At 37.7% G+C, this 59,783-nt stretch overlaps 3 protein-coding genes and 1 long non-coding RNA gene across 8 annotated transcripts; 2 read left to right on the top strand and 2 right to left on the bottom strand.

The window, feature by feature from the left end:
• Nucleotides 5,331-20,071, top strand: LOC18792969 (probable aldo-keto reductase 2). 2 transcript variants are annotated; one of them, XM_020567194.1, is made up of 6 exons: nucleotides 5,331-5,846; nucleotides 17,241-17,498; nucleotides 17,923-18,123; nucleotides 18,523-18,695; nucleotides 18,792-18,894; nucleotides 19,475-20,071. In XM_020567194.1, the coding sequence occupies exons 2-6, from the start codon at nucleotides 17,283-17,285 to the stop codon at nucleotides 19,811-19,813; spliced, it is 1,032 nt and encodes a 343-aa protein (XP_020422783.1). In that variant the 5' UTR covers nucleotides 5,331-5,846; nucleotides 17,241-17,282; the 3' UTR covers nucleotides 19,814-20,071. The 2 variants fall into 2 exon arrangements, with proteins under 2 accessions (XP_020422783.1, XP_007222405.1); XM_007222343.2 differs by lacking the exon at nucleotides 5,331-5,846 and having other exon boundaries at nucleotides 17,067-17,498.
• On the bottom strand, nucleotides 23,661-26,083 carry LOC109949974. 4 transcript variants are annotated; one of them, XR_002272324.1, is made up of 4 exons: nucleotides 25,401-26,083; nucleotides 25,109-25,236; nucleotides 24,939-24,973; nucleotides 23,661-23,954 (listed from the first exon to the last, which is right to left on the bottom strand). It is a non-coding gene; the product is annotated as an uncharacterized LOC109949974 (long non-coding RNA). The 4 variants fall into 4 exon arrangements; XR_002272320.1 differs by lacking the exon at nucleotides 24,939-24,973 and having other exon boundaries at nucleotides 25,105-25,236; XR_002272317.1 differs by having other exon boundaries at nucleotides 23,661-24,973.
• On the bottom strand, nucleotides 40,568-41,087 carry LOC109946550 (NADH-ubiquinone oxidoreductase chain 3). Its single transcript, XM_020554778.1, is given in 2 exon segments — nucleotides 40,568-40,824; nucleotides 40,827-41,087. Coding segments are annotated over 2 exon segments (339 nt in total). The 5' UTR covers nucleotides 40,996-41,087; the 3' UTR covers nucleotides 40,568-40,654.
• Nucleotides 48,855-49,759, top strand: LOC109946466. Its single transcript, XM_020554386.1, has 2 exons — nucleotides 48,855-49,455; nucleotides 49,572-49,759. The coding sequence occupies exons 1-2, from the start codon at nucleotides 48,855-48,857 to the stop codon at nucleotides 49,757-49,759; spliced, it is 789 nt and encodes a 262-aa protein (XP_020409975.1).

The raw sequence follows: 59,783 nt of genomic DNA, 5'->3' as shown, positions 1-59,783 counted from the left end.
TGCGGAGGTAGTCCTTGGTGTAGAGAGTTTCGATTGCATCACAGAATATGACCAAGTTCTCAAGAGTAGTGGACTTCCCCCATCCTAGCAATCTCATCCACCTAATCAGCATATGCATCATACATCACCATTCGTATAGCAGCTGTAAGCTTTTGCTCCGGAAGAAGCCCCAAAAACCCAACAGCATCACACTTCTAAACGAAGTATGCATCGTAATTGCAAACATCATGCATGACTTTATTGAACAAATGGGGTTGCATTCTATATCTCCCTCGAAAATCAACATTAGAGTACACAGAATTTGGGATAATGTAATCTTCCAAAAGATTCTTACCCCGAGAATGCCTATATCTGTCTACGTTCGGGCCACGGCCGACTTGTGAACCACTATAGCGGCCTTGCCTTGATAGATCGAGCATACCCACCGCCATGGCAACTTGTTCATCATCTTCTTGCTGCACCCTTTTTTCTTCAGCTCTTCTCGCCCTCTTTCTTTAATTTCTCGCTCTTGTCTCTCCAAGCATCTCCTCATGTATGACATTGAAAGTGGAGTATGAAATCTAAAATCTGATAAATGAAAGGATAGAAAGATATGGTGTGAGAGGTATGAGTTGAGCCTCTGATTTTATAGAGAAATTTAGAAGATAGAGATGACATGTGTCGCGATTTTAGAGGGTAAAAATCTTATCTGAAATACGAGATTTGTATTTTATAATAAATAATATCGACACGTGGCATCCGAGAATCTTACCCTAAAATTTTATATGAAATTTGAGATTTGTATTTTATAATAAATATCAACACGTGGCAACCGAGAATCTTTTCTGAAAATCTTATTTGAATCCGAAAAATTATTCGAATTATGAGATATGAATTTTGTATTAAATATTGACACGTGGGAACCGAAAATCTTCTAAAAATTAATTGTTTAGGTATAAATAATAATAAAAAAAAAACTAAAAGTGAATAGTATTTGTCCTTTGCGATGGCAATGGGTGGAAACACACCTTGCCTTGCCCTTGCCGTTTGCCATGGCAAATGGGTGGAAGTGCTCTAAAAGGGTTGGCCTGGTAATGAGTGGGTATTAGATTCAAAAAATATAAACCTCTATGTACGGGTTGGAATAAAAACTTAAGGGCATAATTTTGGGTTAACCTAATCAAATGGCCCAACTCGATCACAAAAGAGTTGGATTGGGTTGGCCTAATAATAAGCAAGTCCCAAGAAATCATAAATTGCTGTGTATGAGTTGGATTACAGATTGGGACCAAAATAACCCAACTTGTGCCGACATCTGCCCACCATCTTCCCCTAACTAAATGCCAAGTCATAATGCGGTAATTAACTCAAGAAAAAAGAAAAACTAGAAGAACCCAACCACTCAGCTCCCCTGCCTCTCTCCCTCCATAGGGAGCAGCCACCAAATCCTTCCTCCGTTAACAGCAAGTCCCCTTCCCTATCTCTCTTCTCTCCTTCCTCATCCCTCGCTGTAAAGTAGTATAAATTATTCCAAGTGGACGAAACAGAAAACAATCATGACAATAAGGCCGTGTTTCCCAAACTAGAAGGTTGTGGTACAAATCTCTCTCTCTCTCTCTCTCTCTCATATATATATATATAAAGCAAAAAGCAGAGAACAGTGAAACATTCAAACTATCAGAAAATACCATTGGTTAATGCAAATATTAAAATTTGAATATTAATTAAATGAGGATAATATGGTCAATTTATATTTTAAAAAATTAAAATTAAAAATAAAATCTAATAATGGTTCCTATTTTATGGAACATAACTACTCATTTTATCTTTTCGTAATGTGGTCAATTTACTTGTCCCCACCGTTGCACTCTTCCCACCAAATCTTGATTGGATTAAGTGAAATAAAGAGGAGACTTTATCTATGGTCTATTCCCACTACTCTTCTTGCAATTTTCCCTTACAAAAATTCATACAGACCCAAAACATAGTGTTACCTAGTGCTTAAATACCTACAGTTACTGTTGTGGTGCACTTAGTGTCGGTGGAACAATAGGAAATATGAATTTAAAAATAATAATTCTCAACAAAATTATAAGCATCAAATATGATAGCAAACTTACATAGAACTCATGTAAACTAATAAACATAAATGTGTAGAAATATTGACAATATTAGCATTTGAGGCTTGCAAGAATTGTAATGTCCTAAACACATATTTCGCTCCTATCCTTGTGCTCGTAGTTCAACAGGCGTCCATCTCCCAAGATTTAACAATTGATAATCCTAAATTAAAGCACTTCAATTTAAGACTCTGGCAAACCAATTATATATCTGTACTTTGTTGACTAGACTCGAAATTGATCAAATGAGTAAACTAGAGCACTAAGGAAATACTCTTTGTTTTTCCACGAGTTAGAACTTTCCTCAAGGAGGGAACTATTGGGTTTATATAAAACCCAAACATCATGACAGGACCAGCCCCAAATTCCTCGGAATCTGTGACGAACCCTGTGGTTTTTTCGACATTCACCTGATGTCAGCCCCACTTACTAACATCATCCTCTTCTCCAAAAACAAAGGAAACGAGGGTCGAGACTTTCTGCCAAAATTTCGGCAGAGTCTCCCCTAAAAAATGGACTTTCTCAAAAATTTCAACCTGTCTAAAAATACAGTAATAATTCTAAACTAGCAGCATGCACAATACGCACACAATTACAGAATTGGCCTCCGGCCTTACATCCAACCATAACATAGGCGATAACAGAGCAATCCTAGAGAAATTCAGTTTACAACTGAAAACAAAGTTCAACGGAAATAGAGACAAATAAAGATTGCCTTACAGAAGTTCAGGGCTCGAAAATTCAAGTCTCGGCTCGACTCAGATCAAGCTATTGCCTGGGGGAGCAAAACAGAAAATTATGAGTGGATAAAAACAAAGTTTTATCGTAATGGAAAACAACATACTAACCTCACTATTTGAAAAACGATGCTAAAAACATGCAATTGAAACCATTTATACGAAATCAATATGAAACTGAGGTACTCCTATACTCCCGATATAGTATAGTTCTAACGAAGTTCAATTTCTTTTGATTCTAACCAAACCCCCTCCCAAGATATAGGTTTACAAAACGTAGTATGTAAGGAAAACTTTTAAAGTAGTTAAGCGTATACATATATATAGTTATATACATATAGACCACGAAAATTCTCATGACGGTATAGGTATACGCCCCAAAATTCATAAATATACATATAATATCTATATACGATAATCTCACACCAATACGAGTACCGGGGAAAACAATCCTACACATGGATTGTTTGACTAGCCGGCTTGAACTTTCTACCCTACATCTAGGGATGAGCTATCCAACCGAGGGACTGCCACTCAATAGCACACACGCCAGAAAATCCAACGCCAAGTGTGGCCAAACCAAACCAACTATGTCCTATGCGCGTAGCCTGCTTTATCACACGTCGAAAAATCCAACGCCACGTGTGATAAAGTTCTAACCAAGTGAGCCCACACGCTGGAAAATCCAACGTCATGTGTGGGTAACCAGGGGAGGGTACTTAGCATGGTGCAAACACAATACTCACATAACAATCAACAAAGTACATACTCTCATACACCACTTGCCTAGTTCTTAAATCATAATGTAAATAACAACTTCTCAAAGCATATAAACCATATCCAAAATAATTATGAAGTTTAAATATCCAAACGACCACAAATTCCATAATTAAAATAATATATCAACTCCATATTCAAAGCAATCCAATTTAAATGCATGGTAATCTAATCTTTGAAAATAATGCTTGTTCAAAACAAAGTCCACTCATAGGAAGTTCGAAGCTGCGTGACCTTGAGAGGGTCCTGCTTGCTGAGTATGCTGAGCCTAAGTACCTATTGAAGAGTACGAGGACTAGATTAAATAAAATACTTCAAAAGAGAACTTTAAAAACAAGCTCCTAGTTTTCTTGAGACTCAAGTGTGTATACGACAAACGGAGAGTTTCTAAGGTCCAACTATGCATTTTGAAAGGTGGAATAACCTTGAAAGACTTTTGGTCAACTGAGTGGTCAAACTTCCCAAATTTGGTCAACTGGGCCCGCGTGGCCCACGACCTCCTCCGAAAGTTCCTATGAGTTCAACTAAGCCTACTAAACCCGTTCTGCAAGTTTGGTCTTGATTGAGCGGTATGATTGCTTTCGATCGCACTATCAGACGGTCATCATTTTACGTAATATTTGAATAATTGATTCGAAGTATCCAGGACTCCAATTCTCGATTCGTGGGTTCCTACACGATTCTAGAGGTACATAGATTAACATACTTGGAAATGGAGTTGATCCAACAATCCGAACATATCGAACCTGGATATCACCTAATAGGCGTAAATCCTTTTGACCGTCAAACAATAACACTATTCGAATTTGAGCATACCGTCGTGCTCGGAACGACATGGAGAATATTTTAGAACAAAATGGGCCACCACACCAAGGCCCAGGCGCCTGCAGGGCATGTGTGCCTTGAGAAAATTTCTGCGACCGAAAAATTCTCGAAACACTCGACAATACCAATACCTACATGATTTTGACAACTAGGGAAGCAACTTTTGGTCTTGGGCCACAACCAAAAAGTGGCCGGAACTTGCCGGAAAATCAAGCAAAAAATTGGTCAAAACCTAGGTTCTAGATTGAGTTTCAAAAACCCAAAATTGACCCAAACCACCTGAATAGATAGCTAGATCTCATTGAGGAAAAAAACTTACCTATAATGGGGATAGCACTATTTTGCTATCCCCGGCCAATAACACAATGACACGTGAAAAAATTATCCTACATGTCATTACGTTATTGGTTGGGGATAGCAAAAAGTGTTATACCTGTTACATGAGAGTTTCTCTCTTCATTGAGAGGATGAGAAAGCATACTTGGATCGACTAACATGACCTTATCCCAAAGACAAAATTGTAATTTCACAATTAAATAAATTTAATAAACGATTAAAATTGAGTCGAGGTGTCACACATCATTCTTGAAACAAACCATCGTAGTTTTTTCCAATACAGGCAACTTGTTATTATAACTAGCCTCTCTGCACGCGCTTCCGCGCATGCGAGAGGTTTTTTTTTTAAAAAATTTAAATTTATTTTAAAATTAAAAAAAGATAATGAATATTTGTGTTCCATAAAAATAGGACCCATTATCTGAATTTTCTTTTAATTTTAATTTTTTTAATACAAAAAATTGTGAATTTACCATATTATCCTCATTTAATTAATAATTTCAATTCTTAATATTTGCATTAACCAAGGGCATTTTCTGGTATTTTGAATGTTTCACCATTCTCTGCCTTTTGCTTTATATATATAGATTAAGGGTAAATTTCACTTTACAATCCGGAAGTTTCTCGAAATTCAAAGTTTACTACATCAAGTTTTTTTCTTATCAACGTCATTCTTTCAAATGCTCTGTTAAATGACCACACATGAATTGAAAAATAAAAAATAAGAAAGGAAAAACAAAAAAGAAACAAAAAAACTCTCTCTCCAGCACTAGGCATCGCCTGCTCACAAGCCACATGCCACAATCCGCCATCTCCATGTCGAAATCTCCCTCAGCCCCCTTCCCCTTCTTGGACACCATGCGTAGACGCCCTAAAAAAATTTCGCAGCACACCCTTACCTCCCTGGAAAAAAAAAAAAACAAAAAAAAAAACCAGGACCACCTCTAGCACAAAATCAAACCTGACCCAAATTTGTTAAACCTCTTTCTAATAGCATGGTCTGGTGTGCTGGTTTGGGAATCTTCCCTTCAAATATGGTGATTTCATTTTGAGATGAGACATTAGTCTGAAGGTATGAATTTGTTGGGTTATTTCAGCAATTGAATCTTCCTCTTTCTGAGCTGCTGGGTTTGTTTAGTTGAATCATTTTGTGTTTCATGAATTGAGAAGGAGAAACTAAGTTTGATGAGTAAAAGAAACACAAGAACTTTTTCTGGGTTTGATTAATTGAAGGAGAAAGATGCCTGGATAAGGATTGATTCAAGGGAAATAGCTCAAAATACCACCCATTTTATAATTTTTTGTCAAAATACCACCCCTTTTCAAAATTTTTAAAACTACGATCTATAAATACATCTTTATTGTAAACTGATTGCACCCATATCACATTTTCAGAAATTGGTTCTCTCTCAACTCTCTTGGCTCTGTCTCTCTCTTCAGTCTGTCTCTGTCGCTGAGCTCTCTCCCTCGTGTAACTCTCTCTCCGACACAATCGTCTTTCTCCCTCAGCGGTGGCTGTTTATCCAAGCTTAACTCCACCGTTGACATCCACGAGGTACTGTTCATCTAACCCTCACCCATCTGGCAACAACAGGCACACTCCGTCACCTTCATTCATCACTCTGAAACGACGGCGTATCACAACTCATTCTCATGGTGCCGTACTTAAACTCCAGACCATCTCCTTCCTCCTCCCTCCTCCCTCCTCCTTCTTCTTCCATCTCCGCCAGTGCTGGTTCCCCAGTTTGATAGATTGAAGAAACAGTGTAAAGAGATAGATTGAACAAGTGTACAAGGAAATCGGATTTCTTCCATGGTAGCGTGCCGCCGATAACTTTGCAAGTAAAGTAATCAACTTTATTTATGGTTTTTTCCTCCATGGTTGCAGTAATGACGTCGTAATTGAATCGATTCTGTTATGATTTTGGTTAACTTATCTGAGGCTTTTGATTTACAAAACCAATGTCCTAAATGTTGCAGCTGCTGATGTGAAAACATATTTGTTGACTGCTATTAGTGGAGGCTTAAACCAGCAAAGAAGAGAGGTGAGTTTCTTGATTGAGTTGTAGCTGCATATTAATCCAGTAGACACCCATCTTAGTTTTCTTCCATTTGAGGCCTAACTTATCGTTCTAATATCTTCATTTAAGGCTTAAAGTACATTGTGGTTATGCATTCAGATTCCAAATGGCTTCTTTATTAGTCTAATTTTGATTTGTTATTTAGTTTAGGCATCTGGTTATAAGTAGATCATGTATAGGACTTGTTGATAGGACTTTGTAACTTTTTCATTCCATGAGTGATAAGACTGGTTTGTTATCATGCACGTTTTTTCTGCTGATTCAGCATCTTGTGCTTCTTTCTTGATTCTGTTACAGATAACTGATGCTCTTGTTGCAGCTTATATCTTGAATGCTACTCTTCTTGTTCTCAAGCTGGGCCAGAAATTATTTTGGAAGGATTCCAGGTCATTTTCACCATATCACAGATACAAAACTACTATGAAGGTCCATGTAAGAAAAACTGTCTGTGGATTAATATTCTTATTCGGGTATTTGGTGCAGCAACTTTGATGAAATCTTTGATGTAGACTGGTTTATATCATCTCTATCAAAAGATGTTGAAATCATTAAACAGCTTCCAACAAAGGGAGGAAAATCAATGAGTCCATATAGCATGCGTGTCCCAAGGAAGGGCAATGCAAAATGCTACCAGAATCGTTTAGTGCCTGTTCTTAATAAAAAATATTGTCTTTCAGGAGAACCTACCACATTTTTGTAAAGAATTTGTTAATTATCATATGCTGGTGTATATAACCGAGGAAGAAAAATTTCCAGTCTTGAATGAGTGCCTTTTGGGATATATAGAATTTACAGTTGTTTGTTATGCTTTCTAATGTGAAGGGTGTTCAGCTCACAAAGTTTGATTACAGGCTTTCAAATAAATTGGATTCAAATTTATAAAAACTTAGGTGTAGAGCAAATTATCATGCCTTGAAGTTTAATGACCTTATTAATGAAATGGGGAAAACGTTGGTTGACCGAATGAGGATGAAAAGCAAGCATTTCATTGCCCTGCATTTGAGGTAAATTGCAAATAAATAAAAAATTATCTGCTTGAGTATTTTTTTTTTCCCAAAAGATACATCTGTTAGGTACTCACTATAACCCAAGTTTCTTGATGTTCCTATCTTATGGTTCTGTGTTTAAAATCTTAATGCAATTGGCATTTGATTTATGCGAAACGTGCGCAGAGCTAAAATAAGAAAGAAACTCAAGGCTATTAAATTTCTTCTAATGGCCAAGATTAATGCAAATGCTTTTTCTACGTCTGTTTTATGTTCGATTTGTATAATCATAAACTTATCGGTATTCATATTGTTTGCTTCAATAACTTTTGGGTCTTTATTGAAGTCGGAATGTGTTCTGTATATTAACCAGGAAAGTTATTGAATATTCGACTAATGTTATTATACTTAATACCATGTTCATATTGTATGGAAATATTATCGAACGTGTTACTGCATTATTTTTCTTAGTAGAAAACTTGCTTCCTGAAAGGTTTGATTTCGCGGGTGATTAGGCTTGTCGCTTTCAATCTTGGCTATCTTCCTGGGGGTGACAAAACAATTATCAGAGTCAGAAACAACACTGAAGAAGGCATTAGAAGTTGCAAAAAGTATCGTGGTGCCTGGAGGTCTTGGTTTATGTGGGGCATCCTGGTGGATGGTAACAGTTCTGTTCTCAAATTTTATTTTTATTCACTCTGTATGCTAGTTTGTGCTCCCTGGTTTTTATTATGTTCATTATGCAGGTTGAGCAAAACCTATAACAATGGCTTGAGTAATTTTTGTTTAAGATACTAGAATAAATAAATAGATAAAGTTGGATAGTTAGGCCACTATAAGCTCAATTAAGTTCCTCCCAAACTACGCCTGAAATATTTTGCTTCTTATTATTAACAAAGGAATAGTTCCTTTGTAGCTAAAAACAATGAGTATGTTATAGCATGGGAAAATTGTTTTGCCCTATTTAATTTGAGTGTTTAGTGGGAGCATGACTTCTAAGGAACTTCTTGTGCAATTAAAGCAACAGTTGGAAGCTTGCCTTTTCATTCAACCCCTTTTTATTTTATTTTATAAAGTCTGGTAGATGAAGCCATCATTTATGCTTCCCCTTCAGATTGGTTTGGAATTGGATTAAGATATACGTGGTTAGTTTTAGGTACTAGAGGAGTGGGATAGGCTATTTGGATTTTACGTTCTGGTCTTGCTCTGAAAGGAGAGAGGGGGAAGGGGAGAAGGAGAGTGAGATTGGAAGTCTTCTGTGACTAGTAAATTGGCAGTCTCGGACTCTTGTTAAGTTTGTGCATTTTCAGAATGAAGAATAATCTGTTTTTAGGCTCAAAACAAATAACGTGGATTGAATTCTAGGACACCGATGCTATTGTAGATCATAATAGAAGCTTTTTGCTCATGTTCCAGTCAGGGAAATAGAAGTGCAGTATCCAAGATTGTGCTTGATTCGTGAAATTGTTATTAATATTGATTTATGACATTGGTGATTGAGTTGGAGATTTCCCAATTGGACAATTCTTATTGCTTTGTTGATATGGATCCAATATGCTTTGTTTTGGCAAAAAGGGTCCTACTTAATGTACATTATTTGTTCTTTTAGACTTGATACGTATAAGTTTAGTTTTGTCATATGCTCCTGGCTTGCTTGTTCTAACTGTGGGCACACATAAGGCGGAAAACTTTACACGATGTCTTGAATGATGTCATTCAATAGTGACATGTTTTATATAATTCGTATCTCTGCTTTATAACTACATTTGATATTTGGGGTTATATTGCATGCAGGCAAGCAACCCTGACAAGGTACGAAGTGAATATAAATCATTCTCAGGGTAAAGTGCTGCCTAGTGTAAGAGTTTCAGATCCAGGTCTTCTACTTAAACCTGACGAACCAAATTTGGTATGAACTACATCTTTGAATCCCTGATTGCATCTTTGAGGCTAAAGCAGAAAAAATGCTAAACTACATACAGTTTAAAAAATAATAATAATAAAAAGTCGAGGCTTTATGAATTACTTGACTATTCTTTTTATTTATTTATTTAATTTTATACTTTTATACTTTTTGTGAAGTCTTTTTCTCTTCTTTTTTTCAAAGTTCCCCTAACTTGGCACAGATGCATGTATGCACGTGTGTACTCAGAACACAAACTCCTTTGTAACTCAAAAGAACGGTTGCAAATGTTAGTTTTTAACTTGGAAAAATAAAATAAAATTGAAAGTTACTTTTGGGAAATGTTGAACTTTTATAATGAATATGACTTCAGTGCAGAAGGCTTGATAGTAAATAGAAAATCTATATGCTGGGGGTTTTCTGGCTAGCTAAAAATGTGTGAGAAATGATGAATCCATCTGATTGCAGCCTATTTAATGTTTAATACCTTCATTAAAAAAAGGTTGTTGACAGTGCTTTGACTATCTTGCAGATTATAATGGCAAAACCAGTAGGTGGCCCTAGTAAGAAAGATCAGCATGCAGGGATGGATGAGGACTAATTTTGTGTGTATGACAATTGACTATCTTTGCTTGTATTGCTCTATGTTAGGGATCTTTTGTTCCATTTTAGTAACAATTTTGTTTAGGAGAAAAAGAAATATATTGCAGTTCATGCTTTGTAAATGCCACTCTTCTGTTACGATGGACACGTGGTATGCCTTTGTTGGGTAGGTTTGGATTGAAACCATGGTCGAGTGCTTGAGCCATGTTTAGTGAGAAGCTTGAATGGATTTTCTTTTCTGTTGTATTTGGCCCTTGTCTTTTCAAGCATGCCAAAAATCATCCTGATTTTGTAATATGTGGTTTGTGCCCAATTAATTTACTGTGGATCTTGCATTTTTGTACCCAATATTTGATAGCTGCCTTCTTTTGAACGAAGATTCATTGAGGGAGAGAATACTTTCCTTTTGAATATGAATCGATGTGCAAGTCCAACTATCATTTCAAAGGTCAACATCAATTCATGCTAATATAAGGATGGATAACAATTGTCGTGTCCATGATATTTGAATTCAGGATTACTTTCAACGAAGTGGAGACTCTGTTATTAGACCAAATGGCCATTGACATACGATATAATAGCAATATTAGGCCAATACATGTACACTATAGAGGCAATATTAAAGCAATATAACCACAATATGATAGCAATAGTATTACAATATCACCTATAAAAATATAATTATTGTCCACTTATTGCTGATTTTTCACATGTTCAAAAATTTTGTTCTCTCTTAGCTCACTCGGCTCTCTCTGTGGCACATCTCTCTCTCTCTTTGGTATCTGTCTATCGTAGCTCTCTGTCTCTCTCTTGGCTCTCTCTCTCTCTGTCTCTCTCTCTAGTGCAACTCTCTGTCTCTCTCTTTGCTCTCTTTCTATAGCGCAGCTCTCTCTCCGGGTCTCTCTCTAGCTTCGTTCTGTCTTCTTCTCCCCTTATTCGCTCTCTGTCTCTTTATTCATACCTTCCTTTTTTTGTAAATTATTTTTTAGTTGTTATTATTTTTTAAAATAATTTCTTACAATGTCTTACGATGCAATTATGATGCACCTGACTGCTTGTTTTTGAAAGGCACGTTGTTTCTTTCTCCTCATCGTCTTCTTTTTGAATGAAGTATGGCCCAAACCGTAAACCCATTGATGAGCCGTAGTCAATATACATACACTAGAGAGGCAATATTAGGGCAATATAATGGCAATATGACAGCAATAACATCACAATATACATGCAATACGATGGCAATATGCATACAATATGTATACAATACACAGGCAATATTAGTACAATACACATCAATAGGACAGCAATATTAAGTCAATCTACATACAATACACACACATCCATTACATACTACAATTTAGACATGAAAAATAAATTGCCACCGAACCCTAACAATACTATCCCGAGAAGCGAAAATTATTTCTTTCATAAAACTTGACAATTCAATTGTTATTACATAGTCAACCAATCTTTGCTCTATTACATACATACTTCCTACCTATAATTATAAATAATGGAGAGCTCACAAATTCTACTAATTTGATCTTAACTTCATCAATTTGTTCTTCGTTGTATGAGTTAGCTCTCCCTTCTTGCACATTTTCCAAGCTGTTCTATTCTCCTCCCGTGTAGCAATATCAGCAACAACAGGTTATCTATAGATCTGAAATCATAACTGCAGATGATTCTCAATTAGCAAAGAGGAAAACCATTTTCTTTTATAACTTCGGTTCTGAAATATATAACAAAATGCAAAGACCTTTGCTTCTGAAAAGGAGCAAAAGTTTGTCAACCAATTCATAGTAAAAACGAAGAAACTAGTGAACCTAACCAGAGAAATGCTAACCTGCAAAACCAACTCCAATACTTTAACCACATCATTAATACTTAAGATTTTCTTCTCATGGATTATGATTAGAGGATTTTCCAATTTCTATCAGCACATACACAAGTTTGAAGATAATCAGCATCAAGCAAAAAGGGACTTGAGGTGCTGCTAACTTTAACAAGCAGCCCTCTAACAGTTTCAAGACATAGTTATCGCTGAGTCAAACTAAAACTTACAGATTTCTGATTGTTCTGGTTGGTGATGAAATAAGGGGATATGTAGCCCCTGTATAGCTTCATTCCCTCAACAACCTCCAACTCATTGTCCAATGTTTTCCCATCCTGCAGAAATTAACATAGTGTGAAGCTTACATGTTTTGGGTATCATTTGGGAATAAAAAACTAAAATAAAATTATTTGCCCTCCAATATATTTCTGTAAAAATTTCATAAGACCCATACATACCTCACTTTAAAACAACAATAAAAAGAAGCTGATATCATCCAGATTTCAGCCCTTGCAATACGGTAAGGAGTTTGCGACCGTTCTTTTGAGTTATAAAGGAGTTTGTGTTCTGAGTACACACGTGCATACATGCATCTGTGCCAAGTTAGGGGAACTTTGAAAAAAAAAAAGAGAAAAAGACTTCACAAAAAGTATAAAAGTATAAAATTAATTAAAAGAATAGTCAACTAATTCATAAAGCCTCGACTTTTTTATTTTATATTTTAAACTGTATGTAGTTTAGCATTTTTTCTGCTTTGGCCTCAAAGATGCAATCAGGGATTCAAAGATGTAGTTCGTACCAAATTTGGTTAATCACGTTTAAGTAGAAGACCTAGATCTGAAACTCTTACACTAGGTAGCACTTTACCCTGAGAATGATTTATATTCACTCGTACCTTGTCAAGGTTGCTTGCTTGCATGCAATATAACCCCAAATATCAAATGTAGTTATAAGGCATAGATACAAATTATATAAAACAGGTCACTATTGAATGACATCATTCAAGACATCAGTGAAGCCTTACGTGTAAAGTTTTTCGCCTTATGTGTGCCCACAGTTAGAACAAGCAAGCCAGGAGCATATGACAAAACTAAACTTATATGTATCAAGTCTAAAAGAACAAATAATGTACAATAAGTAGGACCTTTTTTGCCAAAACAAAGCATATTGGATCCATATCAGCGAAGCAATAAGAATTGTCCAATTTGGAAATCTCCAACTCAATCACCAATGTCATAAATCAATATTAATAACAATTTCATGAATCAAGCACAATCTTGGATACTGCACTTCTGTTTTTCTGACTGGAACATGAGCAGAAAGCTTCTATTATGATCTACAATAGCATCGGTGTCCTAGAATTCAATCCACGTTATTTGTTTTGAGCCTAAAAATATATTATTCTTCATTCTGAAAATGCACAAACTTAACAAGAGTTCGAGACTTCCAATTTACTAGTCACAGAAGACTTCCAATCTCACTCTCCTTCTCCCCTTCCCCGTCTCTCCTCTCAGAACAAGACCAGAACGTAAAATCCAAACAACCTATCCCATTCCTCTAGTACCTAAAACTAACCACGTATATCTTAATCCAATTCCAAACCAATCTGAAGGGGAAGCATAAATGATGGCTTCATCTACCAGACTTTATAAAATAAAATAAAAGGGGGTTGATTGAAAAGGCAAGCTTCCAACTGTTGCTTTCATTGCACAAGAAGTTCCTTAGAAGTCATGCTCCCACTAAACACTCAAATTAAATAGGGCAAAATAATTTTCCCATGCTATAACATACTCATTGTTTTTAACTACAAAAGAACTATTCCTGTGTTAATAATAACAAGCAAAATATTTCAGGCGTAGTTTGGGAGGAAATTAATTGAGCTTATATTGGCCTAACTATCCAACTTTATCTATTTATTTATTCTAGTATCTTAAACGAAAATTACTCAAGCCATTGTTATAGGTTTTGCTCAACCTGCATAATGAACATAATAAAAACCAGGGAGCACAAACTAGCATACAGAGTGAATAAAAATAAAATTTGAGAACAGAATTGTTACCATCCACAAAGATGCCCCACATAAACCATTAAACTGATAAGACCTCTAGGCACCACGACACTTTTTGCAACTTCCAATGCCTTCAGTGTTGTTTCTGACTCTGTGATAATTGTTTTGTCACCCCCAGGAAGATAGCCAAGATTGAAAGCGACAAGCCTAATCACCCACGAAATCAAACCTTTCAAGAAGCAAGTTTTCTACTAAGAAAAATAATGCAGTAACACGTTCGATAATATTTCCATACAATATGAACATGATATTAAGTATAATAAACATTAGTCGAATATTCAATAACTTTCCTGGTTAATATACAGAACACATTCCGACTTCAATAAAGAGCCAAAAGTTATTGAAGCAAACAATATGAATACCGATAAGTTTATGATTATACAAATCGAACATAAAACAGAAGTACAAAAAGCATTTGCATTAATCTTGTTCATTAGAAGAAATTTAATAGCCTAGAGTTTCTTTCTTATTTTAGCTCTGCGCACGTTTCTCATAAATCAAATGCCAATTGCATTAAGATTTTAAACACAGAACCATAAGATAGGAACATCAAGAAACTTGGGTTATAGTGAGTACCTAACAGATGTATCTTTTGGGAAAAAAAAAAAAAATACTCAAGCAGGTAATTTTTTATTTATTTGCAATTTACCTGAAATGCAGGGCAATGAAATGCTTGCTTTTCATCCTCATTCTGTCAACCAACGTTTTCCCCATTTCATTAATAAGGTCATTAAACTTTGAGGCATGATAATTTGCTCTACACTAAGTTTTTATAAATTTGATTAGAATTTATTTGAAAGCTGTAATCCAAACTTTGGTGAAGCTGAACCAGGCTGTACATTAGAAAGACAATAACCAAACAAACTGTAAATTCTATATATTCCGAAAAAGGCACTCAATTCAAGCACTGGAAAATTTTTCTTCCTCGGTTATATGCACCAGCATAATGATATAAATTAACAAAATTCTTTTACAAAAATGTGGTAGGTTCTCCTGAAAGACACTTTACAAATATTTTTTTTAAGAACATGCACTAAACGATTCTGGTAGCATTTTGCATTGCCCTTCCTTGGGACACGCATGCTATATGGACTCATTGGTATTCCTCCCTTTGTTGGAAGTTGTTGAATGATTTCAACATCTTTTGATAGAGATGATATAAACCAGTCTACATCAAAGATTTCATCAAAGTTGCTGCACCAAATACCCGAATAAGAATATTAATCCACAGACAGTTTTGCTTACATGGACCTTCACAGTAGTTTTGTATCTGTGATATGGTGAAAATGACCTGGAATCCTTCCAAAATAATTTATGGCCCAGCTTGAGAACAAGAAGAGTAGCATTCAAGATATAAGCTGCAACAAGAGCATCAGTTATCTGTAACAGAATCAAGAAAGAAGCACAAGATGCTGAATCAGCAGAAAAAACATGCATGATTACAAACCAGTCTTATCACTCATGGAATGAAAAGTTACAAAGTCCTATCAACAAGTCCTATACATGATCTACTTATAACCAGATGCCTAAACGAAATAACAAATCAAAATTAGACTAATAAAGAAGCCATTTGGAATCTGAATGCATAACCACAATGTACTTTAAGCCTTAAATGAAGATATTAGAACGATAAGTTAGGCCTCAAATGGAAGAAAACTAAGATGGGCGTCTACTGGATTAATAAGCATCTACAGCTCAATCAAGAAACTCACACCTCTTCTTTGCTGGTTTAAGCCTCCACTAATAGCAGTCAACAAATATGTTTTCACATCAGCAGCTGCAACATTTAGGGCATTGGTTTTGTAAATCAAAAGCCTCAGATAAGTTAACCAAAATCATAACAGAATCGATTCAATTACGACGTCATTACTGCAACATGGAGAAAAAAAGCATAAATAAAGTTGATTACTTTACTTGCAAAGTTATCGGCGGCACGCTACCATGGAAGAAATCCGATTTCCTTGTACACTTGTTCAATCTATCAAACTGGGGAACCAGCACTGGCGGAGATGGAAGAAGAAGGAGGAGGAGGAGGATGGAGGATGGAGGAGGGAGGAGGAAGGAGATGGTCTGGAGTTTAAGTACGGCATCATGAGAATGAGCTGTGATACGCCGTCGTTTCGGAGTGATGAATGAAGGTGACCGAGTGTGCCTGTTGTTTCCAGATGGGTGAGGGTTAGATGAACAGTACCTCGTGGATGTCAATGGTGGAGTTAAGCTGAGATGAACAGCCACCGCTGAGGGAGAAAGACGATTGCGTCAGAGAGAGAGAGAGCTCAGCGACAGAGACAGACGGGCTGAAGAGAGAGACAGACGGGCTGAAGAGAGAGACAGAGGCAAGAGAGTTGAGAGAGAACCCAATTTCTGAAAATGTGATATGGGTGCAATCAGTTTACAATAAAGATGTATTTATAGGTGGTAATTTTAAAAATTTTTGGGGAGAGTTGGTATTTTGACAAAAAATTATAAAATGGGTGGTATTTTGAGCTATTTCCCTTGATTCAATTGATGGGGTTGCATTACTGGCTGTCGGAGAGAGGGGAGGGATGGAGTAGGTGGGGTTAGTGGCTGTCGAACAGATAAGATGATAAAGAGGAAATTTTGTTTTTGTTATATTTTCTATCTCCTTTTCATTTATTTATTTAATCTTTTATGGCAAAGTCACTTTTGGTCTCGTATTTTGCAACTTTTACCACTTTTGTCACATTTTTTTAATTTCTGTTAATTGTAAAGGGGTAATTTGGTCTACAAATTATTTAAAAAATGCATTCCTTTTAAAATTAAATAATACAAATATATGTCTTTTTGCCGGATGGAAGGGAGAGAGCGAATACCGAACGGTGGCTTGTTCAAAAGACAAGCAACAGTTGCAATGGCTTCCGCATCAGCCATGACGCTTGCTGCACCTCAGTGGATGCATGATCTGGCGCTGGCACGTTTGAATTGTTTCTCATTGGTCAGCTCGTTTGAAGTCTTAGTTTTCACTTTCTGCAGATATAAAAATACGAACCAAACTGAAACAACCACAGATAGCAAATGGCAGGAGGAGTGAGGAGAATCAAGTTGGGTTCACAAGGCCTTGAGGTCTCTGCTCAAGGCCTGGGATGTATGGGCATGTCTGGCTTCTATGACGCTCCAAAGCCCGACGCAGACATGATCAGTCTCATCCACCATGCCATTTACTCCGGCGTCACCTTCCTCGACACCTCTGACTTCTACGGCCCCTTCACCAACGAAATTATGCTTGGCAAGGTACGCCACTAACCTTGACTTTGCTTCTTAATATTTGCTCATAATTTGTATCAATTGCTTTTTGGGTTTGTTTGGGCTGTTAAATTGGATGAGTTGATGATAAAATGAATTGGGTTTGGTTTGGTTCAGTCTTGTTCCTGTATTTAAGTTACTAAATCAAGCACAAGCACTGAGAGAGACAATAATTTGTACAATTGCTTTGTGGGTTTTGTTTGTATTGTTGAATGGGATGAATTAGTGAAGAAGTGAATTGGGTTGTGTTCACTCTGGTTCCTGTATTTAAGATACTAAGCCAGCCAAGCACAAGCATTGAGAGAGACAATGATAAATGGATTTGCTTTTTTGGGTTTTGTTTAGATTTTTCAATTAATTGCGATTGATGATGATGAAGTGAACTAGATTTTGTTGGATTGATGAGGAACAGGCTCTGAAGGGAGGGGTAAGAGAGAAGGTTGAATTGGCCACCAAGTTTGGCATCTACTTAGCAGACAAGAAGAGGGCGGTGCGAGGTGACCCTGCCTATGTGAGGGCTGCTGCTGAGGATAGCTTGAAGCGCCTTGGTGTTGATTCTGTAGATCTCTATTATCAGCATCGGATTGACACCACTGTACCCATAGAAGTCACGGTTTGTCTTCTTCCCTCTTTGAGATTTGATCTCCTTTAATAGCAATTACAGAGCAATATGCATCTGCAGGCCTAGTAAAGTCATGTTTATCCGAAGATTTTACAACATCTTGTATCATTTTTAGTCACATGTTTTATCAATTCCTCAATTTGATTTCATTTGTGGTTTACCTTGCGGAAGCCATGGTTTGACCTCATTTCTCATATAACAGGAACCCCTTGTTTGTGATGGCAAATTAGTTGTAATTTTTTAAAGTTTAGTTCATATCTCAATGTGATTGCATCCTTTTTTTGGGACTTGCTCTAGAGTATCATAAAATGCAGTATTGATTATCATGAATAAGTTATTTTGAGCGTTTTCTTTTGATTCCTTAAATTCCTTCATTATATCTTTTGCAAGGCAGGGGAATTGAAGAAACTAGTTGAAGAGGGTAAGGTGAAGTACATTGGCCTATCTGAGGCCTCCGCTTCTACAATAAGAAGAGCACATGCTGTTCATCCAATAACAGCTGTGCAGTTGGAGTGGTCCTTGTGGTCAAGAGATGTCGAGGCAGAAATAGTTCCTACTTGCCGGTGAGGCTTTATTGAAATGATATAACTATTTTATTTGTAAATAACAAGTAGGTACCAAATTCGTTATAATTTATCACACTTGCCTAAATTTCTCAGGGAACTTGGCATTGGTATTGTTGCCTACAGTCCTCTAGGGAGAGGATTCTTTTCATCAGGCGCTAAGTTCGTCGAAAACCTCTCCCATGATGATTCTCGAAAGGTTTGTTGGTATTTCACAAATTTTTTCGATTTTAAATTACCAAACTGCGAGATAAAATTTTCTTGGTATCATCATGATGCTATTATTGTGTATTTCCTGAACTTCCATCTCCCCTGCAAGATCTCAATTTGATAATTCATCTCGCAAAGCTTAGTAGTCTCGCCTAGTATCCTCTTACTGAGTTTTCTCAGTAGTCTTCTCTCCATCAAAAACTTGGGTAGTGAACAAAATTTCTTTCGATAACGTTAGTACCTAAGTAGCTGTCATTCATCCAGACAGTCAGAGCCCACTAACGTTCTATTTTGCTTCAATATTCTTTATTTTATAATGTTTTGTGGCAGAGTTCCACACTCCCATTTTTCATTTAGGCCTTTCGGTTTCTCTAATGGTTGACTATAATTTGAAGAAATAAATTGGCAAGAAAGGTTGACCATGAGCTTCTCCTGATTTCCTAGAGAGTTCACTGTAGTTTTCTGGTCATGCTTATTTCTGTCCATTGGATTGTTGTACATCTTGGTCATGTCATTTTGATGAAGCAAACTTAGTCTTGATTCTGAATTCTTTAGTTCAATGGTTGCAGGATCACCCCAGGTTCCAACCCGAAAACGTAGAGCATAATAAAGCACTATTCGAGCGGGTTAGTGATCTTGCTGCAAGGAAAGGGTGCACCCCATCTCAGCTAGCACTGGCCTGGGTTCATCATCAAGGAAACGATGTGTGTCCGATACCCGGAACCACCAAGATTGAGAATTTTAACCAGAACATTGGTGCTCTCTCTGTGAAACTGACACCAGAAGAACTGGCTGAGCTTGAATCTTTTGCTTCTGCTGATGCCGTTAAAGGTGGCAGGTATCAGAATGACTTTAGCACTTGGAAGAACTCCGAAACTCCTCCAGTGTCTTCATGGAAAGCCACATGAGCATGTGCCTTTTGTCATGTCATAATGCTTCTTTGTACCTCATGAGCTTTGTGAATTTCCTTACCGTTATGAGAATAAGTAGTGCATGTGAAGTGGTATGTAATGACTGACTTTGAGACGTTCGTCATTTTTTACGCAGATTAAAGCTAACGGTTATGTACTCATGCCTTTGTGCGTGAATTTGGATACTGAATATACACTCACTCTCAGACTTTGAGAGTAGTAGAGCATTATACATATAGCTTGAATCTTCCTCTATTCTCTCTGTATTTTTTTCCTCTCTACTCTAATCTTCCATAGAAACCCAGCTAAGAATTCAAACACTAACAGATTTCATCATGTTGTATGAGTATCCAAAACTATGAAATAATCTGGGGTCAAGCGAAGTTTTTCATTTTATTTCTTTGATTTAATTTTCTGTGTCACTGGCAATTTTTAAGAGATCACAACAAAGAATGACCTTGCTTGCCAAGAAACCAAAACTAGGGTTTTGTTTTCTAATTTTCATGTGGGTTGAAACATAAATTTAGTGTCTATATTGTATAGTTCTTTTACGAATAATTGGGGAAGATAATGTTTTCTGGTCAAACGTTTCAATCAGTTTGGTAGCTTTTAAGAGAATATATCCATTATATTATATACAACACATGATGTGGTAGCTGAGGTGGACAGCAACATCAATGAAAATTATTTAATATATATTTTTTTTTTATGATTTAATTGATGTGGCTGTCCACCTCAGCTGCCACATAAGATGGTATAAGAATATGATATACAAATATAGTAAGAGTAGCATTATTCTTTTGTTAATCAAATTGTCATATGTCATACAAATGTAGTAAGAGAAATGAAACCGAAAAAATTGGAAAGCAAACTCTTTGCGATTGCCTTATCATCACCCAATTTAGTGCCAAGCACTATATTTAAAGACATTTCATATTTTTTACGTACTTTTTTCCTAGTTTCTGACTTACTTTCAAGAAGTTAATATGATAGCTGATACTTTGGCAAAAAAAAGGATATATCTCTCGAAATACTTGTATTGGGTTTAGCAATTATCCTTAATTATCCTTATTTTTGGTCGATCAGCAAAAAAAATTGAATCCTTTTTTGGGATTTGCATTTTTCCTTCGGATGTTGTACTTAAGTTAAAATTTGAGGGCCGTTTGATAACCATTTCAATTCTAGTTTTTAGTTTTCATTTCTTGTGCTAGAGTATAGAGGAAAAAAAAAGAAAAGGAGAATGGAAGTGAGAATGAGAGTGGCGTGTTGAAGAATACACGAGTCCCACATCGGAAACTTAACAAAATAGAAAATCCTATATAATAAATGGTTCCACTCCTAATAATATCGAGGCCTTTTGTATAAAAACCTCACACATGCTAAACAAGTGATTAAGTTGAGGACAATATCGATGTTGCTAGTGGTGGGCCAAGGGTTCGTCAAGATCGGCATCATATTTGCCACCTTGAAACCAGCCGTTCCGCAAGCCTGGAACATTAGTTCTTGTAAGAATGGCAAATAGAGAGCTCTGCCTAGACCCATGACGAACGTGATCGGCCGACGAATGCAAGTGCATGTGTGGGTGTGATAGATCCTCAATCCATGGTGTTCGTAAGTCGTTGCTAGAGTGCCTTGGTACAAGAAAAACACCTAGCGTGGCATGTCGAGCTATCTCAAAATCAAAATGTCGGTGCATGAAGTTCTTGTTGTGTGGTCGGGGTGGCGGGGTAGGGATGGGAATGTTGTCATCAACCAGAGGAGAACCCATCGGTGGATTGGGAAGAAGGCCACCTTCTGGCGGCGGCGTAGACGAACTTGAGAGCACCGCTGAGGTAGAAGAAGGCTCAATCGTACAAAGTTGAAAGTGATTGATAAGCATATGAACGGAGTCTTAGAGTTTGTTGTTGTCCATGTGTTAGGCTTGAAAATTCGCCACACGTGCAGGGGCGTGTGAGAATGTGAAGGTAAAGAGTCCCACATTGAAAAGTTGAGAAACCTAGTAAGGGCTTATAAGGAGTTGGGTTACTCCCCTCATTGTCAATTGGTTTTGGGTTGGAACCTCAACTTCCTTCATGGAGATGGGATTGAGAGGAGGAGATGGGATTGAGAGGAGAGGATGGGAGGGAGGAGTAATGAAAATAGAAACAAAAACTAAAAACTCAAATCTATTTGAAATTGTTTTCACTTTTGTTACTCATCTCTCTCATCTTCTCTCTTAGTCTCATCTTCACTCTCATTTTGCTCTATACTCTAGCAAAAAAAGTAAAAAGTAAAAACTAAAATTGAAATAGTTATCAAATAGGCCCTAAGATTATGAATTTTTTGCTGTTGAAAATATTATGATTCTTTTACCTAATACAACCCATTATTCACACTCGTTAATAATTAATTTAAAAATGAAGAGTGTTATGACAATCAACACTAGTAATTTGACACATGCTATGCATGTGGACTGAGGCAAGAAATAGGAAGAGAGAGTAATAGGGAAAAAAACATGGAGGATTTGTTTTCAAATATTTTTTTTTAAACAATTGATATTATTATTTTGCCTTTATTATATTAACCATAATTAAGAGTATTTACTCCTGCAACTAAGGTCCTAGGTCGATTTTCTATTGTATAAAAATAATAGAAGGAGATAGATCATAGAAGAGAAAGAGAGATGTGAAACAGTAAAGAAGAACTCTCCCATGATGATTCTCGAAAGGTTTGTTGGTATTTCACAAATTTTGTCGATTTTAAATTACCAAACTGCGAGATAAAGTTTTCTTGGTATCATCATGATGCTATTATTGTGTATTTCCTGAACTTCCATCTCCCCTGAAAGATCTCAAGTTGATAATTCATCTAACAAAGCCTAGTTGTGTCTCCTAGTACCCTCTTACTGAGTTTTCTCAGTAGTCTTCTCTCCATAAAAAACTTGGCTAGTGCACAAAATTTCTTTCTGTAACGCTAGTATCTAAGTAGCTGTCATTCTTCCAGACAGTCAGAGCCCACTAACGTTCTAATTTGCTTCAATATTCTTTAGTTTATAATGTTTTGTGGTGGCAAGGAAAATTTCTCAGAGTTTCACACCCATTTTTCATTTAGGCCCTTCGGTTTCTCTAATGCTTCACTATAATTTGAAGAAATAAATTGGCAAGAAAGGTTGCCCATGAGCTTCTCCTGATTTCCTAGAAAGTTGACTGTAGTTTTCTGGTCATGCTTATTTCTGTCCATTGGATTGTTGTACATCTTTATCGTGTCATTTTGATCAAGCAAACTTAGTCTTGATTCTGAATTGTTTAGTTCAATGGTTGCAGCTTCACAGCAGGTTCCAACCTGAAAACGTAGAGCATAATAAAACACTATTCGAGCAGTAATCCACAGTCGTTAAATCGACCGCCATCTTTTGGAGTATCAAACTATGACGGCTTTTTCCCGTCGTTGTTTAGCTGTAAAGACGACGGTTCTTAATAAAACTGTCATTGTTCTGGTGTAAAGACAACAGTTTTTAAAAACCGTTGTCGTTTATGGGTAAAGTCGATGGTTTATAAAAACCGTCATTATTTATGTGTAAAGACGACGGTATTTTGTTAAAACCGTCGTCATTTATGGGTAAAGATGGCGGTATTTTGTTAAAAAGCATCATTGATTGTAAATAAAGGCGACGATATTGTGTTAAAACGGTCATTGATTATATGTACAAACGACGGTTTTTCCAATAAAACCATCATTTTATTTTCTTTAAATATGTCGTCTAATAAGTTCCCAAGCTGTTGCATTCTATTTGTTTGTTTCCAATGATTCTATACAATGATTTTAACTAGAAAACCAATTATAACACTTTATTAATGAATATATATACTCAAAAATTATTTCTTACATAAAACTTGAAGATTCAATTTTATTACATAGAATTAGAAACAGTGGAACTATATGTGACTGCTCACAAATTCTACCACATCCATAGATGATACATGAATGACATGGTTCCTAATATTAACCTTTTCTCTTTCCTTTCTTATTCTGTACTCAACATATAGCAAATCCTTTCTTCCTCCCTTCAATCGCTATAGTCCAATGCCCCTTCTCCTGTATCTTTCCCAAAATCTCATTCTTTGTTCGGCAGCTTTTTCCCTCTCTTTCAATGCCTTCCCTGCTCCATAAAAAAAAAAGCACCCAATAACAAAAATACTTAAAAGTGAATAAAATGAAAAAAACCTCGTGAAAAAAATTAATCAAATAACATGTTAATTTGTTGTCAAGATCCTACACGAAAACAAGATTAGGATCAATATATAGCACATCTTTCTAAGTAGAAATTATTTGAGTAATGAACAAACAGGATTCAAATCTCTCTTACTTCCTTCCAAAAGACCAAGAAATGAATTGAATGTAATGAAGAAATTTGAATGCTATGAGAACTCAATTTGTGCAGAAAAACAGATTCAGTGACATACTTATATTAGAACACAAAGTTCAATACATTCCAGACTTATAATATCATAGGCTTTCAATAGAAAATCATAAAAGCTCAGAGCCATTACCTTTTTTTTTTTTTTTTTTTTTTTTGCAATTCCTGGAGAGACATATTTGATCAAGTAAAAGAAATACTCTGACTCAACAATTAGGGGAAAAAGAAAGTCAGCCAAATTCAGGGACATAGACATAAAAAAATTCCAAGTTTCATGTATTTATTTTCTAGAGTTAAAAGACAATAAAATGCAGGAATGACATTGAGAGTGAAAACAAAACCAACTCTTAGAAATGTCATTGTTGTTATACGTATGCAGATAAATACACAAACACAATTACACAAATTGCTCTTTGCTGCGCATCTCATCTCCAAACCAACCCCATGCACAAGCAACAATGAAAGATTTAAAATAAAGTCCATTTATATTTCAAACATCACAGTAAGAAAACACTATAACTACTACAAGTCCCAAATATTTGAAGGGAAGAGAATAATCACATAGTATTTTATTGTTGTATTTGTCTTCTTCCAGTCCCAAATGTTGTGCACCAATGCTATATTCATTATTAAAAAAAATAAATCTTAAGGAAGGGGGAAGAAAACTCTACTTCAGGGGTCATCTAAGAATTGAAAGTTTCAAAATCTTCCATTACCCACACCCACCTATACTTGCATTCTTTTATCTGTTCTAAGCAGGCCTGCACATAGTATCAGAAAATTATAGATCACACATGGGCTAGAGAACAGAAACCACAACTAAAAACAAAGTTTCAAGAAACCAAATACTTAAATCTGAAATGTATAACGTTAACGATGACAATCAAAATACCTACACTCATAGACATGAGCTGCATGAGTAAGCACTGTGAATAACACAAGACGAAATTTACAGTCTTGTTCTTATTCATTTGTTTTGACTGTCTTTCCCAAATTCAGAGTTCCTCTCTCGACTCCCAAGCACCTATTTACAGCAAATGTCAAACCAAAGAAAATTTGTGTAAATAATCTCAAAACTAAGGAATAGAACATTGATGAAATAAAAACCCAAAAGTAAAATCCCCAAAGCCCCAAAATCCACAGAAACAGAAAAACACATAGAAGTAATGAATTTAATTTTCAACCAACCTGTTCCCAAGTCGCTTCAAAAAAATCCAAGCCAATGTGAAACTTTATTGCACAGAAGAACTACGTCATTAATAGGAAAATAAACAAAAACTTCAAAAATTCGTAAATCAGCATAAATCTAAGACCCAGAAGTGAAATCGGAATTAAAAAAAACAAATGAAATTGCATAAATGGCATGAGCCGTGTTCTTGTAAGTTGGAAGATTGGAGACTTGACCATCGTGGAATTGAAATCTCGTACTTACGTCCAGAGGATGCATCGCGGTGTTGGTGGCAAACCCAGCGACGGCGCCGACGATGGCGGTCTCCCACTGCCACTACGACGCCGACGATATTTGAATTGCACGGCAGATTGAAAAGCTTGATGCTTCTGACTGCAGAGGCGGCCGCCAGGTCTGAAACAACCACTGTTACCTTGTGCTGTGACTTTTCTCTGCAGTCGCTCATATAACGCCGTCGTTTCGGGATTTCAAATCGAAACCACTAGGTCTTGTACCAGTAACGAACGACTACCGAGGGAAGAGAGATGTGACGACGAAGTTGGGTTATCGATTTCGACGGAGGAGTCTCTCTTGGAGGTCTGGTCGAGGGCAAGAGTTGAGGGAGGGAGAGAGATGAGGAAAATTAAGAAGATTTGAGAGTTGAGAGGGCGCCACGAGAGTTCAGGAGTGAATGTTTTCGAGCTTGGGGGAAATCTAAATCTTTTAGGTCTAGAGCGAACTCTCTTAAGGAGCAAGAGTGTTTCGACAAAAGAAAAAAGAGCTAGCGTGTTTTAAAAGATGACGTTTGTAATTGACAAGCGTCGTGTTTTAAAACCCAAATTGATTTTAGTGGTGTATCAGATGATATATTACGACAGTTTTGTAAAACCGTTGTCTTTTAAAATACGACGACTGTTTTAAACTTTACCATCGTCTATTTAGTGTCGTGGTTTTACAATTTTGTAGTAGTATGGTGAACCCCATCTCAGTTAGCACTGGCCTGAGTTCATCATCAAGGAAACAATGTGTGTCCGATACCCGGAACCACCAAGATTGAGAATTTTAACTAGAACATTGGTGCTCTCTCTGTGAAACTGACACCAGAAGAACTGGCTGAGCTTGAGTCTTTTGCTTCTACTGATGCCGTTAGAGATGACGTTAGTACTTGGAAGAACTCTGAAACTCCTCCAGTGTCTTCATGGAAAGCCACATGAGCATGTGCCGTTTGTCATGTCATAATGCTTCTTTGTACCTCATGAGCTTTGTGAATTTCCTTACCGTTTAGAGTTATGTTATGACTGACTTTGAGACGTTGGTCATTTTGTACACAGATTTCATCATGTTGTATGAGTATCCAAAAGTATGAAATAATCTGGGGTCAAGCGAAGTTTTTCATTTTATTTCTTTGACTTCTTTGTCACCAAAAGAATGACATTGCTTGCCAAGAAACCAAAACTAGGGTTTTGTTTTCTAATTTTCATGTGGGTTGAAACATACATTTAGTGTCTATATTGTATGGTTCTTTTTCGAATATATGGGGAAGATAAGTAGATTATCAAACTCTTCCACTCTCTCCTTACCTCTAAGACCTCCTTCATCCCCCTTTTCCTATCCTTAAGATCCAACAACCTGTCTTTTGGAACTAACTGAACATCATTTCCCTTGGCAGCAACAACATTTCTATTAGAAGTTGCAAGTTGCAACCATTCCTTTATAAGCATAACATTTCCTTTAGAACCCTCAACATTTTTGTTCACCAATTTTTTTTTTCTTTCTAATATATGAGAAGGGGATCAGACGTGGGTGTAAAGAAACTGGTACGCTGCTTTGAGCAATTACCCTAAATCCGTGGTTATAATTTTGGGTAAACTCGACTGAATAGCTCAACCTGATCATAAGAGGGTTGGCCTAGTAATGAGTGGGTATTGGGTTCAAAAAATTATAAACCTCTATGTATGGGTTGGAATCAAAACTTAAGAGTGGGCATAATTTTGGGTTAACATAATCAAACGGCCCAACTCGATCACAAAAGAGTTGGATTGGGTTGGCCTAATAATAAGCAGGTCCCAAGAAATCATAAACCGCTATGTATGATTTGGATTGCAGATTGGGACCAAAACTAACCCAGCCTATGCCGACATCTGCCCACCATCTTCGCCCAATTAAATGCCAAGTCATAATGCAGTAATTAACTCAAGAAAAAGAAAAACTAGAAGAACCCAACCACTTAGCGCCCCTACCTCTCTCCCTCCATAGGGAGCAGCCACCAAATCCCCCCTCTGTTAACAGCAAGTCCCCTTCCCTATCTCTCTTCTCTCCTTCCTCATCCTTCCCTGTTAAGTAGTGTAAATTATTCCAAGTGGACGAAACAGAAAACAATCATGACAACAAGACCGTGTTTCCCAAACTAATCCATATATATAAAGCAAAAGGCAGAGAATGGTGAAATATTCAAAATACCGGAAAATGTCCTTGTTAATGCAAATATTAAAAATTAAAATTATTAATTAAATGAAGATAATATGGTCAATTTTGGTTTTTATTTTAAAAAATTAAAATTAAAAATAAAATCTAATAATGGGTTCTATTTTTATGGAACATAACTACTCATTTTATCTTTTCGTAATATGGTCAATTTACTCCTCCCACCGTTGCACTCCTCCCACAAAATCTTGATTGGATTGGGTGAAATAAAGAGGACTCTTTATCTATGGCATAATCCCACAACTCTTCTTGCAATTTTCCCTTATAAAAATTCATACAAACCCAAAACATAGTGTTACCTAGTGCTTAAATACCTGCAGTTACTGTTGTGGTGCATTTAGTGTTGACAGAACAATAGGACATATGAATTTAAAGATAATAATTCTCAACAAACATATGATAGCGAACTTACATAGAACTCATGTAAACTAACAAACATAAATATGTAGAAATATTGAAAACATTTGCGATTGAGGCTTATGAGAATTGCACCTAAACACTGTGCTCGCAGTTCAATATGCGTAAATCTCCCAGGATTCAACAATTGATAATCCTAAATTAAAGCACTTCAATTTAAGACTCTGGCGAACCAATTATATATTTGTACTCTCTTGACTATTCTCAAGTTGCTTTCTTTGCCAAGGAGCCCATCATGTGAAGGACTGTCCAAGGTGGCAGAACTTGAATGCAATCGTGACGGAAAATGAGGGAGGTGCTGAAGAGGGCAGTAATCTCCAAGTGAGTTGAATGGTGCTATTGAATTCACTAAGAGTGATCCCACCTGAAGATCCACTGGGAGAGGATACGATTGTGCAACCAACATTGGAGGTAATTGAGGTTTTCGTGGATATGTTTGCCATGGATGTAACATCCCGACCAAATTTAATGGTTTTAATCAATTTATTTATATTTGTGAAATTACAATTTTGCCCTTGGGGGTTGGGTACTTTGGTCACTTTTTGTTTGGAATTATTTTTGGAAGTTAGAGTTGCTCAATTGCGTAGAGCTCGCTCTCACGAATTCATAGACATGTAGTGGGCTCAAATATGAGTCTTAAAGAGGAAGTTGTGATCTACGGAAGTGCAGTGGCACAATCGTAATTTTGAAGAAGTCAAAATTTAAAATACCCCAAGCCAGACCTTCCTACGCCTGTATTTGATGAGTCCCAAGTCTGTTCAGCACAAGTCCCATAAATATTCTCTTCATTCCCCCTCATAAAGTCCCACAAACTCATCATAATTCCCAAACCCGTCAGAACCTCATCAATACCATACAGACCTGTTCACAGGTCCAAAGCATTAACTTCCTAAGCTCAAAATGAAATCGTTCCTTCTTCAGACTTGTTCATCTGCCTCTCTAGTAGAATATATCCGAGAATTAGCCGAATTGGAGAAATATAAACACCTCAGTTGGAGGACGAATAGCTCATCTCTGTCTAGTACTCTGTTTTATGCACGGATTGGTTTTTCATGCGAGTTCCTGTTGCGATTTTTACCTCTATTCCTTCACGAAAATTTTTTCTGAGGTCGAGTTCTACAACATATCCAAACATCAAGGAAATCGGAGATGTCTATCTACCTTAAATTGTATTCAAGTTGAGACAAGTGTTCTCTTACTTCCTGTTTACTGGTTCCACACTAGTGTAAATATATTTACTCTTGCATGTAGCATTCCTCTGCGCTCTAATGGAATATTACCCTTCATCAATATTATTCATCTATGTCTTGGCTATAATCTATCAAGATGGGAGCTTCATCCAAGAAGTGTAGTCATCTCAAAGCGTGTTGAAATGCCGCCTATTCATTCTTGTCTGTTGTATTGATGTAGGCTCGAATTCTTTCTTGCATGTCAATTTATACTGATCATTCGACAATAATTTCTTCATACAGGTTGTTCCTTCATTAGAGAAGTATGACATATCCAAAATTCACAGCAATTGGAGTTCTCTAACCATCTGAAACCTTGTTCAAGGTTAGTAAGTCCTCTGTTATGCTGTTTTAACTCTACAGCACCTTGCTCAATTTTCTGTTCTCTACAACATAGCCAAAGATGGTGGCCATACAATACGTTTAGGCCCCTCGGACGTAGTATAACTGAAACAAGCTCCTCTCTTGTTATCAAGTGTTGTTTGGTGGTTTTACTCCTTGGGGGCCTTCTTTGTGCATTGCAGAAAGATTCAAAGGATTGAGGTAAAGTTTAAGTTGGTTCAATTGTTGGAAAAATATGTTCTAAAGTTGACAGGACCCGCCCTGAATTTCCTGAAACCCGGGATGAATCCTGTGGAAATTCCGACATCACCTAGATGCCTGGACCACTTACTAAAACTGTAGTCTCCTTTTTCCAAAAGGAATAAGAGTACGAGACTTTCTGCCAAAATTTTGGCAGAGTCTCTCCTGTAATTTGAACAATCCCAAAAATTTCAACCTGCATAAAACATATTTAATATCCACAACTGGCAGCATACACAATATAACCACATGCAATTCCCATAGGCAGCTTCCAGCCTTCAAATGGTCCGAAGCAAAACCCTTAACAACGCTCCTAAGTCAAATAATACTCTAAACGACGTAGGTAATGAATTCAACAACTTTATAAATGTCCACTGTAACCAACATAACATAACCTACCAAATTCCATCTTGTGATGTTTAACATCCTAACACCAACGCAAGTAGTTTAAGGCCTCAGCCCAATTCGTACAACAATCCTAAACGAGTTTTACACTTGTTTGACCCGAACACATTTGCACAACCCTCCATTAGCCAAACAGGAGTAGGAACGACTATTCAATCACACCTCGGTTTCAATCGAGTTTCAGGATCCACAACAAGGTCGAAACCAATCTAAATAAAACCACCCAAGTAAAATTTAGCCCGCGGCTGCACCTAGGCGCTACCCTAGGCTGCCTACGTACCCTTACTAAGGGATCAAGCCACACGTAGTTCTTTCTACAAACATGTCTTTTCCAATATAACATAACAATCCTTTATTCATCTCCCTGGTAATCACATAATCTCCCCATACGCCAGAAAATCCAAAGCCACGTATGGGGTCCGTCAACACGCCGGAACACCTACGTCACGTGTGACCTAACCATCACATAATCTCCCCCATACGCCGAAACATCCAACGCCACGTATGAGGTCTGTCCTCACGCCATATAACCTACGCCACGTGGGACCTAACAATCACAAAATCTCCCCATTCGTCGGAACATCCAACTCCACGTATGGGGTCTGTCAACCCGCCAGATAACCTACACCACGTGGAACCTAACCATCACATAATCTCCCCCATACGCCAGAACATCCAATGCCACGTATAGGGTCTATCTTCACATTGGACAACCTACGCCACGTGGGACCTAACAATCACAAAATCTCCCCATACGCAGGAACATCCAACGCCACATATGGGGTCTGTCAACATGCCAGATAACCTACGCCACGTGTGACCTAACCATCACATAACCTCCTCCATACACCGGAACATCCAACGCAACGTATGGGGTCTGTCCTCACGCCGGATAACCTACGCCACGTGGGACCTAATAATCACAAAATCTCCCTATACGCTGGAACATCTAACGCCATGTATGGGGTCTGTCAACACCCCGGATAACCTACGCCACATGTGACCTAACCATCACATAATCTCCCCCATACGTCGGAACATCCAACACCACGTATGGGGTCTGTCCTCACTCCGGATAACCTACGTCACGTAGGACCTAACAATCACAAAATCTCCCCATATGTCGAAACATCCAATGCCACATATGGGGTATGTCAACACGTCGGATAAACTACGTCACTTGTGACCTAACAATCACAGGATAATACTTACAGGGCTCGTTTGGTACATCGTATTAGACTCTGGATAGCAGTGAATAATCCATGTCAGGTGTTTGGTGTCAACTTGTATTATTTAATTACCCGACTATTTTATACGGGTTGGGCTTTTAATACTCTCCTTACCTGACTAACTAATACAACCCACACCCCCCAGTTTATATAATACAGGCTTAATTATACAGCTAAGCATGCGTTCTACAAAAAAATCAGACGCTCTTTTCATCTTCTTCTCCCTAGGGTTCTTCTCTGCTATCTTCTCCACAGGTTATTTTCTTCACTCTTCTCCAGATATTCATCTCTCACTCTCTCTCTCTCTCTTTCATACTCTCTCCAATATGCTTCTTCTTGCTTCATCTCTATTCTTTATATTTTCAATTTTTTAATTAAATTTTTATGGAAATTAGGTTATGTATTTTTCGTTTGTGAAATTAGGTTATGCTTACTTACATGAATGAAAGCTAAATCGTAAAATGACCTGTTTTACAAATAAGAAACATTGGACATAGGATTAATGAATGAATTGCAGAGTCTCAAAGACAGCAATGCTTTATCTTTATCTGAACAGGCACTTGGAAAGTGATCAAATTCCACTGATATTTTTTCCCAAAGACTTTGACCCTTATATTGATTCTATCTTCAATCTTCCCACCACCTTAAGGCATATGTCCCTTCCTCCTGCGATTTACCCAACCCAAAAAATAATAATAATAAATAAAACTCGAAGTACATAATAATATATGAACCTTTTATTGCTTTTGTTCTCCTGCTACTTTCTCCTTCTTGTTGTACATGGAAACTTTGATGTCTAGTACAAATATATGCATATCAATATTCACATTACAATTCTAATAAAAACAGTATTATAGTTAAGCCACATATATTTCTGTATATGCAAGCAGGATGGTATTTTGTAGTCTTCTGTCATGTGTAGAATTCTACTTATTGTTGTATTATTCTAATTTTACATGTAGTCTTGTGTAATGCATGATTATTTATATTGCTAAAATTAATGCATGGTTATTTATATTACTTTTACTGAAAACATTTCCTCTATATTATGCCTAGATATGGATGAAAGAAAGATTGTGGCATACTTTATTATTAGGTTGTGGATCTTGCATATCATGGTTTGGTGCATGATGTGGTTCATGACAAACTACAATTTGGAACAACGACGCCAACAACGGAATGCCATTAGGAGTCAAAGATTTTTCAGGATTGCAACTCGGTCAAATTATTTAGATAGCATTATAGGAATTGATGACGTACAATGTGTGAACCAAATTAGGATGGATAGGAGAACTTTCCATTATTTATGTCAATTAGTCCGTGATGATGGGAGAGTGAGAACAAATGGTTCAGTAACCATTGAAGAGCAAGTGTGTATGTTTTTACATACACTCGCACATCATGTGAAGAATCGTACAATGAGTAGTAGATTTAAGCGATCGGGGGAGACTATTAGTAGGTACTTCAATTCAATCTTGGATGGAGTGATAAGATTACAAGGTAGACTTTTGAAGGTGCCGGAACCCATACCTGATAATTGCATCGATAATAGATGGAGATGGTTTAAGGTACTATAAAATTAAATTAAGATTGGCCAATTTTATTATTATATTTATATTTTAAGTTTCTAAGGTACCTTATTTTTTTTAATTGCGTAGAAATGCTTGGGGGCATTGGATGGGACTTACATTAGGATTCGTGTCCCTGAACAAGATAAACCAAGATATCGAACACGAAAGGGGGAGATTGTAACCAATGTATTAGGAGTTTGTACTCCTGACATGAAATTTATATTTGTTTTCCCTGGTTGGGAAGGATCTGCATTAGATTCTAGGGTGTTACGAGATGCAATTAGTAGACCAACAGGATTAAGAGTTCCTACAGGTAATACTAGATTTTTGTGTTTCATTATGGTAATATTAAGCTTGATTATCTTTTTGGTAAGGTACATAATATTTGTTTAATTGTTAGGATGTTATTATCTTGTGGATGTTATTTGTCTAATAGCATTCAAGTCATGCTAAAAACCTATTCCTTTAATTCCGATATATCACTAAGCTAGGTCACAAAAGCCCAAATCACTGTAACACATGCCCAAGCTTTCCAAGCACATGCCAAATAACTTCATGTCACGCTAATACATTTTTCCTATGCCAATAACCTACCAAGCTCACATGAACCTAAGTTATGTGGTTCACGGGGCTTGCACGAGGGGTTGTGGTGTGGAAGGTTACAGAGGTCCACAAGTCCAAGGAAGCTCTTGGATAATGGAGACTTTGGGTTAGCTACTTGGGAGCACCAAAGTCCAAGCCTATTACTTAGAGTTCTCCAATATGGGTGAGCAAATGAGATATTCTTTAAGCACTCCCTATTACCCTCTGTTAACAAGCCAATTCTGACACTTCCTTAATAGTCATTTTCCAATGCATGGCTTTACCTGCTGGAAATAAGAAAGTCCCAATGCTCCTTTTTACTCGTTGGAAATAGACTGGTTCCAACACTTCCTTTTACCCATATGAAATAGTCATTTTCCAATACCTAACTTTACTTGCTGGAAATAAGAATGTCCCAATGCTCCCTTTTACCCGTTGGAAATAGACTGGTTCCTACACTTTCTTTTACCTATTGGAAACCAAAGAGAGCCTTCCCTTCTATAAATTGGGAGGCATTGCCCAGGCAAAACCAACTCCTCTTGGTTGCTACAAGCCTCTCAGCAACCCCTTTCTCTTAGTTGTTGCAAGCATTCAGTGACCATCTGCCCATTCTCTTGGCTATTGCAAGCATCCCAGCAGCCATCACAGCTATTTCTCATACTTCCTTAGCCTTGAAATCCTTCATCTTTCCTATAAAGCCTCACCAAGAATAACTCCAATCTTTTCCTTCCTCCTCATACTCTTCTAAGATTCTCTTGAAACTCTTAAATCACCAAAGCCATAGCTTCGAACAACAAATTCTCAACACCCAAACTCAAGCATATCAAACACCAAGCCAAGAACAAGCATTCTCTTTTGCTAAACTTGCCGGTCTTTAACTCCCACACTCCAAGCTCTCATGTCAAGCTCATATAATCTCAGTTCAACATAAGCAAATCATCTTCACCCATTTTCAAAGCTGCCGAAAACATCAACACAAAACACATAACTGCTGGAAGAACAATAGAGTACTCCCTTAGCACTTGCGTCTCCTTTAGGATGATTTGGACTTAGTTCTCGCTAACTCAGAAAATGGGGCAACGAATGTAACATCCCAACCCAATTTTAATTATTCGTTTAAATTAAATTAATTACAAAATTACAATTTTGCCCTCGGGGGTAAGGTTATTTTTGGTCACTTTTTAACCGTGACTTCCAACGTTGTTTCTAGCTAACTCCGGCCACCCCAGCCGCCAAGTGGGTTCCAAAACACTCCCCTACCTCCCCTCTGTAATTTCCCTCAAAGACCCGATGTGATTCCATCCTGAAATCATCGAATCCAAACCTAGAATTTTCTTGGTTTTTCGTAGAGAAAATCGTTAGTTCAAGGCTCTTAATGGTTGAATTGATCGTCGAGCAAAGGTATAAAGTTACTCCCCTTTGATGTGTTTGATCTGATGGTATGATTATTGGCCGACGGTTTGAAGTTTTTTGATCATCGAAAAATTCCTCTAGACAGCAGGCGGAGGTGGCGAAGCGTCAACAGGTTGTCAAGGTTGGGTTTTTAAGCTAGAATGATCCCCATGTCGTCCCGAGCATGAAGGTATACTCGGATTTGAATTTGGTTATCGTTTGACTGTCGATCAAATTTATGAATATTAGGCGTTGCGTTATCCGGGTTCGATATGAAGGTAAGCAAAGTCGGTTTGTTAGCGCCTTCCGGGGTTTTCTAGTCTTCTCTCTGTCCCGATTGCCGCTAGTCAATAGCTCGCTTCCGGAGAAACTACATTCAACAGGAGAAATGAAACTTTGAATAGAAAATAGAAGGATCAGTGCCTGTAGCAGTCCTAGAGTTAGGTTATGATGGTCGTGATGAGCTCTACTATTAAGAAATTCTCTTATATTCATAGAAGAAGTGCTATCTAAGGGGCTTCTAAGTCCAGCCCTTGAATTCCGTTCCGTAGTTTAGTTCGGAACTCCAAATGTGTAAGTAGCAGCCAAGCGGCTCTGTCCTTTTCAAGAAGGTTATCCTTCTATGTCCCCACTTGTTAGTGTTATAAGATAGCTCCCCATTCAAGTAAGTCATTTTCCCACTAGTTAGGAGAGAAGTAACCTTTGGATTCTTAAGTAAAAGGGTAGGGAGGAAAGCACAATAGGAGGCATGTACTCTTCAAGGGTGACCGGAAAGCGTGGAGGTTGTTCGAGTAGCTCGTCTGGCACTAGGACCCTTCGGCTTTTTATGTTTCATCTTCTTCCCTCTCTGGATTGGGTCTTCCCCTGTGGGACGGAGGAATCCAAGTGCCCGACAGGTTGATCTCTTACTAAAAGGTAGGCCATAGTTGCGCTAGGCTAAGCTGGGCTTCCTATCTAAAGTAGGAGTTGAGTGATCGCCCATGTGTTAATAAGGGCAAAGCTTCCTTGCTTTCCCTTTTTGGATGTCTAAAAGGTGGAAGTCACAAACGAATCCTCCGAATTAGCAACTGGTGAAGAGTTCCCTAGCTAGACGGTTTTGCACCGAGAATGAATTAATGAAATAGTGGAGTCTTAATAAGGATCGAACACCCGATTCCTATAACAAACAATTATATGAAAAGAGGTTGGTGACAAACTAATAGTAATCGCATTTTGGGGAATCTTTCTTCCGGTGAAACGCCTTGGAATCTCGTTGACAAGCATGATAATGGGTACATTCGACCTCTTGTGAAATCGGTCATTCAAGCTCTTTCCTACCCTTTTTCATTTTGATTTCACTTACTGGGCCGGGCTAACCTCTTGAATGGCAACAAACGATTCTGCCATTCCTGGCTAAGTATGAAAAGATTAACTCTTTCTTAATGGAAAGAGAAGTTCCCCGTGCTTTCCGAATCCTAGGAGGTATGGCTGAGTGATTTAAAGCATTGGTTTGCTAAATCGACATGCAAGAATTCTTTCTTTAAAGATTGGTTTGGTTAACCTTCCTTCCTTAGGGGTTTAGTTTGTTGAAGTCAATAAGGGCTAAGGTCTCCCGCTTCTATCGCCCGAGCAATAGACAATGAAGAAGTGGTTTTTCCCTTTTTCCTATGAGCTAGCGCTAGAGTCTTAGTAGGATGATTGCTCTTAGAGTATCAGCCTTTTGTTACAATAAATAGGATTTAGTTGGGGCATAGAAGAGTACGTATTTCTATATGCCCAATAATGGCTCTCTCCCCGAGGGACCTCTCAATAGAAGTCAGAGTGGCTGCACAAATATGCATATGAAATAGAATTTAGTAAGAGAAAGGTCCGCCCACCTCTGATCCAAGCTTAGCTCCCAAGTTGGGATTTATTCCTAAACCTAAAGTGAGATGGGTACAAAGTGGGTCACTCTGCCAAGATTCAATCTTTCTTTTCCTTGAGTCAGTCCGCCCTAGGGTGCAACTTTGTTCCCTACTTCTTGTATAAGAGAGTCGTGCTTCTCTTTCTCTTTATTCAACAGGTCTATCGAGCCTACAGGTTGTTGCTATCCCCCGAAGACAATAGACGAAGAGGTTCTTCCCATTATGGAATGCAAGAAAAAAAGCGGAAATACCAGTTAAGAGAAGGGTTAGCTCCGCTTGGATGAGCTGACCTAAGAGGTGGTGCATTTCTGAGTCACTGAGGAACCAAGTCTATCCCCGAGTAGCCAACCCTATTGTTTACTTGAATTGCCTTGTGGATGTCAACCTAGGTCTTGTTTTGTCCAATCGAGTGGGTATTGGTGTTGCCCTCTTAAGGTCTAAGTTAGTCTGCTTATTCTCATTGTTAAATATTAAATGGAGCAAGTCAGAAGGCTGGGGAGCGTGAAAGCTACTTAGTAAAAGGATCAACCTTTGAAAGCAACTCTAGAAGAAGGAAGACTTCTCTTTCCTCCTGCTTTAGTTTTAGTTTTAACGGTCTCTTTCTCTTAGTAGCGGCAAAAGCAATAAAGATCTTAATGGAAAACTACTAAAGATTATCCTCCCCTAAGATAAGGTAGGTTAAGGGGTAGGAACAACGTGCTACTTGTAGCGTAGGCTAATCGATCCACTATCCTCCGCTATTGGGTGACTACTCCTCCCTAAACTAGACCTGGGCTTCCCCTAAGCTGCACTACGTAGCCTTCTTTTTTTTGTTTGGACAGAAAGTCAGTCGAGCACTCTCACGCCCACCTATTAATAAAGAATAAACCTCGAGTTGAGGTACGTACACTAGAAAAGAAAGAGGGACCTATGTGTGCGAGTCCACCAATTCTTGTGTAAGAGACTAGTTGGCTATTGTTCCTAAAGGAAAGAGTAGTGTGCCCTACTAATACTAATATAGTAAGAGAAGTGGGTCATCTTCCCTCAATAGGGTTCTACTGACTGAGGGCGAGTAGCTTCCCGTCCTTGCTTGTCTCTTAGTTTGCTAAAGTCAAGGTTCTTTTGCTCTCTGTTTCATCGGGTGTGATAAAGTGAGGAAAGTCGAGGAAAGAAGAAAAGCCTTCCCTCGATCGCAGTTCGCAGATCTTCCTCAAGGCAAGGGTAGCGTCTCATTATTCGCAATAATCGTTTTATGATTTTTGTAGAAGAATGCTCTCCTCTCCTCCTGAGTCAAGCGGAGGCAGCAAGACATAGGAAGTCCAGAAAAGACAAGTCCTTTCCTTCTAGTGTGCTTACCTAAAGGAATCTTCTGCGCACCTTGCACTCTAATGTAGACAAAGTAGTTTGTTCATGACAAGGAGACAGATTTGAAGATGAACCCTCACCCAAGATGTCAACCGAGTTCTTGCTTTTGGATTCAATCCTTGGTAAAGTGTTCGATCTCAAGGAGAGGTACGCCTCTAAAAGAAAAGAGAGTAGATATAAGCTCGAGAATAGGCTTAATGAACAAACAGCCGATACGGAATCTGAGCCAAAAAGCCAAGCCCTTGAACTTCACTCCTAGGGCATTGAACAAATTTGGCACAAAAAGTAAATCCGATTTCAGTCAGATCTTCAGGAGCTTCCGAATTTTTAGGTTAGTTAGGTGCCTGGCCGAAGGTTGAAAGAATGATTCAAGGTCAGAGGAAGGGGGTAGCATTTAACCTTTCCTCTATTAAAGAAGACCAACCCTTTGATTTTATTCAATGGTGGTTTCTACAAGAGATTCAACGACAAGGAGGGCTATTAGAGCAGTTCTAGCAACAAGGGCTGGGGGGGGTTTAGGCCCAAAAACTGTTTTCAGCAACAAGGGCTAGCCCTAGCAGGAGATGAGGCCCACAAAACTAGTCTAGCCCTCAGGCAAGATCTACCCTAGTTCCAGCCGAGTTTGCTGATGTCAGCAACAACAAAATTTTTTTAAAATCTATAAAAAATACAAAAAAATTCATATTTTTTAAAAAATAAATACTTAGTTGTAATTTTCACTTCCCACATCAAAACTCTATACAAATTTCTCTCCTCATATCTCATGTGAATAGTTGTTGCCATGGCAATTGGTGGACACACCACAACCTTTTGCAAGGGCAACAACTATTCACATGAATAGTTGCTACCCTAGTCCCCCCCTTACCATGGCAAAGGAAAAATTGATGGAAGTGCTTTTAGTAAGATATGAAGCATGAAATGAAAAGGTAAGGGTGAGAAAAAGAGCACAAACGAGATATGCTCGAATGAGCTAGTCAACGACGAGATTAGTTTGGAATTTGAAACCCTTTGGTGTTACTGCAACCCTTTGGGGTTACTGCTGGAAACTCCTGAACATATAACTATGCATGGTAAGAGGATATACAAGTTAAAGAAACATACGTCCTGGTCGGAAAGAAGGGAATTTAGTGCTAGTAGAGCTGCCAGGTATAAGTAGGAATCTCTCTCCAAGGCCATAGCAGCAACAACAAGTAGTTACCAATTATGCTAAGCAACTTAACCGGGGACCTGGCCGAAGTCATCAACATATTAGTAACAGAACACGAATCAGCTGGTTTCTTGAAACTCCTCGTATTTAAGGAGTGACTTTCCCTCTTTTGCCTTCTGTCACCTTAAGACAAGACTCGAAGTGGCGATCTAAGAAGTTCCCTTCATGATAGTGAACTAAGGTTTTGAAAATACTCGTCCAAAGCATCAAGTAGGAATGATTGGTGAAATCCACCCTTCTTGCCTTACCGAGTTAAAGCAGTTAATAATATTTGTCTGCCTACCTCAATGCTCGCTGACTTACTGGCTACGTTATTGAGTTCCTAGGAACGAGCAAGGAAGAATGCCACTACTGATAGATCCCGCCCAAATCAAGAGCGGGATCATTTAGAAACAAAAGAGTTAAAAGTGGTCGCTATTGGGGCATCTTCCATTCATCTCGATAGATCCTGCTCAAATTGAGACTTTTCAATGAATACTTCAACTGATCTAGAAAAACAAGTTAGTTCTAGAGGCATCTTCCATTCATCTTGATTTGGGTTTTTCCGCACCATATTTTGATCTGCCTCTTCTTCGATCCGAAATTCCCAACAAATCCTTGACTCCTTGAATACAATGGGATTTCACACATGGCAAATCTTTCACTCTACCTCCTCTTATTAACACCATAGAATGTCCTGCAAATTGTGACCTTCGCCTGGAATGTAAGCAAAGATATCATGTTGATTGCTCAAACGTACTTTGGCTATCTTACATGGAGTTGAATTTGGTTTTTTCAGTGTTCTCGTTGAAACACGTGAGCATACTCCTTGCTTCTTGGGACATTGATCCAAATCTCGAGTACAGTCTGTGCACCATTTTTATTCTCTACCATGACGAATCAATTGATTTAATGTGGGTGTCGCTCTTTCCTTTGTCCTTCCCCCCTATTTTTGCTCTATCACTAGTGATTACTCCCGATCTGAAGCACCCCTTTTCCATAAATAGAGAGATCTAATTGTCGAAATCAATAAAAAGGCCATCATGGATCATGATTCAAACGGATCAATCTTGTTGAAAGGTACTGCCCAAGGAAAGGAAAAGGTTACTTTCGGATCAGGGATAATAAATAAAATTGTGTATCGAAATGACTTCTGGCATCACCTAAAGGATCGAAACCACATTCATTGGCCGACAATTTTTCTGGATAGGTTGAACAATTGGAAGCAAATGGAAAAGGAACACCGAGTGGGATCAAAGAAACTAGCAGACTGATCACTAAATAGATACAAATAGGTGCAAATTCTAACATCACCACAGCCCACTTGGTTCTTTCGCTCCTTGCTCGCGAAGCGGCATAATGGAAAAAAGTCAGAATTCTACAATTTCGTGGTCAGCTTAGCGAACGCCTCTGACTAGCGTGCACCCTCCCAGAGTGCATCCAATATCGCGAAAAGCCTCTCGAGGGACTCCTCCCCTTAGGTGTTCGGGGGTTATCAAGCGCCCGAGCACCACGTTCCAACCACGGCCCTTCTGGGTCGACGTGTGACATTTCCCCCAGAATCTCTGCTTTGTTTCTTCCAAAACCTTTTTTTTTCGGTATGCCGCTCTGCGAGCAAGGAGTGCCATGCACGAGCGAAGCGAAAACAAAGCAGGAGAAATCCTTTGATTGCATATTAAATATAGATCTATGTCTTTCTTGTTCCACTAGCTAGGACCAAATTATCACATGTCCGTTTCGTTATTACAACCTTATTTTTTGATGTCAAAGACCAGAAGATACACGTAAATTATCATTGGTTCTCAGGTGTTCTTAACAACGATGGTTATTCATTTAAGTCTTTGGGTAGCACCACTAGATCTTCAACAAGCTGGAAATTCTCGTATTCCATATGTACATGTTCCTGCGGCTCATATGAGTATTCTTGTTTATATCGCTACGGCTATAAACACTTTCCTTTTCCTATTAACAAAACACCCCTTATTTCTTCGCTCTTCCGGAACTGGTACAGAAATTGGTGCTTTTTTTACGTTGTTAACCTTAGTTATTTGGGGTTTCGAGGGGCACCTTTTGGGTATGGGATACTCGTTTAACCTCTGTATTCATCTCGTTCCTTATTTACCTGGGTGCACTGCATTTTCAAAAGCTTCCTGTCGAACCGGGTTCTATTTCAATCCGTGCTGGACCGATCGATATACCAATAATCAAGTCTTCAGTCAACTGGTGGAATACATCGCATCAACCTGGGAGCATTAGCCGATCTGGTACATCAATACATGTTCCTATGCCCATTCCAATCTTGTCTAACTTTGCTAACTCCCCCTTCTCAACCCGTATCTTGTTTGTTCTGGAAACATGTCGTCCTATTCCATATTTTCTCAAATCTCCTTTAACGGAAGAAATAAAAGCTCGAGAAGGAATACCAAAACCTAGTTTACCCATCGAGTCTTTGTACATCCATGGCTGAATGGTTAAAGTGCCCAGCCTAATAAAGGGGCGAAAATTCATAGGTTCGATTCCTGTTGGATGCACTTGAAACATTTAGTTCAATCGCTGCTCACAGAATTTAAACATATAGCTCACCCTTATAGCTTATGGGGCACTTCACTCGCTCAACACTCGTTCAAAACATCCACTCATTCTTCAAGAAAGAAAAGGGTTAGATGGCTGAAAATCCCGCAACAATAGTCAGAGTAGGAGTTCCCATCCATCATTTCCCTTGTTTTACCTTCAAATTACGGTTGATCCGTAGGATTGAAACCTCTATTAGATTCGGCAACTAAGGACGAGATTACCATGGGGCTTTTATGTCCCTAATGTTCTCTTTTAATAAGGTCACCTTGACTGGGTTGGGCTCTTCACCTTATAACCTTTACCCGAAAAACTGGAGCACAGCTATACTTCCATCGCTTTCACTAGAACCAGAGTCATAGGGGCACTTTTTTGTTTTGCCTTTCTTAAGTCCAGGAGGAAGGACTCCTTATGTTTTTTCATGGAGCGTAGAATTTGTCTTAATCGGCGAGAGTATATACAATCTATGTCACTGGCAAAAGCATGATTGAGGGCTTTATACTGTAGTCTGTAACTCTTCAATTAGTTATTGGCTCTACCCCTAGCCCCTTCATATTCCGCGTCCTGCTGCTTCTTTGCTTGCTTTTCTCGATCAAGCATTCATGTGCTTAGCAAAGAGGAAGTAGCATTTTTTTCTACAATAATGAAATTTCCAGATAAGCCGGCACAGCTTTTGCTTGCTGTCTGTATATGATAGGGTCTGGTCAATTGCCTGGCCACCTCTTTAGCTCATCTCTTATCAACGCTAGCACTTTTTAATAAATGATGCCATTCCCGACTCACGAAGTGATGCTCAATTTCTATCCATTACTTCAGCGCTAAGATGTAGAACTTGATCGTATATGGGATCAAGAGATATTCAATCTGGAATTCTCAGTGAGAAATTATTCTACAGACTATCTAGGGGAATGCATGCACTATGAGGACTCCATAAAAGAAATTTTTTTAGACTTAGAAATTGAAACTTCCATTCAACTATAGTCAAGAGGAAATAAGTCTCGGCAGGCACTAAAAGATCTTAGAGACGGAATTCAAATATAAGAATAGAGGAGTACACGGGGAATGAAGTAAAGATAACTCTAGCAATATAGACCGTTCCTTTGCACAAGCGCTAAGCAAAAATAATACCTGCTTCCCATTCATTCTTTTATAAGGATGCTCTTCGGCTGGTCAATAGGCCGCGTCCCTTTCTCTTCTGTAATAGAGGCATTGTAATGGGCACGCTTGGCTAACGCATAAAAACCTTGGTCCGCTTTCATTGGTCTAGTCCAGTCATTGCTTATCTATTTCTTCTCTATCGGGGAATTGGGGGAAAGAGTGCACCAATTAGGGGAGGTGAAAAGGCAAGAAATAGGGAAGTAGAGTAGTTGGCACACCCTTAATCCAGTACGTGCGTCGCTTTCATTCTTTCCATTCAATATCTCATTACCGGTCGCATCTGTTCTATTCAGCCAAGCCAATCCCTTGCTACTTGCTTCATCCCGCCCTGCCTGGTCATCGGTTGTACCCTATCTTGAATCTGGAATATTCTTTATGTCGGCATCTGTCCCACTGACTATTAAAGGTGTAGGCTGATGAAAGACATCCCAGAATGCCCCCTTCGTGCCTATCTCACTTGTTTACAGCTCTTATTGATCTTTTAGCACTGCTTTCAAATGACACAATATCTAGGCCTCCTGGACCTGTTCTCTCACCCAAGCCTCATAGCATTCATATTCCAAGCACTAAGTGTATTCCCTGCATGCTCAAATGCGTCAATCCTCCTATACCCTTTTCCTCGCATAGAGAGCTGTAAGTAGGAGGGAACTAATACTTCAGATAAGGTTAATTGTTATTTGCTCTCCCGCTATGCTAGCACTTAAGAGACTTTCTTAGCCCAGAGTGAGGGATTACAATAAGGAGTAACCAAAGTAGGCAGTACCCGGTACCAGTCCACGACTACCATTTCTGCAACTTAACTTCCCTGCCCCCTGTCCACTCAGTCTTCTATTCGAACCTCAAGAGCATTGAGTAAAAGGAGGCACGGGGGCGGGAAGATCTACTCATTCAAAGGGAAAGCGCACCCCTCTATTTATTCTCGCAAGAAGAATAGCTAGTGAAATGGGCCCTTTCTTCATGCCAGCGGGGGAAAGAAAAGAGGCCCGCTACGAGAGGAGAGAGTGATTCAGCTGCTAACAAGCGCAAGTTTTTCATTAAATGAAAGGTTATTCGGGAAACGTTTATTGATGAGAAGGTCATACATAGTTAAAAAAAAGTAAACCTGGAGGCGGATTCAACCCGGGCTCTGTTCGAAGAGACGAATAAAGGTCTTTCTCCCCCACATGCTCCTTCCCATGAGCAACTCGGTTGGCTTCGTGAACGAGAGGGCTGATCACCCTCACGCGGGAAGATGAACATTGAAAGACTAAAGGGTATGACCACGCATAACGACCACAGAAGGTATGGCTGGAGAATTTTTCTCCAATTCAAGAGCATGTCGAGCAGGTCAAAGGTGATCCTCCAATCCAAGGAGAATTGAGAGGTCATGATAACAGTTGACGAGTGAGGAGAGGAGCTTATTCCTCTCAATCAACGAGGGTTTGAGTCCCCTACGGCCAGTACAATGCGCTAGTAGCATCTTCTATAACGCTGGCATCTTCTATAAAGAAAGTTGTCTTTGGGGACTCCGTCTCGTCTTTAGGGACTATATTCGTCATAATTAAGCAATCGCCTCTTGCGTTATCAGTTTTTTGTGTATAATAATTGCTGAATGTACGGCTTGCGGTACCGTTTATGGTACTGCTTGCGGTACGGACTGCTCTTCCTGCTGTTAACAGTTCTTTCCTTTTCTCTTTTGGGGGGGTTTCAGGCCTAGCTTGATGCGGCAGTAAGGACTACTTTTCTTTCCGTTGCGGGCTGCGATTGCTGTCATGCTTTTAGCTGAGTGCTTTCCAACCGTTTTCTTCCTAAAGTCAGACTACTACCGAGCTCCGCACCAGGGCTCAAGGAAACAATAGCCCCCACAACCCAAAGGCTTTCCGAGATATCCAAGAGATGTGGTTCAACTAATGGTGCACTATGCTTCTCTCAAACATTTCTCAGCGAAACCCATGAGTACAACTTTCTAAACGAAAACTACGAACAAGATCTTAGAGCTGTCTCAATCATCCACAGCTCCGCGATTAATGTGATGTTTTTTATGCTGGAGTCATGAATCGCCTCTTTGCACTTTTGTTTTAACCTTTTTTTCCATGTTCCTCTTTTTAGAAGAAAGCGAAATGAGAATAATGAAAATCGTAGTAGTAGTTCCACACCCCCTCTCACCCTTTAAACCAACCAAAAAGGAGATGGTGCTTTTCGAAAACGATCAAGGCAGGGATTTCCGGTTGTCATCTATCGCGACAATGGATCAACCCGATTTCCAAGCTAGAAGAAATTAACAAAAATTCAAACTTGGAAAGACAGATCTCGCTAAAAAAATGGAACTCTAACCATTATCCTTATGGAAACCGCTTGCCACCGGGATCGGCCAGTTGCTCTTTCATTTTGCTTGGGCAATAGATCAAAATAGAGGCAACAAAGCCACCCCTTGGATCTCGTTATTGGATTACACCGCAAGACAAAGTAGTCATACAAGGACACTCGGCTTATCAGAGGCAATGGCCTTCGCCTACGTCAAAGACAGCCAATTCGCCCTACTAACATGTCTTCTGCTAGGATTGGGTGTCTGGTGGTGCATTCTGCCAGACCCCTATTGGTTTAACCAAAGTCTTGCTGCTCACCTGAGTGCGCTAGTGCAATTAAGGTAGTTTACTTGCTCGACCATAGGGAGAGGTAGCTTGCTTACTTAGTGCTTGCACTAAGGAAGCCGCATGATGCCAAATGAGGTCTCTAGGCTTCCTGTGTATTCATCCAAATTAGATCCATGATAAAGTTATGGACACGTCCACAAAACCAAAAATCTTTCGATCCCATCAATGCCAATGGGTGTGCTTAAGAGCTGGTGGCAACCGAATACCTTTCACACCTAACCTGGGCTTTTGCCAACAGCCTTTCTTTCAAAATCCACTTGGCGAACCTATCCAAAGTCCAGGAACAGCTACAAAGGCTTCAAGAGACAGTGGCTCGAAGCATTAAGAGGAAATAGAAAGATTCATATGAAAAGCTCCAAAACCTTAGATTTGGAAGGAATGAGAAGGCCCACATCAAAGGGTAGCTGAACCTACATAGCGAAAAGGGGGATCCCCTTAGGGCAAGCACTAAGCAGGTAAACTGCCTTATTCGCGAGAATTTCCTCCCTCCGATGATGTCTCCTCACTAAGCGCTCTTCTTGTCGTTTCAACCTTTCCTTCATATCTAATTTGGCCTGAAGTCTTTCTTTAGCTTGATTAGATAATTATGCTCCACTTTTGGACATAGAGTTTGATATCACCCAATTCTTCGTATACTAACTTAGAAATCATACTATGCCAATAGGGGCTAATCAAAGTAAAGAGAGTCCATAAGGACTTGTTGTCCATGTTCAAATAGAAAATATTTGTTTAATCATTTACGAACTTTTATAACATTTGAATTGTACCATACATTTGGACAAGTTTATTTCCCGTAAAAAACATTGGAAATTAATTAAGGGTAAAATAAATACGAGTTATAACAAATAGAAAGTATTAGGTCATATAGAGAGACATAAATAAGTAAAGAAAAATTAGGTATTAGACATAATTAACTTTACTAATTAGTATGTGAGATATTGGGTGTTTTGATTTTGGTTTTAATACCTAGGAAAAAATTGCTATTTTAGATTAAGCCAAAGAGAGGCCCAGATTCGTTGGGCCAGCTTAAAAATAAAAACTGATAAGACAATTCTACCATTCTTCTTAAAAAGCTTGGCCTATCTATAAACCTACAAATTAAATGACGCTTTTACACCTGAATGTTTAAACAACACGCGAGTTCTCTTTCGTTTTCATTTGTTTTCTTTTTCGTTTTCAAAGATGTAGTTGTGGATCTGTGTTTTGGGTATTTCAAGCTCAGTTTTATGGCTCAGATTTTGTGGCGCGATCTTGTGGCGTTCAATGCTAAACCCTATCTTCTTCGTTTCGTGATCAGATTTGATTTTAAGGTGCTATTTGGTTGTGGAGTATTTTGGCAGTCCTAAGTTTTGAGGTATGAGTACTTTAGAACCTATTTTCATTTATATCGACTTGTATGTTTTTGGAATTTAGTTTTAGTACTTTTATCGTGGTTTCCTTTTGGTTTCTATTCGAATTTTTTTGATTTTTTGTCACAAACTGCATCTGTTTGTTGGAGTGTTGGCAGAAACTGCATTGCAGTTTCTGGTTTCATAAAGGCAATGTTACAACTGCTCATGGAGTTAGATGTGTTTTGATATTAGTTTTAGTACTTTGAACATGGCTTTCTTTTGGTTTCTATTCAAATTTAAGGGTATGTTATCTCATAAAGTGCACTGTTGTCTCTGTTATTTCAGTTTTTGACTAGAAACTGCAGTGTAGTTTCTTGTTTCATAATTCGATTTCAGACTAATATTTGGAAGTCTATTGGAATGTTACAACTGCTTATGTACATTATTTACTAATTTGAATTGTTTTATGTTTTTGTTTGTTGTTTTGTTTGCATTTTTAAGGCTAATGGAGGTGTGTGTCATTGCCAAGTGCACATATAGGTCGGAAACCGTTATGTTTTCAGTTCCATCAAAGTCATCCATAGTTGATATTTTGAAGACTTTGTGTCTAAGGTTTAGGGGTTTCCAGTTGGGTTGTTTAACGTTACGGTATTCGCTGCCCAGCTATCCGAGTTGTTTTCTAGAAACGGATAGCGATTTGGACTCGATGAGGACATTTTTGTTGATATCAAATGAGAAGACTGTTGATATTTTAGTGAAAGATTTAAGCGGGAGCAGTGAATATAGTGGTGATTTTTGTGTAAATAAGGAGTTGATAGTACTGTGCAAAGGGCGAGTCGTCGTGTTCTAGTATTGTCGAAGACATAAATGAATTTTTGGGCAGGTCAAAGAGAGCAAGTGCTAAGCCTTTGTTGTCCAATGAGTGGGAGACATACATACATCATGTAGGGCAAAATTTTGACGGTGGCGCAGAGGAGTTCCGGTTGAAATTGTGCAAGTACGCTCTTGAAGTAGGATTTAATTTTTTTTATGAATGCAATGACAAGAAGCGGGTGGTTGCTGTTTGTTCAAATAAGAAATTTGAGGGTTGTAGCTGGCGTGTTTATGCTTCTTGTTGTAAAGCTACTGGCTATTTTGTAATTCGGACGTTAAATAATGTGCATACATGTGCGGGTCGAATACGGGAGTCAAAGAGTAAGATGATGAGGTCTCGTGTGGTGTCCTCCCTCATTGTGGACAGAATTCATGCAAAACCATAGCTGAAGCCATTTAAGATTATACACGAGTTCAAAGATTATTATGGTATAGACATTTCATACTACCACGCATGGTTTGGCAAAGAGTTAGTTAAATTGGACGTTCACGGTGATGAGTCGAAGATTGGACTTGGTTTCTTCAACATTTGGCTTCTATATTGCTACCGATAGGGAGAGTGGTGACCTTTTTCTCGGATCGCAATCAAGGTTTGTTAAATGCAATGGGGTTTGTGTTTCCTGGATGGCCTCATTCTTACTATTACTATCACCTCAAACAGAATTTGATATCAAAGTACCCGAAGTCAGGTTATGGGAAACTGCTCCAAGACCGTGTTATCAATTTATTTAGTAGATGCGCATATGCTGTTACGGAGGAAGAGTTTAAGGTAGCATTGGAGGAGTTGGTGATTGTTGGGAGTTCGAAAGTGAAGACATTTACATCTGATTTGTCTAGAGATCACTATGCCAACACATTTTTCAAAGGAATGCGTTATGGGGAGATGGCAAACAGTTTAGTGGAGTCATTTAATAATTGGGTTGGTGTGTTTCAAGATTTGCCAGTGCTACCTTTGATAGAAGGGATTCGACAGAAATTGATAGTAATGAATTCTCAACGACGAATTGAAGCGGAGAAGTGGACAACAATTTTGTGTCCGGAGATGGAAACTAGACTATGGGAAAATGTGAAGGCCGGTAGGACTTGGGCAGTTCGTCCTTCTGGTTGCACTATTTTTGAAGTATTTGCTGATTATTCTATGATGGTTGATCTTGACAAAGGACTTGTTCTTGTCGTCTTTGGAAAATTGACGGTTTTCCTTGCACGCATGCAGTGGCTGCAATTCTAGCAAAGAAATATTTAGCTTATGATTACGTGGAGTGTTACTACAGGACTGACTTCTTTCGAAAAGCCTATGAGAGTCCTATTTTTTCTATTCCAGATATTGGGAAAGGCTTGGGCAGCAACGATTCTGTAGCTGGAGTTGTGCTTCCGCCAATTACAAAGAGGCCAGCTGGAAGACCACCAACAAAGAGGATAAAAGATTTTGGTGAATTTAAAAGGCCATTGAAATGCAGTCGGTGCAATGTTGCTGTGCACAATAGGAAGACTTGCAAGGCTGTGATATGAACATTCCTTCTCAGTTGACGATTGTTTATGTTACATATGATTTAGTGAATGTATAGTCAGTTTTTGCATTGCACTTTTTGCAAAAACTGCATTGCACTTTTAGTTGCTTTTAATTGGCTACACAACTTCTAATTGGATATTTTGATTCTTTTTTGAAGTTAATGAAAATTATACAATTGTTTCATCACTCGATATTCGTTTTTTACTGCTATTCAATGCTTGTTTTCATATTTGAGCAGATTTTGTTGCAGAAACTGCACTGCAGTTTCTGTTTATTTGTTGCGGATTTTGACCAGACACAACAGTGCAATTTCTTGTTCCATAATTCAATTTCAGAATATTTTTTGCTAGTCTATGGGAATGTTATAACTGCTCATGGAGTTAAATGTGTTTTTATATTAGTTTTAGTACTTTGATTATGCCTTTACCTTTTGGTTTCTTTTCACATCACATTTGAGCAACAGTTTTTGTTTGTTTGTTACAGATTTTGACCAGAAATTGCAATGCAGTGTCTTGTTCCATAATTCAATTTTAGAATAATTTTTGCAAGTATATTGGAATGTTACAACTGCTGACCTACTGAAATGTGTTTTGAACAAAGTTTTAGTACTTTGATTATGGCTTTGGCTTTTGGGTTCTTTTCACATTTTTTGAGGAGATTATTTATTTATTTATATAAACTGCACTGCAGTTTTAATTTGTTACAATATTTGACCAGAAAATTCAGTGCAGTTTGTTGTTTCCTTTTCGTTTTGTTGCATCCTGTTCCAAGATTATATTACAATTTATATGTATAGGAAATATGTTCTCATATACCATAACTAGAAATATTTACAAACATCCACAAGAATTAAGATACATATTGTCTTGAGTTAACGAAAGGCAAATCACTACAGACTATTAATTACACAGTTTTTGTAGTGTAGGAGTTTTGTGACATATTGTGCTCGATATTCATTCATGAAATTCTTGTCTACACATTTTGGAATGAGCTGTCCTTGTACTATTTTATCCATGTAGAACATGACGAACATGTCGCAATCGAACTTGCAAATGAATACGAGATTAGCTTTTGCTTTTGAATAATTTCAAACTGTAATGAATAGTTGAGTACACACAATTCTTATGAAGATGAACGTTGTTGAGCACATTCTGTGTCATCCTCAAATGGAAACTGATATGGATTTTGCAGAATCCAATTGAGAGTGAGTTCTTCATTTGGGGACAAATCTTTCTGTATAAGTGTAGGGGGCCCATCCTTTTGCTTCACAAGTGTTGGTATTTTTCTAGTTTCTAAGAATACTTGTGATTGAGGTCTAATGTATCCTAGCCACCCTTCAACAATATTAACATGTTTAAATAAGAAAAAAATAGAAAAATAAATGGTAATCAGTGCATTGGAATTATAGTTTTGGTCTGAAATTAGGCTGTACGTATAATACAGAAAATGCATTTCAGTTTCTGTTTGTGTTTGTGCTGAGAAATTAAGACGGTTTCATTCCACTTACAAACTTTTGAGCAATGTCAATGCACTTTTCTTCTTTTCTAGGTCCCAACGATCTAAGTGGATTGTAGTGTCTCCAGTTTCGTTCAATTTTGTGAAATGTGAGAAGTGTAAAGTGGAACTTAGAACTTGAAATGGTCGGGAAGAAAAGCACATTGCATTTCCTGAGTTTTTCAAGTAAGTGTTCATACAGGGCCCTATGCCAATTTGGCTCTACAAAGGTTTGCATGTAAGTCTGCAAGCATTGAATGGCAATTTGTTAGTATATATTTTTCGAAAACTACAGTACAGCATTTGTTTAGACAATTTTGAATTTTCAAAATAATTCTTACCCAAGTCCATGTGGACATGTACTGTGGACTATCTGTTTGCATGGGCCCTATTTTGTCCTCCTCTATTTGGATATAAGCCTCAATAACCTGTTTCACATTGATTGGAGAAAAATGGAATTATTAATGGGTAATATAGGTAGCATAAACAAAAACTGCAGTGCAATGTGTGTTATAGAATTAGTAGTTTATACTTACGTTTTGTGACAGTTCCAAGTCCCATACAATATCTTTGACATCATGGTTTGTCACTTTCCCATTATGGAGTCCTGCCCAAAAGTTATCATTGCGGATTCGAATACGTGAAATTCACAAGATTAGTTTTAGTTTAATTGTAATTAAAAGATGAAAGAATTGTTCTTTTGGAATAGAGATATTACCGAGGTTGAGTACTTAAGTAGTATTCTTGAATTCTGTACTTGTCCTCCTTTGGAATTTTCTGCCAAACCTTATTTTGACCTCATTCTAGTTTTTTCTTTGTTGGCTTTTTTTGTGTCTTTTTTTTCCTTCATCTTCATCATTTGATTCTTACAGACCTACAGGTATTGAATCATGAAGGCTCATTCCTTTTGGGGGATCAAGAATTGGATTTGTGGCATTGGGCTGAGATGCCTCTTGTGTTAACTGTAGATTGAAAGGAAACTAATTAGAAACTCCATTTGATAAAACAGAAACTGCAATGCAGTTTCCATTTATGTAAAGCAGATAACACACTGCATTGCAGGAAACGGAAACTGCATTGCAGTTTGTTTCTGCAATGCAAAAAACAGAAAAAAGCAGCAGCTTGAACTGCAGTAATTGCATACCTCCTTCAGATTTTGAGGATCCTCTTGTGTTGATTGCTCCTCGGAAGAGATAAGCTTGAATTGTGGTAGTTCTTCATCATCCTTTTTTGCCTACTTTTTTGGTTTCTTATTTTTTTCGTACACATAGCATTCTTTCTCTGTTCTTCAGCCTTATTAGTTTTGAAGGAATATCAAGTGTTGGAGCATCTTGCTTCTCTTCTTGTTGCTTTTCTTCTTCTTTCTCTTCTTGTTGCTTTCTTCTTCTTCTTTCTTTTCAATTGGTTGTGTTGTAGGCAGATCCATCTCCATTTCAAAGATTGTTGGGTCTGACAACAAGCTTTCAATTTCTACCTTGTACTTTTCTTCAATCTCCTTTTTCTTGGCAATCTTCTCCATGTCAATACGAGTTTCCTTGCCTTCCAATTCTGCAATCCTCCTTTTCATATTTTGTATTTCATGAAGCTGAACTGTAGATTCCACTGTCATGGTGGCAGTCACACATTCTTCATTATCTAATTTCTCTACGTATGTTGCCAACTCCGCTTCCATCTCCTTTGATCTCTTTTCTGCTTGGATAAATATATCCCACAATTCCTTCATTTTCTTCTCACTGTCTTCATTTATTTTATCCTTCCACAGTTGTAATCCTTCTGGGCAAACGAAGCTAGGATCTTGACGTTGGCGGTAGTTGATTTGGTCTGTCATGGACTTCACCAAGAGGTCTTGAATTGCAAGATGTTCTTTTCCAGCTTCATTCTCAAACATTTCCTTCTTTCCAGCCTCTTTTAATTCTGGAGTTTGATCAGCATCATCAGGTTTTCCTTGGTCTTCTACTTCTCCTTGTTGTCCTTCATCATCTTCTTTTTCTTTTTTCTGCATATTGAACGGAAACTAATTAGAAACTGCATTGCATTATAGGAAACGAAAACCGCAATGCATAATTAACTGTTTAGAGATTCTTATACCTTGTCAAGAGGGTCTCCCTCTTCTCTGGTAGTTTTTCTATTTTTATATGTTTTCAAAATACCCTGTATAATGAGGTTGAATGATTCAGAAACTGCATTGGATAAAATGCAAACTGCAATGTAGAAAACACTAACTGCAATGCACTGTATACATATTTAATTACCTTTTCAACAATGTCTTCCACTTCCCTGGTAGTTTTTTGCTTTTTAGGAGTTTTGAAAATACCATGTACAATGAGAATGATTTAGCATGGATTCACATTCAAGATACATTAAATAGAACATGCGATAAATTGCATACCTCGATGTCATTCAAGTCCTTTATTTGGTTGAATATTGTGTGGAGTTCCACAAGACTCCATTTAAGAATGGCAGGACTTCCTTTCTCCTTGCCAAGGATTGGTCACACAGTAGAAACTGCACAGTTCAAAAACAAGATATATCAAAAATTAAGTTGGAAACTGCATATGATAAAACAGAAATTGCATTGCCTAAAACTCAAAATGCATTGCATAAGCCACTGTTTACTTAACCATATTACGATAGTGCAACCCGAAACAACTCCTATAGAGGCTTCTCCTCCCTTCTTTGCTTTTGCTTTTGCAATCAAGGATTCATTCATGTATGCTGAAACAGCTCTTGCCCACGAATAGCTTGAAAGTGTGTCTAGATTCACACAATGCTCAAATAATGTTTAATGCAAAGTAGATGAAGAGTTGGCAAAAAGGAATGTCATGCACAGCGGAATCAATATTAGGCTAACCACCTCCTTGTCATAGTCAACTTCTTTCTTTTCCTTTGTTCGTTTTCTTCTTTTGCTCTGCCTTGGGCCTTTTCTTTCTTCGGTTGGTTTGCCAAGGCAATTGTCTTTTGTAATTCTGCTTCTACCTAGTTTTTTGATGGTTTTCCCTTTTCTCCAAAGTGCCTTGTTCTGAAGGTAATAGTGTACCTATCATTGACAAATTTGACAGATTTTCCTTCATTTGGCAGTCCTAGAATCTGAGTCACAGCATTGCCTGTGATGTGGAATGATTTGGTTCTAAATTTGAAGGACTTTGTATCTGGATTGAGCAGTTGTACTAAGTCAAGGTCCGACTTATTCATGTCAATTCTCTAGTGGTAAAACAGCTCGATCAAGTTCCAGAAGGGGGTTTTCTTGAGAAGCTTCTTCTGCCTTTCATTGAGCTTGTCCTTTACGTCTGTAATGATGTAGTTGAAAGTATTGACGTTGCACCGAAATTGGACATAGTCCGAGTGCTTTGCTTTCTGATCATAGTTTGGCTTTGGCTTTGGCTTTGGCTTTGGTTTACTCTTCTGAGCCATCGTTTTGATTCTTCGCTTTGGTTGGTTTTGAGCTTCCTTCTTTTGTATGGACATTTCTTGTTCCATTTGTGATTTGCAACAAGAAAGGATGAAAATACTATTACGACAAGTAGAGATAAACTACAAGGAAGAAGTATAAATAGTTGAGCAGAAAATAGGAAAAAGAAACTGCAATGCAGTTTCTCTTTTCAAACAGATATATTTGATGCTCTTTCTCCTTTAGAAGGAGCAATCCAAAAGGCAAAACATCATCAAAAATTATAGAAATATAACAAGAGCAACCCGAAACAAAAAACATAACAGAAACTACGCAACAACTTGACATGAAATGGAAGTATAAATAGTTGAGCAGTTTATGTTTTCTATTTTCTGCTCAACTATTTATACTTCCATTTCATGTCAAGTTGTTGCGTAGTTTCTGTTATGTGTTTTGTTTTGGGTTGCTCTTGTTATACTTCCAAATTTTCAAGGTCTCACATTCCTTACCCCTAAAAATAAGTTTCGTCCTTCCGAACCAAAAGAGTTAAGTTTGGGTTAAAACAAACAAAACAAGAACAAACCAAAAAGGTTGCCCAGAATGTCTAAGACGTTCACAAGTAAATGTATGATATTGTCTTCTAGCCCTTGTTGAGGTGGGTTTGCTAAAGTCTTTCCTTTCTCCTTCATGAGGATATTGTTGTTCCTTTCCCTTTCCAACTAAAAATGCATCACCTCTCATAGTGTGGTGTGAGACAACTTTCAGGTACTTTTGAATTTCCTCATATAATCCCAGCATAAACTTGTTGCCTTTCCCTTGTTTTGAGAGAAATCCATCCCACAAATTCGTAAGTTTCGAATGACAATTATCAAAATACATCACGACATCATCATCTCTTCGCTTGAGTTCGTAAAATTCTTGTATGTATTTTTTACTCAGATTAACCACATGGGAGGTTTGTCATAGTCAACAAGAGTATACTACTCATACATCTTGAATGGAACATTATGACTGAATGTCCTTCTTCGGCATAGAATTGTTCCAAGTTGGTTGAAGCTAGAAAATTTTCATGTATTTAAGACCCATCTTCAAGCATAAATAATGGAAAGCCTTCGTCAAGCAGCCATGCATCAAATTAAGCTGGTGACGTTCTATATTTATTGGCAGAGGCATCTATCGAGTTGCAGTGCTCAAGATGTTTTTGTCTCACAATATTCAAGATCTTCATACAATAGCCAAGAAGTGAGCAGCTAAGCAAGTATTAAATGAAGGCTACACTAGGGATCGATACTTGGCCCACAGCCGATGGGCCAAAGTAGGTTGACTCAGACCTAATGGGCCAAAGCTAGGCCCGGCCAGTTGGCTATGTGTTCTCTTGACAAGTAAGACCTATCATGTCACACTCCAAATTTTCAGGGTCTTATATCCCTCCCCTTAAAAATAAGTTTTTTCCTTGAAACTGAAAGGTTTAAGTTGGCATTACAACAAGAAAAACAAATCAAAAAGTTGCCTGGTAAAGGGGTCCTATATCACCTCCTAGTCCTTGTAGAGGTTGGTGCTCGAGCCTTTCTTTTCTTCTTCACAACTCATAGTTTTCCGTTCCCTTTCCAATGCATAATACATCATCACTCGCAGTGTGGTATGAGACAACTGAACCTTCACTCACTTTTGAATTTCCTCACGTAATCCCAACATAAATATGTCGTATTTTCCTTGTTCTGAGAGAAATCCATCTCGCAACTTTGTAAGTTTCAAACGAAACTTATCTATATACGTCATGACGTCGTCATCTCTATGCTCAAGTTTGTAAATTCTCGTATGTATTCTTTAGTCATGTTAACATCTATGGAAGGTTTGTTATAATCAGCAAGAATATACTGCTCATACGTCTTGAATGGAACGTTATGACCAAATATCCTTTTCCAACATTGAGTTACGATGCTCAAGACATTTTTGCCTCGCAATATTCAAGATCTTCTTCCAGCAGTTAAGAAGTAAGTAGTTGGGCAAGTATTAAATAAAGGCTACACTGGGGATCAGACATCCCGACTCATAGGCTTGGTCGACCCGGATTGTTCTAAGATTGGGTAGGGCTTGGGCCAAGGATTTGAAATCTTGGATTGACCTGGGTACATTCTGTTTGAGCCCATCTAGGCTCAACCTGTTTAGACCAGCCTGACCCACCATAAGTTTAATAAATATAGTGATGCACTCCCTAACATCATTTTAGAGTTAATTGAAATAATATAATATATAGCATGAATTAATAAATTTCTTTTTTTTTTACACATGTTATGAATTAAGTTAATTTTTTTACTGTTGTCTAAAAATTTGTAACAAAAAATTATGAAAGAGTTTGAAAAAATAAAAAAATAAAAAAAAGGCTCGCCCTGTCTAGGCCCATGTTTGGCCCAACCTAGTGGGCGGGCCTGGGCTCATACATTTGAAACCTTGGCCCTGATGTAGACTTTCGAAAACCTAGAACAGAATATCCAAAAATAACAAATTAAATTGCTCGCGAGTGCACAAAATCAATAATAGTATAGCAAGGGCAAACACGAGGTCAAACCCACAAGAATGCCAATGTTAAAGGTTTTTCTTTCTACGGTATGAATTAAGCATGGCAATGTCATAAATCGTGTATCCCTATATTCAATTCTACCATGTCAAGGTGTTAAAATTCAATCAATCGAGTAGGGCTTGTGGATGGCGTTTCTCTCCTATCTATCTACTATTCTTAATCCTAGTTCAAATAAAGCTAGTAGTGGGTACATTTCTCTCCTAGGTTTATCCAAGTATCTAGATGCAAAGTTTATAGTGGTGTTCAATTAATAGAAATTCAAACCTACAATGGATTTCACACAAATATTAAGAATTTAACAAGACATACAATTGAATAGAAGTCAACAAAGTACTTCGGAAATAATCATGTCATGCTTCATCATAAACCTTAGGAAGAAATTTAGTTACACAGTCATAATAAAAATCACAAGAAAAATCATGACAAAAGATAGAACATGGAAAACAATGGTAAGGCATACGCCTAAGCTCCAAGTCTTCTGTTGAGTGTAAATTGTGTAAAAAGGGGTTGGTAGAAAGAACTCAGGGTGACCAAATATGGTGCAAAATAACTAAAACCTACTCTAAAAAGGTTTGGGAAAACTCTCCCAACACAAAATAAAACCCTAAACAATTAAGGAAACTAACTAGGAGAGCAATCCTTCTTTGACTGTGAAACACGTCAGCCATCTTCCATGCCCGTTTTAGGGTGCGTCCACCTTCTGAAAAAATGTGTGAATATATGGGAATTGTAGCCCTATCTATTAGCTTTCCATATATCACACGTCAATTGGAAAAATCGGAAAAGTCTTCAAATCTTCAATCTCCCATAGTAGCACAATTCTGGCAAAATTTCAACTTAAGTTGTTTTGACTGGAAATTCTAGAATAGTTCACTTCATAAAAAGTTAACATAATGATATCTTCGATGTCTTAGCTACTAAAATTCCTCTAAAATGTCAATTTCCATATAAAAAACTTTATAAATGCGCAGGAATGCTGCAAATAAGGAAAATAAAGCAACAAGCCTCTTTTTAATCAAATTTCTCTTTAAAAACTAAGTATATAGGGTATAAAAATATAAGAAATAATGAACCTATCAAGCCTCACCCGGCCTAGAAAACCAAAAAGCCCAATAGGACCGTCCCAAGCCCAAAACTTTCAGGACAAGCTAGCCTGGCTTAGCCCAATGACAAACCCTATTCTTGTGTAAATATAGAGAGTTATTATTATCACTCTAAATTAGTCATTTTGAACACCTTACTAATGAAAGAAATAGGGAGACAAGTGCATGATAAATATATTGGAGTACTACTAATAATCATCTAAGGATATATGATATCCTCACTTAAAACTTCTCATACATACATATATGTACACACACAAAGATATTTAAAACACGAGAATTGCATCGATAATGTATCGATAACATGTCGATATCTTTTGTTATTGACATCTTACCCACAATGATGATATTGACCCCATATTGATACTACGTCAATATATTGTCTTTTAATATTCACATCCTTCATATATAAAAATGAACACATCAACATTAATGTGACAACTATACTTATTTGCATTGCCACATCATACTATACTTGCCTCATTCCTCACATCAGGCACCTATACCTTGCCCATACATCACACTAGAGAACTATACTTTGTTGAGAAACATGAAGTAAATTAGCCATCACACAATTTTTTTTTTAATTATTACTAAATTAGGCCTCACACAATTTTTGTAATAAAAAATTCATTTAATAATTCTACATGTTTATAGTTTCTACCATTTAAATAAATTAAGGTTCACACAGCTTTACAATGGTTACTAAAATGACCTTGCCTCATGACTTGGAGGGAGAATTTTTTTTGCTAAAATGATTAGGCAAAATGCCACAAAAATAGTCGAATCACAACTCCAAATTACACCTTATCCTTGAAGGATGCTCTACAAAAAATATGCGGACATGTTTGGTATTTTATTTGATTCCAACTTTTTAAGTTTAAAAACAGAATTTGAGTCTATAAAAAAAAATGTGTTTAGTAGTCCTAGTTTTGAAAACCGAAACTAAAAAATAACTCAAAACACTAAAACTCAAATACTTAAAAACAAAAAGAATATGTTTTTTTTATAATTTTTTTTAGAAACTATTTCAAGTTGCATACCAAACAAGTGTTTGAATATTAAAACATGAATTTTAGAACTCCTTATTTTTAAGAAAATTCAAAGTTTTTTTTAATTCCCTATTTGAATAGGATACCAAATGAGTTTTGAATGTTATAAAATTAATTTTTAAAACTACTTTTTTTTTTTTTAAATCAAAATTTTTTAAGTTTCTTACTAAACGGGAATCTCAATTTTCTTTTTTTCTTTTTTGTTCACAAAATCTCATTTGTGTGGATGATTAGACACCAACTACTATATAAAAAAGAGTTAAAGTCAAACAAATATATAAAAAAGAAGATTTTTTCTTTTCTGAATAATTATTTCGTGGTTTTCAGCGGAAAGGAACACAACCATTAAATTTTGGTGAGCTTTTTTGCGTGGAGGACCCGGACAAAATTAGATCTATTTTAGGG

The sequence above is a fragment of the Prunus persica genome, chromosome G1 (genome assembly GCF_000346465.2).
Source record: "Prunus persica cultivar Lovell chromosome G1, Prunus_persica_NCBIv2, whole genome shotgun sequence".
In the NCBI taxonomy this organism is placed as follows: domain Eukaryota; kingdom Viridiplantae; phylum Streptophyta; class Magnoliopsida; order Rosales; family Rosaceae; genus Prunus; species Prunus persica.
The sequence above is the reverse complement of the archived record's forward strand: the minus strand, read 5'-3'. Positions and strand labels throughout refer to the sequence as shown.

Coding starts and splice junctions, on each gene's coding strand:
- LOC18792969 (XM_020567194.1), top strand. CDS start 17,283: ATGGCAGGAGGAGTGAGGAGAATCAAGTTGGGTTCACAAGGCCTTGAG. Junction 17,499..17,922: donor ACGAAATTATGCTTGGCAAG/GTACGCCACTAA, acceptor GATGAGGAACAG/GCTCTGAAGGGAGGGGTAAG. Junction 18,124..18,522: donor CTGTACCCATAGAAGTCACG/GTTTGTCTTCTT, acceptor ATCTTTTGCAAG/GCAGGGGAATTGAAGAAACT.
- LOC109946466 (XM_020554386.1), top strand. CDS start 48,855: ATGGGGTTTGTGTTTCCTGGATGGCCTCATTCTTACTATTACTATCAC. Junction 49,456..49,571: donor ATTGACGGTTTTCCTTGCAC/GCATGCAGTGGC, acceptor TTTCTATTCCAG/ATATTGGGAAAGGCTTGGGC.